Source organism: Bos taurus, chromosome 24, assembly GCF_002263795.3.
Source record: "Bos taurus isolate L1 Dominette 01449 registration number 42190680 breed Hereford chromosome 24, ARS-UCD2.0, whole genome shotgun sequence".
NCBI lineage: Eukaryota > Metazoa > Chordata > Mammalia > Artiodactyla > Bovidae > Bos > Bos taurus.
The window spans coordinates 21,732,191-21,803,567 of NC_037351.1; the positions used below are offsets into that span (position 1 = coordinate 21,732,191).

The 71,377-nt window shown below is 42.0% G+C and overlaps 3 protein-coding genes across 7 annotated transcripts; 1 reads left to right on the forward strand and 2 right to left on the reverse strand.

Annotated features, from left to right (window-relative positions):
- Positions 1-4,167: 4,167 nt before the first annotated feature.
- LOC132342105 (zinc finger protein 271) lies at positions 4,168-23,046 on the reverse strand. Its single transcript, XM_010818747.4, has 2 exons — positions 22,848-23,046; positions 4,168-6,737 (listed from the first exon to the last, which is right to left on the reverse strand). The coding sequence occupies exon 2, from the start codon at positions 6,706-6,708 to the stop codon at positions 4,738-4,740; it is 1,971 nt and encodes a 656-aa protein (XP_010817049.1). The 5' UTR covers positions 6,709-6,737; positions 22,848-23,046; the 3' UTR covers positions 4,168-4,737.
- ZSCAN30 (zinc finger and SCAN domain containing 30) lies at positions 22,807-43,148 on the forward strand. Of its 2 annotated transcripts, XM_005224007.5 has the most exons (4): positions 22,807-22,881; positions 32,378-32,905; positions 33,181-33,319; positions 39,956-43,148. In XM_005224007.5, the coding sequence occupies exons 2-4, from the start codon at positions 32,498-32,500 to the stop codon at positions 40,885-40,887; spliced, it is 1,479 nt and encodes a 492-aa protein (XP_005224064.1). In that variant the 5' UTR covers positions 22,807-22,881; positions 32,378-32,497; the 3' UTR covers positions 40,888-43,148. The 2 variants fall into 2 exon arrangements, with proteins under 2 accessions (XP_005224064.1, NP_001192561.1); NM_001205632.1 differs by lacking the exon at positions 22,807-22,881 and having other exon boundaries at positions 32,498-32,905; positions 39,956-41,415.
- Positions 43,149-44,662: 1,514 nt separating this feature from the next.
- Positions 44,663-53,165, reverse strand: ZNF397 (zinc finger protein 397). Of its 4 annotated transcripts, XM_024984197.2 has the most exons (5): positions 53,065-53,165; positions 51,210-51,782; positions 50,878-51,019; positions 49,557-49,622; positions 44,663-48,383 (listed from the first exon to the last, which is right to left on the reverse strand). In XM_024984197.2, exons 2-5 carry the CDS (start codon positions 51,699-51,701, stop codon positions 47,335-47,337), a joined length of 1,749 nt encoding a protein of 582 aa, XP_024839965.1. In that variant the 5' UTR covers positions 51,702-51,782; positions 53,065-53,165; the 3' UTR covers positions 44,663-47,334. The 4 variants fall into 4 exon arrangements, with proteins under 4 accessions (XP_024839965.1, XP_005224019.1, XP_005224020.1 ...); XM_005223962.5 differs by lacking the exon at positions 49,557-49,622; XM_005223963.5 differs by lacking the exon at positions 49,557-49,622 and having other exon boundaries at positions 51,288-51,782; positions 53,065-53,164.
- Between the last annotated feature and the right edge of the window lie 18,212 nt (positions 53,166-71,377).

The following is a 71,377-nucleotide window of genomic DNA, read 5'->3' on the forward strand; positions in this document are numbered from 1 at the left end:
CTGGTTCCTACAGTGGCTACACCATTTTACATTCCCATCAGCATTGTGCAAGAGTTCCAATTTCTCACCAACAATATTATTTCCTTACTTCCTTCTAGCCCTCCTTCCTTCCTTTCTTAATGGCTATCCTAACAGGTATAGAATGATATCTCACTGAGGTTTTGGTCTGCATTTCCCTAATGATTAGTGATACTGAGTATCTTTTTATGTGCTTTTTGACCATTTTTATAACATCTTTGGAGAAATGTCTATTCAAGCCATTTGATCAGTTAAAAAATGTGGTTAATTATTGTTGAGTTGTAGGGGTTCTTTATATAGTCTGAATATTAATCCCTTATCTGTAAATCTATGGCTGTTTCATGTTGATGTTTGATAGAAATGAATACAATACTGTAAAGCAATTATCTTTCAATTAAAAATAAGAAAAATTTAAAAAATCTATCTGTATACAATTTGCAAATATTTTCTCCAATTCTATGGATTTCCTTTTTCATTCTGATAATAGTATCCTTTGATAAATACGTTTTAAGTTTTGATGAAATCCACTTAATTCTTTTATTTCCTCTTATGTTGTCATATCCAAGAAATCACTGACAAATCCAATTTCCTCCATGTTTTCTTCTAAGAGTTTTGTAGTTTTAGCTCCTATGTTTAGGTGTTTGATCCATTTTGAGTTAATTTTTGTACACGGTGTAAGGCAAGGGTCCAAATTCATTCTTTTGTTCGTCAATATGCATTTTTCCCAATGTCGTTTATCAAGAAAACTGTCTTTTTACACATTGAATGGTCTTGACACCCTTGTTGAAAATCATTTGACTGTTTATGGGAGGGTTTATCTCTGGGCTCTCTATACTATTCCATTGGTCTATGCATTTGTCTTTATGCCAGTACCACACTGTTTCTATTACTGTAGTTAAGTTTTGAAATCAGGAAGTGTGGGACTTCCAACTTTGTTCTTCCTCGAGGTTGTTTTGGCTATTGAGGGCTCCTTGATATTCCATGTGAGCTTTAGGATGGATTTTTCTGGGTCTGAAAAAATTGTTGTTGGGGTTTTGATAGGGATTTCACTGAATCTGTAGATTTCTTTGGGTAGTATTTACTACTCTCTATTATTTAATGTATTTAACACTATGGAGTTTCTTCATTTGTTGGTGTCTAATTTCTTCCAGAATGTTTTGTAGCTTTTAGTGTATAAGTTTTTTGTTTCCTTGGTTAATTTTATTATTTAATGTACTTAATACCATGGGATGGCTCTTCATTTATTGGTGTTACTTTCTTTCATATGTTTTGTAGCTTTTAGCATGTCTTTTGTTTCCTTGTTTAAGTGTATTCTTAAGTATTTTATTCTTTTTGATGCCACTGTAAATGGGATTGCTTTTTTTCAGGTTGTTTATTGTTAGTGTATAAAAACACAACTGATTTTTGCATGTTGATTTTTGTACCCTACAACTATGCTAAATTGATTTCGGTTCTAACAAGTTGTATGTGTGAGACTTTAAGGATTTTCTGTATGTAAGATCATGTTATCTACAAAGAGATATCATTTTAATCCCTCCTTTATTTTTCTTGCTAGTTTCTGTGGCTAGGAGTTCCAATGCTATATTAACACGGCAAAAGCAGGCACTCTTATTCCTCTCAGAGGAAACGTTTTCAGGTTTTCACCACTGAGTATATGTTAACTATGAGTTTTATATGTATGGCCTTTATTATTGTCCAGGTATTATTCCGAGATTGTTGACTGTGTGGGTTAAGTCATGAAAAGGTGTTAAATTTTGTTAAAGAAAAATTTTTTTGCATCAACTGAGATGATCATGTGGTTTTTTACCCTTTACTCTGGTAATATGATGCATTACATTGATTGATTTTCGTACGTTGAACCATCCTGGCATGTCAGAAATAAATTCCACTTGGTCTTGGTGTATAATCCTGTTAATGTGCTATTGAATTCTGTTTGGTAATATTCTGTTGAGGGTTTTTGCATCAATATTTATAGGAGATATTGATCTGTAGTTTTCTTGTAGTATCTTTGTCTGGCTTGGATATCAGGTTGATTCTGGCCTCATAAAATGAGCTTGAAAACATTCCCTCCTGTTTTTTGAAGGAGTTTGAGGTGGATTGGTGTTTCTTCTTTAAATGTTTGGTAGAATTCAACAGTGGAACCATCTGGTTCTGAGCTTTTCTGTGTCGGGGATCTCCTTACTAGCTATGGTTATATTCAGATTTCCTATTTTTGATGATTCAATTGGTAAGTGTGTGATTCAGACTGCGATAGTGGACATCTGAATCTTCCAGTGTCCTTTGGTTAGATTTCTTGGCCTTTTGTCTTGCCAGCTTGAGAATCAGCAAATGCCAGGGGAATCAACTGGCATAAAATAGCGGGCCTCATTCTGTTCCCCTTCCCTTTTTATTTTATATACTTCACTATTGTTTAAATTTTTACAATAAGTAGTGTTATTTTTTTAACTCAGAAATGACCTAGTGACCAAGTAGATTTAGAACACTGGGGGAGAATGAGGGATGTAGGTTGGCTACCAGTTATTTTATCTGGATGGCAAGGTGTTTAGTAAGGAATTCAGGAGGATATCATGAGTGTGTCAAGTTTATGAAATTTAAGTTTACCTGCAGGACACTAGATAGTAATGTGTAGTAAGCAGTTGGCTCTTAGTGTTTATCCTCAGGAAAAATAGCTAACCTTCAGATATAAATTTTATCATTGTATTTTTCTTAACTTTTAAAATTCCCCCCAGACAATAATCGATAATATGATTTCCCCCTCCTACTCACGTCTCACTTCACCCCTACTCACTTCTCAACCTATCACCATGCCTATGCCATTTAGCTCCTCTACTTCTGGACCTCATGATTGTATTTCTAGACTTCCAAAATGGTTTTCCTTTCTGCTCGCTCTTTCTTTTTAGACTTTTCTGAAAGCAAGATGATGATCATGCCATTCCCTGATTCATAGATCTTAACAGCTTTCCACTGCCTTGAGAACAATATGCAGAAATATGAAATCTATTCCAACCATACCTAGCACTTTTGTTTTACAGATGACACCAAACTCCAGAAAGTTGAAGTGTCTGCTTATTTAGCATCACACTTAACCGTCTTTTCTCCTACTTCATTTTAATTTCCACTTTATTCTTACTCTTTTAAGTACATGTTTCAGTCATTATTTTCCTAAACACTTAAGCACAAGGGCATCGTTCTTTCTTCAGTAGCACTCACTGCAGTGTCTGACACTGAATATTTGTTGAATTAGTGACTAAGCACCATACTCTACATCATTTCTTGTATTTTCTCACTTCTGTGCCTTTCTTGACTATTCCCTCCCTGCCCATATGCCTCTACTCCCATCCTTCAAGACTCAAATCTTGGGAACTCCACAAAGCTTTTCCTCTCTTTCCGATCACAATGAACCCTATCTCCTTGGAGCTCTTATAAGCATCTTATCTGCCTTAATGATTCTATTGAGCCATGTTTTATGCATGTGTCAGCCTTTATCACCATACAATTCATGATTTCTGGTGACAGTGTATTCTTTGTGTATACTAGAAAACCTAAAAAAAAATGTCTTGCACATAATAATTTAACAATGTGTATTAAAATATTAATTGGATGATCATGGGGGATAGTCGAAGTAAATAACAGCAGAATTTTAACAAATGGTTAATACCAGAAAGACAGGTTTTCTTACTTTTAAAAAACTATTTTTCAGTTGAAAATATCAAGTATACATAGCCTATTATCAGTATGTATGTCAGAAATCAACAAACAAAACCAAGTCTGATGAATGTTGCCATTAAAAAAAGATCAATAGATCTTTTTACTTGTAGACAGAATATGCTGTATGAATTAGTCATGAAGGTTATTACTTTAGCTAACATTTTGTTCAATCTATAGATGACAGGATAAACATAGTAGTAATCTTCATACTTTAACATATGGAATTTAAAACAATTATTTCATATATTCAGAAGCTGCAATTAAATGGTAGTGTTGAAATAATTTCAAACCTCTAAAGTTTATGGATGGGCTGAATTATTAAGAGGAAAACAAATTCATGTTTGCTGTGAACATTACAGAAACTTGAAAACTCATGCTCACTAGGAAGAACAAAACTTGGCCACACAAAAAAAAAAACTTTCAGAAAATGGGGCACTAGAGTTTTGTAGTTAACAAGTTTAATACCAGAATAGCATAGCATGTTCACACGCAGGGACTTTAATAGCTAGCATTAGCATAATGTAGAACTCTCCAGCTGTCAGGAGATAAGTGGTATGCCAATTAGCAGAGTGAATGACAAGATAAGGGAAGGGTTTAAGTTTTCCCTACATTCTCTAAAATAACTTCTCTGCAACTGGTGATCTGGGCTCACTAAAGGTGTGAGATTATAACACTAATACATTTCTTTTTGAGCTCTGATTACACATGCCACCACACTGATTTTTACAATATCTGGTAACATTCTGCATTGTTAGACATTTCTTTTAATGATAGAAACCTTCCTCTTGTGGACTGTATTTGATTAAAAGACTAGAGCTTTTCTTACATTACAGCAGAAATTTTTTTCCATTGTTGCTGACATTCAGTAAATTTTCTTCACATTAAAGATTTTCCCTCTACCCACAGGATTCATTCTCAGAATTTTTCTTTAGTAATGTCTGAGCTCTGAGTTAAACTTTTCATTACAAAAATTGAATTACTATGTTTTCTCTCTAGTGTCTGTGTGTTTTTTTAATGTAGCGTGACAGCTGAACATTGATTAAAACCTTTTTCATAATCAATAGCATTCCTAAGATTTTTTTCTGGCAGCGCATCTCTAGTACTGAATAAAGTTGGGGTATACACTAAAGGTTTTCCCACATTCAAAGTGTCTTCCCCAGAATGAATTTTCTCATGATGATTAAGATCAGAGAGCTGGCTAAAACTTCTATTGCATTGAACGCACCTGTGGGGTTTCTCTCTCATGTGGATTCTCTGGTGTTCAGTAAGATCAGTGGATGTGCTGAAGGCTTTTCTACACACATCACATTTATATGGATTTTCATTCGTGTGGATTCTTTGATGGTTAATGAGATCAGAGCGCCGACTAAAGCCTTTGCCACATTGACCACATGGGTATGGTTTCTCCCCAGTATGGATCCTCTGATGTAGGACAAGAGCTGAACACTGACTGAAAGCCTTCCCACACTCATTACATTTATATGGTTTTTCCCCAGTGTGGATCCTCTGGTGCTTGATAAGGTCTGAGTTCTGACTGAAACTTTTGCTGCACTGTGTGCATGCATATGGTTTTTCTCCAGTGTGAATTCTCTGATGAAGAATAAGGTCAGAACTCTGACTGAAAGCTCTCTCACAACAATCACAATGATAGGGTTTTTCTCCAGAGTGTACTCTCTGATGTTTAATGAGGTCTGAGCTTTGACTAAAACTTTTATTGCACTGATTACATGTGTACGGTTTCTCTCCAGTGTGTATTCTTTGATGTTTCACAAGGTCTGAACGACGACTAAAACTTTTTGTACAATCACTGCATGGATAGGGTTTCTCTCCAGTGTGGATTCTCTGATGCAGAATAAGGTTTGAGCTTTGACTAAAGGTTTTCCCACATTCATCACACTCATAGGGTTTCTCACCTGTATGAATTCTATAATGTTTAATAAGGTCTGATCTTCGACTAAACGTTTTACTGCACTGGTTACAGGGGTAAGGCTTCTCCCCAGTGTGAATCCGTTGATGATTAATAAGATCTGAAAGTCTACTGAAGGTTTTGCTACACTGATTACATGGATAGGGTTTCTCTCCAGTGTGAATTCTCTGATGCAGAATAAGAACTGAGCTCTGATTAAAAGCTTTCCCACATTCATTACATTTATAGGGTTTCTCTCCAGTGTGGATCCTTCGATGTTTAATAAGGTCTGAGTTCTGACTGAAACTTTTGTTACACTGATTACATCGATATGGTTTCTCTCCAGTGTGGATTCGCTGATGTAGAATAAGATCTGAGCTCTGACTGAAGGCTTTTCCACACACATCGCATTTATATGGTTTCTCACCAGTGTGGATTCTTTGATGTTTTATAACATCAGAACTCTGACTAAAATGCTTGTTACACAGGCTACATGTATAAGGCTTCTCTCCAGTATGGATTCTCTGATGTTTAATCAGGTCTGAGCGCTGGCTAAAACTTTTACTACAATGACCGCATTGATAGGGTTTTTCTCCTGTATGGATTCTCTGATGTATAATAAGATCAGAGCTCTGACTGAAGGCTTTCCCACATTCATCACATTTGTAAGGTTTTTCACCAGTGTGGACTCTTTGATGTTTAATAAGGTCTGAGCTCCGACTGAAACTTTTAATGCACCAATTACAAGGATAGGGCTTCTCCCCAGTATGAATTCTCTGATGCAGAACCAGGGCTGAGCTCACATTAAAGGCCTTTCCACACTGATCACATTCATAGGGTTTCTCCCAGTGGGTTCTTCGATGCCTAATAAGGCCTGTACTACAAGCAAAGCTTTGCCCACATTCATCACAGTTGTGCTGTCTTCTTTTAAAGAGGTTCTGATCCTTTTCACTGAATTTATCCCCAAGTCCAAAGAATTCTCTGCATTCAGGATCTTGGAGAACATCATTTCTGGGGTTGCCAGACTCTTCAGTCAATGGTTCAATTTTTGCTGTAATTTCCTCCTTGGAAGCCATCTCTCCAACACTGGACTTAGTCACACCATCTAAAACAGTAAACAAAATATAGATGGAAGATGTTCTCCATACTGTAAGAAATTTTAAGGTGAAAAAGATTAGTATTTTCCTATGAAATGTCACAGTACAGGAGTGCTCCAAAACACTGAAAATTAATAAATAATGAATAACTGTTTATTAAAGTGGCTTCTCAGATATGTTCTGTATATGTTTGTCACAAGAAGAGATCTGAGAATACTGAAATCTAATTACAGTAATTAGCAAAGTTTGACTATTTAGAGCTAATACATAAGCAACTTACTGATATATGTAAAGTAGGCAGTATGAATGAAAACTTCAGTGAGGGAGTTGGAAGGAGGTAAAAGGGAAAAAGAGAAGGAGGAGGCAGTGGCAGCTGTCACTGTGAGTGTATACCAACAAGACTGGTCATGTGCTGTCCAGGGGAAAGAAAGAAGCATCAAGCCCAGGAATGGTTAGGAAAGAAGCCTGAATTTCCAAAAATAGGTCTATGTAGTCCTCTACCTCTTTTGTCTTGATTATTAGAAGAAAGTGACGAGGAAAACATGATCCTTTTGAGAATAGCTATATTCAATGACCAAACTTCCTTACTAAGGTGTGTAAACCAGAAGAAGATTAGGGAGGTAGGATCAGAAATCTCTTTTGAGTTGATTTTTTAGGAAGTTATTCCTATGCTCAACAATACCAGATGTCTGTAATGGTAGAGAACATGAGAGCTCCACCGAAATTCTTGAGACTATCAGCCCATTCTTAAGAGGTGTTTACTATAAAAGGTACATCACTGTCAGACTGCAAATGGTCTGTAGAGCTAAAAACATGACAGAGGTTAATTTCAAGGGCTAAAATCCAAAATCCCAAGCCTCCAAGTGGAGGTTTATCCTCCTTGCCACAGGCAAAGAGTACTGGAAAAAGTGAAGTATTGGGGTAAATCTAAATGGGCATGAGTGTCTCATGGAGTTTACAGTATATACATAGAATTAAAATATATGGAAAAAATAGCATAAGAGGAGGAAGGTAAATGGAACCAAAATATTACAAGGTCTTTGGATTATCCTAGAAATAGTAACGGAGAAGGCAATGGCAACCCACTCCAGCATTCTTGCCTGAAAAATCCCATGGACGGAGGAGCCTGGTAGGCTGCAGTCCATGGGGTCGCTAAGAGTCAGGCACGACTAAGCGACTTCACTTTCACTTTTCACTTTCATACATTGGAGAAGGAAATGGCAACCCACTCCAGTATTCTTGCCTGGAGAATCCCAGGGACAGAGGAGCCTAGTGGGCTGCCGTCTATGGGGTCGCACAGAGTCGGACACGACTGAAGCGACTTAGCAGCAGCAGCAGCAACAGAAATAGTAAACTAAGATAAACTATAATAAATTAAATATGTATGTTGTGATTTCTAAGGCAGCCTTTTTCAAACAGGGTTCCACAAGAAAATATTATGAATGACTATTTTCTTAATTCTTCCAAAGAGAGCTAGTACATCAATAGATGTATAGGAGAAACATTAATATGTTACTTACAGTGAATGCTTTAGAGCATTTGGCTTAATTCTGTCACAGAATCACATTTGAGAAAGCCTATGAGGTGAAAGCTATAAGGTGACAGGTAAGTAACAATACAAGGATGTATAAACAATAAACTGATAGAGAAAAAAACGGAAAAACAAAAAACTTGATAACATAAATAAATCAGGCACATGAAGAGAAAAAAGAAAAACAAAAAAGAAACAAAAGATGGGGTAAAATAAAAACAAAAAAATAAGATGGTACATTTAAATCCTAACATCAGGTATGTTACATGTAAATTAACTACTTTAATAAGAAAAGCTAATAGCTAACGTCATACTTAATGGTTAAACATTACATGGTTTTCTCCTGGGAAGAAGGGAGGAAAACAAGAACATGTTATCACTTTTATTCAACACTGTATAACTTCTACTCACTATTCATAGACAATGCAATATACCATGAAAAATAAATGAGATATACAAGAAAGAAGTCAAACTGTATTACAGATTATGCAATCATGTATACAGAAAATCCTAAAGTGTCTTTAAAAAGTTACTAGAACTTGTAAAAGGTTTTATTGCAATACACAAAACCTGATTGCATTTCTGTATACTAGCAATGAAGAACTAGAACCTATAGTTAAAAAGATTTTATCAGGTGCACTAAAAAATGAAATACTAAGAAGCAAATTCAACAAGGTATGTGCAATATCTGCATAATGAAAACTACAAAACATTGCTAAGAGAAATTAAAGACTTAGAAATATATACCATCATCTACAGACAGGAAGATTTTATATTGTTAAGATGATAAATTCTTCCCAAAGTGATCTGTGGATTCAATGCAACCTCAATGAAATTCTTAGCAGGCCTTTTTGTAGAAACTGACAAACTAATTCTAAACTCTGTGTAGAAAGTCAGAGAAAGGTCTAAACAATTTTGAAAAAGAGCAAAACTGGACAGCTTACACTACTTGATTACAAGCTTTACTACAAAGCCATAGTAATCAAGGCTGTGAGATAGACATATCATTAAGTGAATAGAACAGAATCTATAAACAGATCTAAATATGTACATACAAATGACATTTAACAAAGTTGCCAAGATAATTCAATGGTGAAAAAGTAGCTTCTTTACTACTTGATTACAAGCTTTACTACAAAGCCATAGTAATCAAGGCTGTGAAATAGACATATTCATTAACTGAATAGAACAGAATCTATAAACAGATCTAAATATGTAGGTACAAATGACATTTAACAAAGTTGCCAAGATAATTCAATGGTGAAAAAGTAGCTCTTTTCAAAAACAAGTGTTACAAGTGGATATCATAATAACCAAAATTAACTCTGACTCTATTCTTTACCTATTAAGCCACCAGGGAAGCCCTTCCTTATATTATACACAAAAATTAACTAGAGGGGCTTCCCTGGTGGCTCAGTGGTAAAGAATCTGCCTGCCAATGCAGGAGACACAGGTTCAATCCCTGATCCAGGAAGATCCCACATGCCACAGAGCAACTAAGCCTGTGCACCACAACTACTGAAACCTGTATGCCTACACCCCATACTCCACAGCAAGAGAAGCCATGGGAATGAGAAGCCCACGCAACGTAACTACAGAGTAGCTCCCGCTCACCGTAACTAGAGAAAAGGCTGTGCAGCAACGAAAACCCAGCATAGCCAAAAATAAATAAATAAAATTATTTTAAAAATTAACTAGAAATGTAATATAAACCATCGCAAGGAGATCCAACCAGTCCATTCTGAAGGAGATCAGCCCTGGGATTTCTTTGGAAGGAATGATGCTAAAGCTAAAACTCCAGTACTTTGGCCACCTCATGCAGAGTTGACTCATTGGAAAAGACTCTGATGCTGGGAGGGATTGGGGCCAGGAGGAGAAGGGGACGACAGAGGATGAGATGGCTGGATGGCATCACTGACTCAATGGATGTGAGTCTGAGTGAACTCCAGGAGTTAGTGATGGACAGGGAGGCCTGGCTTGCTGCGATTCATGGGGTCGCAAAGAGTCGGACACAACTGAGCAACTGAACTGAACTGAACTGAAATATAAAACCTAAAGCTGTAAGACTTGTAGAAGCAAAGTAAAGCATAGATGACCAAAATACATACATATAACTAAGAAAATACATTTGTGTTGTTTATGCCACCCACTCTATGGTTTTGGTATGGCATCCCTAGCAGCAAATACAGCATGTGTTTGAACTTTATACATTTATGGAATCATACCACATATATTTTATGACTGTTTTTTTTGCTCAACATTATGTTTGGAAGATTCACCCACAGTGCATTCATGTTCACTGCTATAATGTGATATATACCACAAGTGATCTGTCCATTCTTCTTCAATGGGTAAGAATATTTTGCTATTTCAAACAATGCTGATATGAATATGCTAGTACGTCTATCTCAGTATACATATACAAGTGTTTCTCTTGGTTGTATAAATTTAGGATCAGAATTGTTGGGTCTTCAACTAGATTTTTCCAAAGTGGTTAAGCCACTTCACACTTTGCTCAGGTGTGCGTAGTTCACATAGTGCTATATTCTAAGCAACATCAAGTCTAGTCCTTTTTTAACTCATTGCAAGCAGGCTTTTATCTCTGTAAGTCCACCAAAACCATACTTATTGAAGCCCCTTATATGCTCTATCTTAACAAATCCAATGGTCAATTTTCAGTCTTATTCTTGATTTATTTGACATAGTTGCTTACTCTCTTAAATCATTTGCTTTCTTTATGCTAACTTACTTTTCTCCTATTCTCCATATAATGGTTAGAGTGATCTTTACATGTTATCTTGTGTAAAGAGCTCCACTGGTTTCCCATTTCACTGGGAATAACTTATGATCTCGTCCCTTTTTTTCTCTCTGCCCTCATTTCATTCTACACCACCCCTATCACCTGTCTAGCCCAGGCTTGCTCTGTTCCTGCTGTATTTGTGGGGCTCTGACTTTTGCTATTCCCTCTTCCTGGAAGACTCTTCTCTGTCACATGGCTTATTCTCTCACTTTGGTTATACCTCTAACCAATTCTTACCACCTCAGAGAGGCATAATGCTTGGTGGGCCTGCATTTTCTAGGGAACAGATACCATAGTAAATGAGCTGAAATAACCAATCTAAGTAATTTGTAAGGTTGCTACTTTTGAGAGAGACTCAGTACTCTTGCCTGGAGAATTCCATGGAGAGAGAAGCCTGGTGGGTTACAGTGCATGGGGTCACAGAGTCGGACATGACTGAGTGACTAACAGGAGAATAAAAAAAGGTTCTACAGTAGGACCATGTTGCGATGCAAGCTGTCCTGTCACATGACTTCATTAACCAGGATAACCAATGGTACTGGAAGTGTCAGGAGCAGTCATGGGTGCTGTATGGAGACTCTTTGAAAGCCTCTGTAAGAGAACCACAGTGAAGGGACTTCCCTGGTGGTCTAGTGACTAAGACTCCATGCTCCCAATTCAGGGAGTCTGGGTTCGATCCCTGGTCAGGGAACTAGATCCCACATGCTGCAACTAAGAGCTGGCATGCCACAACTAAAGATCCCCCATGTCGCAACTAAGACCTGGCACAGCCAAATAAATAAAAATAAATATTAAAAAAAGAGAGAACATAGTGAAGTAAGGCCATACTTCCTTCTACCAACAATTTTCTAAGTGAAAAGCGGATCTTGGCTTGCTCTTGAGCACTATTAGAGACTTAATGCTTGACCATAGGGTACCAAATAACTATTACAAAGTGACCACTGTGTACCAGTTGTTATTTGACCCATCAATTCATAGAACTGAACATATAAACCAGTATTCCATCATAAAAGCAAATCTGAAAGACAAGTAAATTCCATGCACTAGTGGCTCAGATTCCCATTCCTTTTCCTATTGCTCCACTACCACGCCTCCTCAACCTATATTCATGGTCCCATGGGAGTTCCCTATTACCAGTTAACACAGGAGGAAAATGCAGAGATGGGTCTGCCCAGTGTATGGGCACCAGCTTATACCTCTACTCAGAGGTTGCCTCAAACACGCTGGTAAAGGCAAATCCTTCCAGTGGGCAGAATTTCAGGTATATACCTGGTTGTCTACTTTCCATGTCTACTTAGGTAACATAGCCTAAGATACATGTATTGACAATTCACGGGTAGTAACTAATGGGTTATCTGATTACTCATTGTTGTTGTTTAGTCGCCAAGTTGTGTCCAACTCTTTGCGACCCCATGGACTGTAGCCTGCCAGGTTCCTCTGTCCATGGAGTTTCCCAGGCAAGAATATTGGAGTGGGTTGCCATTTCCTTCTCTAGGGGATCTTCCTGACACAGGGATCAAACCCGCATGTCCTGCATTGGCAGGCAGATTCTTTACTGGTGAGCCACCAGGGAAGCCCATCTGATTACTTAGGTACCTGGGAAGAATAAGACTGAGCAAGATGAGAAATAAAGATTCTGGAGGAAAAGTATGAGGATGAACCAAAGCAGGAACCACTACTAAGTTAGTGGCCCATGTGAATCCTACCAAAGGGCATTTTCTGTGGAGAAGCCTCTCAATCAGATGGACACGGCGATCCATATTATGATATCAATCAGCCTTTTTACCAATGCAGTGTTTGCCCAACGGATTCATGCACAAAGTGGTCACGGCAGCACAGACGGAGGCTATATAAGGGCTCAACAATACGGACCTCCACTTATGAAGGTTGATATGCCTAGAATAATTTCTATGTGCCCAAGAGGCCAACTGCTAAGGCCCTAATAAGGTACCATTCTCTAGAGAGAAAGTAGGTAGCCACTTGGGGACAGATTCACTATACCTAACCCCTTTTATTATGGAGAGGGCAACCATTTGTTTTCAAAGGACTATATACACAGTCCAGATAAAAATGTACATTGACTTAAGAGAATGCTGTATTTCTTATCACAGTATTCTATATAGTATTATCGCCAAAGGAGTTATTTTACAGGGAAGGAAGTTCAGCAGTGAGTTCATACACATATAACTCACGGGCCTTATCATATGTCCCATCATCTACATTTAAGTGGATGATGATAATGGTGGAATGATTAAAAGAAGGTTCAGTTATGGTACCAGCTGGGCAACAACACCTTGATAACTTTGCGGTTCTGTCATATGGGATGCAATATATGCAATAAACTACAGGATGATAAACAGCGCTATATATTCCCCATGGCCATAATACATGGATATAGGAGCCAAGGGCAGAAGAGAAAGTAATAATGTCTCTAACTCTATACCTCATAATTCACTTACATTATTTTTGCTTCGTATTCCTACAATCTTGGGCTTGGTGGGTTTAGGATTCTGATTCTCAAAGGAAAAATACTTCTACCATGGGACAAAGTCATAATTTTATTAAATTTGAAGTTGAGACTGTTTCCTGCTTCTGTATTTTGGGCTCCTCAAACTGCCAAACCAGCAGGCAGAGATGGGGTCACTCTGCTGGCCAGAATGACTGATACCAATTACCAGTGGGGAAATGGTTGCTGCTACTGGAACTCAGAGGACTTCACGGGGGTGCCCATTAGTTCTCTCATGTCTATAGGCCCTGTCAATGGTACACCAAAGGAACCTGAAAGAGACAGGGTCACCAAGGACTTATATCATCTAGGAAAGAAGGTTTATGTTATTTGACTAGATAAAGAACTCTGTGCCACTGAGATGCTGGCAGAAGGTAAGGGCAATGTGGAATGGGTGACAGAAGATAGTTCTATCAGCTTAGACTTTGTGTAGGCTCTTCTCCATCCCTTGTTGATTTCTATAATCCTTCCCGGCCTCTTCATGAAATCTGAATTATCCAGTTTGAATGAGCCATCTGTTTCCTGCCAGAATTCTGATACATTCTCCATAACCATTATCAGTATCTGATACTATACTGTGAAAGTTAAGTGAAAGTGAAAGTCGCTCAGTCCTGTCCAGCTGTTTGCGACCCCATGGACTATACGGTCCATGGAATTCTCCAGGCCAGAATACTGGAGTGGGTAGCCTTTCCCTTCTCTAGGGGATCTCCCCAACCCAGGGATCGAACCCAGGTCTCCAGCACTGCAGGTGAATTCTTTACCAGCTGAGCCACAACGGATAGTATACTGTATATTTATATATTTCCTTTCCCTGCAACTAGAATGTAAACTCCCTGAGGGCAAAGGCTTCTTTGATTAGTTCACAGGTAGTATCCCCCGGGGAAATACAGAATACTGACAGCTTGGTGGTAAGGTGATTATAATGGGAAAAATGGAGGAGAGGAAGGAATGCCAGGAGAATTTACAATATGTAAATTTACATATGCAAGAATGTACAATAAAGCCAGGAGCTCAGAACACAAAACAATGTTTTTTCTTTTGTGAAAAAAGAGATAGTACTGCCTAATACAGGGAAGGGCATTGGCAATGAGAAATACCAACAGCACCGGAAGATACTAACATAGTAAGGTAGCCCCAAACCGCCCCCTCCCCCAACCATTAAAAAAGATACACACTGCTTCTCACCTGACAGGTGTTTTTAAGACTCATAACTGAACTGAGTCTCCATAGACAGCAACTGGACATGACATCTCAGGGAGCAACTGAAGAATTACCATTTCCTCAGTGAGCTTTTCTTGTTCACATAGAAGTCTGGGGCCTGGAGGCAACTGGGCACCATTGGACTTGGAAGGGAATCATTGCAGAGACTGAAGATATAATTTCTGAGACTAGACCAGCAAAAACATCCTCTGGATATAAAAGACGTTAAGGAGAAAGTAAAATCTCATTTAACTTTCAAGTGCTTTTCTTTCAAATTTACTATGCTTCCTCCCTCATCATCCAGCAGACAGGGTTAGTTAGGGACCTTTTGGACTTCTTTCCATATAGGTTACCACAGAACATTAAGGAGAGTTTGCTGAGCTATACAGTACGTTCTCATCACACCTACTTTTTTTTATTAGTTATCTATTTTACACAGTGTATCAACAGTGTATACCACCCGTCTTGGACATGTAGTCTCCATTCCAAGTCTAGAGATTTTAAAAAAATAATCCGGGGGTTAATGCTACCAAACTAAGGATATAATGGGAAACATAAGGCAGGGAAGGGAATTTCAGAATTCTGCCCTAGCGGTTAGCTCTATGTTATTCGCTGCCCTTCCTACACCCAAATGACACTACTGAGACATCTATCATCATCTCTTCCTCCCTCCTGTTCTCACACTCACACCTTCGTCGGCTGATTCGTGCGGCTGCATCCAAGCTTCTGGATTCCACTTGCTTCCAAAGTTTCTAATGTTCATTCAGTAGAACCCAAGCCGGTCAACGACTGGCCGGGTACCCAAAGCACACCAGGCCAAACACCGACCAGCTTGCTCCCAGTGCCCAGGAGCCGAGCCTGGGGGCCACGGCGGCAGCCTCGACTCCCTATAGACTCAAGGAACCGTACACGGTTCCCTGGCGGCGCTGCGAGGCCGCTGGGCAGCCCAGATCGCCCGAGTTCCTCTGCCATCCGTGAGCCGACATCACCCATACCTTGATGTGTTCTCCAGGTCGTCGTCAAGCCTCCCACCCGGTAAACCCGCCATCGCGCTGTCCGCTCTAGGAATCTGGGAGGCTTGCTTAGCTCTATGGCCCGAGGCCTCGCACGGGCGCACGCGCGAGGCGGGAGCGGCGAGGTGGGGTGGGGTGGGGTGGGGGCGGGGAGTTGCCGAGATTTAACCCCTGAACATCCGCGGAACTGGCCTCAGCTAGGGCCCTGTCTGCCAGTTCCTGGCGTAAATGTCGGAAATCATCTTTCGAGAGAGCTCTCTGGGGCAGGGTAGATTTTCTGACTACATAATGAGCTCTTCCTTAACTATCTTTCTCCTTTGTTAATGTCTCCCCACCCACTCCACACCCAGTCTCGAGTCCCCAAATCTGTCAATCAGATACACACGGTAAGCTTCCAGTCTTTCTTCCTGTCTCTCAGGTTTCCCTCCACCCCAGAACACCGACATGCCTCTATTAAAATTGATTGCTGGGCCCCATCCCAGCTTCCGACTCAGTAGGTCTGCCGTGGGGGCGCAGGTTCTCAGGTGATCCTGGGGCCACACTTTGAGAACTGCTGCCTTAAAAACAGTGCTCAGGAATTCATCTCTGACTTGCTAGAAAGCTGGATTTGCATCTACTTTGCTGTTAAGAAAGGCCATGGCTGTCTCTTTCTAAACTGTTTGCTTGCCAATACACTCCTCGTTGTGGCTGAAGGATCAGGGTGAGAAGGACCTGAAAGGGGGCGGGAGAGGGCATCAGGGTAGGAAAGGATATTGCTGTGTCCTTGGAAATATCTTGGGAAGTAAGGGTGAGGGCGGGAGGAGGAGGGGATATAGAAATAGGAAATAATAGAATTATTGAGACCGGTAAGACATGTGAGTTAAGATGTCAGAAGAAAAGGTATAGGTCTGGGAAAATGGTGGTTGGCTGAAGTGATGATTGAGGTAGAGGAAGAGGACTTTGTCTTTCACCCCTAGAACCTGTTCCAATTAATGAAATCTTAGGGATGTGAATGAGACCCTGATGAAATGTAAGAAACATTATGTAAGAGCAAATGTAAGGACTCCTTTTTTGGGTCCAGCACTTCCAAGTAGGGAGTGCAAATGCCTTTTTTTTTTTTTTTTTAAAACACACAATGAGGTATAACAGGCATACGATAATCAGCAAATATTTAAAGTATACAATTTGGTGAGTTTTGTCCTATGTATACAACCATCACCATAATGAAAATTATGAACATATTCCCAAAAGTTTCCTCCTTCCCTTGGTAATCCCTCCCTTTGCTGCCACAGCCCCCAACCACTATTCTGCTTTCTGTTATTATAGTTAACATTTTCTAGAGTTATTTACATGGACTCAAACAGAATGCACTCTTTTTTGCACTCAAACTTCTTTCACTAAGCATTATTATTTTGAGATTTAGCTATATTGCTGTATCAGCAGCCCACTCCTCCTTTTTGTTGCTGAATGATATACCATTGGATGTACACACCACAGTTTGTTTATCCATTCACCAGTTGATAGGCATTTGGGTTATCTATAGTTTTTTTTCACTATTAGGAATAAAGGGGCCATGAACATTTGCATACAGGTCTTTGTAAGGACACAATCTCTTCCAGGCATCCTAGACTTGGTATCATCAATCTCAGAACTCCAGCTTCTAGTCATTTCCCAGTTTGAAAGCCACAACTACATTTTTAGGTGTTTGTTCAGCACCCCATTTCTAGTACCACAAACTGAGTGGCTTAACCCAATAAAAATTTATTCTGTCACAGTCTGGAGCTTAAAACCCCAAATCAAAGGTGTTAGCAAGGGCCATGATCCTCTGAAGGCTCTAGGGAAGGACTGGTTCCACCCCAGTCTCCTAACTTAAGGTGGTTGTTGGCATTCCTTGGCCGTGCCATGCAGCATTCAGGATTTTAGTCCCCTGACCAGGAATGGAAGCCATGCCCCCTGCAGTGGAAGGGCAGAGTCAACCAGCAGACGGCCAGGGAAGTCCCAGTCCTTGGCCTTCTCTCCCTATAGAGATTGTTGTTAGAAATATGGACATTAACGGTGACTCTGGCAAGGGCTCAGAGGAAATGAAAAGCTCAGAAGCAGAATCCTCTGTCATCCTAGAGAATACATATATTGTCATGAACAGAATTTTGCTAGAGATAACGAGCATTAAAAATACTTCTGGTGGGGGCAAATTCTCTGGTGGTCCATCCGTTAGGACTTGTCACTTTCACAGCTGAGGCCTGGGGTTCAATCCCTGGTCTGGGAACTAAGATCTCACAAGCCATGTGGCGTGGCCAAAAAAAAAAAAAAAAAAAAAACCCAAACAAACAAACATAAAAACTTCTGGTGACATCTCAGAAATGAAGAAAACATTATTGGAAGCTGGAGAAAAAGGTGATACTTTTTATAAAGTAGCAGGAACTTGACTGAATCATATTCTGCTGTTGGACAGAAAATAGAACTTGTAAGTGATGAGCTTGGATAGTTAACTGAGGATATTATCAAGCAAAAGGTGTAAAGTATAGATAGATGATTTTCTCTTGCTGATTACAGTAAAAATCTGAGAGGAAAGAGATAAATTGAAAAGGAGTCAGTACTCAAAGATCTGGAAGATTCTCAGCTTACACAGATCGAATGCTCCAGAGACAAGGCCTTCGGTGTAGCTGGACAACCTTTCGGTGAAGAGGTTAGATGGGTGATTCATGGACCCAATCAACCATCTCAACAGAAACCAGGAATAGAAAGGGGGTTATCCATAGGAAGGATCCATGGAAGAGCCTTGTATCCAGTTGTGTGTATCCCTCTGATATCCACAGAAGACCAATATGGTTCTCACCAGAAATACTGCTAGCTTGGATTGAATTTGATAGAGACGGGACAAAATAAAGAAAGACTGTCAGACTTTTGGGATTCTACTGGGATTCTACACACAGACAATGGAGTGCCCAGGGGGTGGGTCCACTACTGAGGGTTGAGACACCAAGGCCACCTCAACTGAGAGCAGCTCCAAGGCCAATGGGACCTGTGCAGCCCAGAGACTGCAGTTGATAGGGATTCCACTGGCCCAGTAGCTCAGCTGGTAACTCAGCTGGTAAAGACTCCCTGATAGCTCAGCTGCTAAAGAATCTGCCTGCAATGCAGGAGACCCCTGTTCGATTCCCAGGTTGGGAAGATCTGCTGGAGAAGGGATAGGCTCCCCACTCCAGTATTCTTGGGCTTCCCTGTTGGCTCAGTTGGTAAAGAATACACCTACAGTGTGAGAGACCTGGGTTCAGTCCCTGGGTTGGAAGATCCCCTGGAGTAGGGAAAGGCTATCCACTCCAGTATTCTGGCTTGGAGAATTCCATGGACTGTATAGTCCATGGACTCGTAAAGAGTTGGACACAACTGAGCAACTTACTTCTCTTCACTTCCACTGGCCCAGAGAGCATTCCAAGCTACAGAGTAATTTGGAAACTCTAAGATATTTGGAAATTAAACAACCCATATCTAAATAGCCTATAATTCAAAGAAATCACAAGAGAAATTATGTTTCATACTGAATGAAAATGAAATGCAACATTTAAAATTTTGTAGGGTATAGCTACAGCAGTGCTTAAGAGGAAATTTTTTTAGCTTTGAAATGTCTATCTTAGAAAGGAAAACCTCGTATCAGTAATCTAAGCTTCCATCTTGAGAAACTTGAATGTCAAGAGCAAACTTAGCCAAAAGAAGCAGACGGAAGGAAGTAATGAGTCGCGTAGTAATTAATAAAACCGAAAGCAGAAAAAAAAAAAAAAATCAAACCAAGGGACTTTTCAAGTGGTTCAGTGGTTAAGACTGCACTCCCAAAGCAGAGGGCCCAAGTCCCATCCCTGGTCAGGCAACTAGATCCCTCGCCCGGTAACTGAAGATCCTGCTCCATAAAGAGCGTGTGTGCCACAACTAAGACCTGGCGCAGGTGCTACCTGCTCCCCCCAAAATTGGTATTTTTGTTAGTATATAGCTGGCCTTTACTAGGTCAACTAAAGAAAAAAGAGAGATTAACAAAAGCCAAGAAGAAGGGACATCACTACTAACCCTATAAAAATTTCCCTCATTCCTCAGTTGGTAAAGAATCTGCCTGCAATGCAGCAGACCTGAGTTCGATTCCTGGGTTGGGAAGATCCCCCGGAGAAGGAAATGGCAATCTACTCCAGTATTCTTGCCTGGAAAATCCCATGGACAGAGAAGCCTGGTGGGTTACAGTCCATGGGGTTCCAAGAGTCGGACACGACTTAGCAACTAAACCCAACCAGGGATTATTATAAACAACTTTATGCAAACACATTATACAACATAAGTGAAATGGACAAACTACTTAGAATTATATAAATTACTAAAACTGAAAAAGAAAAACAATAAATGTATGAAAAGTAAAGAAATTGAGATCATAATAAAAATTTTTCTAACAAGGAAAAGCACAGGCCTAGATGGTTTCACAAGTGAAATCTATCAAACAGTTTAAGAATATTGAAAGTCACATCCGAGTCTTTGGGACCCCATGGACTATACAGTCCATGGAATTCTCCGGACCAGAATACTAGAGTGGGTAGTCTTTCCCTTCTCCAGGGGATCTTCCCAACCCAAGGATCGAACAAGGGTTTCCTGCATTGTAGGTAGATTCTTTACCAGCTGAGCCATAAAGGAAACCCAAGAATACTGGAGTGAGTAGCCTATCCTTTGTCCAGTGGATCTTCCTGACCCAGGAATCGAACTGGGGTCTCCTGTGTTGCAGGTGGATTCTTTACCAACTGAGCTATCAGGGAAGTGAATATTAATCCTTCACAATCTCTCCCAGAAAATAAAAGGGGCCATTAATTACTTTGATACCAAAGTGAGACAAAGATATCACAGGAAAAGAAACTACAGATGAATATCTCTAACAATATGGACACAAATATTCTCAATCAAATATAAGTAAATTAAATCCATTAATACAGTAAAAATTATACATCATGATCAAGTGGAATTTATCTTAGCAATACAAGGTTTGCTTAACATCCAAAAATAATGTATTTAGAGAGTTAAATACTTCACTCTCAATAATGTTCACTAATAATAGAATGTCTGAGTATTGGCATAATCACACAATATATTCTTACTAGAAATTAGAATGTACAGTATACATCTACAGAAAGCAATATGAATTTCACACACAGTGTTGAATGAAGGCTGAATTAAGAGAGCACATATTGAGTTCCATTTACATAAAGTACAAAAATAGGCAAGACTAACCTATCATGTTAAGGGTTTAGTGTATGTATGCTATGCTGTCGCTCAGTCGTGTCCAACTCTTTGCAACCCCATGGACTGTAGCCTGCCAGGCTCCTCTGTCCATGGGAATTCTCCAGGCAAGAATACTAGAGTGGGTTGCCATGCCCTCCTCTAGGGGAGTTTCTATCTTTTAGGGCCAGAGGAGGGTAGTGGCTTGATGAGACTGCAGTAGGCACTTCTGAGGATGGATAATATTGTTTCTTCATCTGAGTGCTAGTAACACAAGTGTGTTCAGTTTGTGACAATTCAGTAAACAGTGCACTTATTTACTTATAAAATGAGCATCACCTACTGATACTACTTGGTTGGTCTACATTCAGAGCATGACAACATAGACTAAATGTACCATTTTTTATTATAGTGTTTCATCTTACTTCCTGAGACCTATCCAGTCTTATTCTCTCCCCATCAACTAGTCCTCTATTCTTCTATTTTCAATTTTTCTCCCCACTCACTCTTTATCTTTATTCTACAAATATAATTAGGTCTCTAATCTCCTTAGAAAACAAACTCCTTAAAATTCTGTTGCCTCGACCAACGAGTTTCCTCTTTTTCCTTCCTGCATTATCACATTTCTTGAAAGGAATCATTATCTATTCTCAGGGCCTTACCATACACTTCTTAACCCCAGGCAAGGACATTCCATAGGTAACATCTCTCTGGCCCTTCTTCTGCCCTTCGCCTTAATTCTAGCATCACCTTAGTTAGCATCTTCTCCAGCTCTCTGTAGCATCTCCTAGTCACTTCTTCCCTCTCCTGAGAGCTCTCCTGGCTTTTATGATGTTTGAACTAGCTGGGCCCAGCTTCCCTGAGAAGCTCCTTTTCTCTACCAGCTCTACCCTTTCATTCCCTCAGATACTAGTATTTTATAATTCCTTGTTTCTTTTTCCACAAGATCTCCCTTGGTAAAGTTTCTTCCCTATCTTTAGTCATATTTTCAGATACTCGCAAATCTTGCTGAGTTTACATTTTTAACCGCCTGTCCTCTTTCATCTCTTTTGTCCTTTAATCCTGTCTACAAAGCACTGTCAGATACTGCCCCAGAATTACAATTCTGGCCATGTCACATGTAAATGGCCTGCACCGCTAACTAAATGCTTTCCTGATTCCTTAGCAGGGCATTTGAAACTCTCCAAACCTGATCCCAATCCATCCCTTAACCTAGGATCCACCCAACCAAGATGCTGGGCTAATTCCCCAGCGGGCCCTGAGCTTCCCACCGCTGTGCTCTCGCTCCTGCCGCTACCTACGAAACACTGCACTCCTAAATCTCCATTTTACTCCGTCTGCGGCAAGGCTCAGCTTGAGTACCGCAGTCTTTGAGAAAATTAGTGACCTTCTACTGCTGGATCCCGGATCCCAAGCCCTTGCAGTCGACGGTGGGGTGTTTCTGCACTTTACACTCTCGCCACGCTGGGGTAAGACCCCTTCTCCCACTCTCCGCCCTGTAGCTTCGAGAACTGTCCTTGCAGACAGCGTGTTCGCGGTGTGCGAATGTAATCTGGTCCTCTGCCCCAGATTTACAGATGGTCGGTTCTATTTTTATCTCCTTGATGCTACACTAAGCTCTATCGCTATTTCTATTTTCCTCTTACAGTCTCCCGTCAACTGTTTTCGACCTGGGGCGGTCCCCACCAGGTCCCACCCAGAGACCCCTCCTTCTCCCGGTCCCCTCAATGGTCCTCTGAACCCCGCCGCGGCCCCGCCACAGAGCTGCAGTCCTCCGGGCGGCCTAGAGGGGAGTGCCGCCCCCCACTTCCGGCGCGCGCCGCCCGAGGTCATTCTGCCCCTCACCTGGGGTCAGTCCCCGCCGCCCGCGCAGCGAAGGGTGAGTGAGGCGGTGCGGCCCCGCGGCTCCGGGGCCCCGGGTGCTTCCCAAAATGCCGCTGTCCGGCCTCGGCCTGCCTAGGCCCCAGGCAGAGCATGCGGTTCTACTAAGTGGCCGCCCCTCAACGGTACCGTCTGGCCGCTCGCCCTTCCGTCGGTCGGCGCATCAGTCCGTCGGTCATTCTTTCCTGCTTTCATGTTTATCCGCTTGCGGTTCATCCACCTGCCTTTGCATCCCCGGACTCCGGGAGCACTAACCGGGTGCTTCCTGTGTGCCTGGCCGCTGACGGAGGAGTCACAGGGGCACAGATGGAATCCTTCCTCCCATTTCACTCGCCCAGAGTTCATTCTTGTGTCCTATCTCAGCCATCCTTCTTGACTTCCCCAGTCTAGGTTAGATTTATAGGTTAGATTTTTTTTTTAAACGAGCCACTCTCAGAGCACTTTGTACTCTCCCCCTTGTAGTTCTTTCACAATTAAATCAGGTAATTCCGTGCTTTTTTTTTTCCCCTCTTTTTTTAAACATCTGCCTCTCCCCACTGTTTTTCAGTCCCTGGTGGCTCAGTGGTAAGGGCTTCCCAGGTGGGGCAGTGGTAAGGACTCCATCTGCCAATGCATGAGGTGCAAGAGACGCTGGTTTCATCCCTGGGTTGGGAAGATCCCCTGGAGAAGGAAATCCCATGGATAGAGGAGGCTGGGGGGCCACAGTCCATGGGAGGGGTGGGGGCGGGGGCTGGTCACAGGAGTTGGCAAAAGTCAGACACGACTTAGCAACTCAACAACCACAACTGTCTTGTTTGTAACTCTTTCAGTGACAGTTGTCTTGTTTGTAACTCTTTCAGTGCCTGCCCAGTGCCTGCACAAAGTAGGAACTCAATAAATGTTAGAGAAATGTATGAAAACACAGGCTTTCCTCAAAAGTGCAGTTGGTTTAGTGGAGAAGGCAGATGTGAAAGGGCAGTTCATCAAGGTACCCATCTAAGAGTATGGACTCTGGTGTCAGACCATTTGGTTTCAAAACAATCCAGACTACTTACTAGCCTTGTGACCTGAGACAAAGTACATAACATCTCTGTTTTTCTTCTGTAAAACTGTAGAATATAGGGTGCTATAAAGATGAATGAAGACACTTAGAACAGGTAGCTGATGCTTGACACTACAATGAAAGCTCAGTTAGTGTTTTCTGTTACAGTTTAAGCAGACAAGGTAGATACTTGATACTGCAGTAGACAGGAATGTCCAAAAGTGCCCTGGACTTCCTTGGGTGTCTTGGACTAAGAGCTACCTGGGACCAGGATCTCATCTCCCAGAGGTGCTTCCGGCCTGCACCTGGGTCCCTTAGACAACTCCATAAACAGCTGACACTTAAATTCACACTCCTGGTCCAAAGCAGTCGACTTATGCCCCTTGGTGACAAAGCTGCTTTCTCATATTTACACAGTAAGAATGTAGAAGGAGCAGTCCCTTGAATTACCTTCCGTAAATTCCCTGGTGGTTCAGTACAGGGGGTATGGATTGGATCCCTGGTCAGGGAACTAAAGCCCTGCATGCTGCACACAACCGGAAAAAAACACAAAAAACAAAAGCCCAAAATGAAAGGAGAGAGAAGGAAAAAAAAACACACACACCAGAATTCCTTTCTATGGGATAATGGGAGAATCAGGGTACATGTGCTCTTTTTACTCACCACTCAGTAAGTTTCCCCAATAAAGCCTATTCTGTAACCCATGCCTTCTGACGTGAAATTTGCGTTTCCCTTATCCACTATGTTGAGTGCTGTATGCACGATGTGTTGAGAATCTCCTCTGGGCCAAGTGTTTTAAAATGCAACTTTTATTGTTATTTAGTTATGGGGAGGTCAACAGATCAGGAGATGATTGGTGAGAAAAGGTAGTTTGTTACAGGTCCCAAAGGAGCAGGGGCATGCCTGGCCCACAGAGCCACTTGGGGAAGCCCCAGGGTCAGTTAGGAGGTGATAGGAGCAGAAAGTGGGCAGGAGCCTTTATTGTGTCTTGTGTGGCAAGAAACAGGGCAAGGTCATGAGGTTTAGGATTGGCTACTTTGAATAATTTCAAAGTAGGGACAGGGCTCTGAGGCATAGAGGTTATCCCTGATTGCTGATACTTGGTCCTGGGGTGATAAGGGCAGGGGAATGGTGGTCCTGGATGAGAAAGCCCCCTGGAGGAGGTGGTGGGTTTCTGGGGCTCTGGATTGGTTGCTTGGTATGTAAAAGGCATACCTGCAAGCAAGTTTGCTATCTCTTGAAATCTGCTAGCCCTGGAAAGGGCAGTCCCTCCAGTGTTGACAAGGCCCTAGATGTCAAAGCATCAGAATTTAAAAAATGCTTAATATACCAAGCAAAACTAAATGTTTATGTTATTGTAATTCCTGTAATAACTCTGATGAAAGCATTGTTGACTCCATTTTTAATGGAGAAGAAATGGAATCTCAGAAAGGTTTAGTTGGCGACTACTGTCATAGCTTTTAAGAGTCTGCATTATGATTCCACATTGTGGGGTCACCTGATTCCAAAGCTGGTGCCTTTCCTGTGAACTAAGTCATCTCCTTGCAGTATGAGAAATGGGGACTTTTTCAGACCTAATTAGGCATTCAACAATGTTGACCACTGCCTGTTTTAAACTCTCCTTTCTTAACTGTAGTGACACTCTTTCTTTTATATATGTAACGCCTACTGTGTACCGCACATTAGATTGGGTGATGGAGAGACAGTGGGGAGCAAAAATCTTGATGTGGCTTATAATCTCATTGTGGAGGATAATACGTATTGCTTGAGCTTCCCTGGTGGCTCAGCAGTAAAGAATCCACCTGCAGTGAAGGAAAGGCAGGAGATGCCACTTCAGTCCCTGGGTCTGGAAGATCCCCTAAAGGAGGGCATAGCAAAGGAGCCTGGCAGGATACAGTCCATGGGGTCGCAAAGAGTTGGACACGGCTGAAGCAACTGAGCACACACGCATGGGTATTACTCAAATAATCCACTGAAGTATCAGTTCAGTTCAGTCCCTCAGTCATGTCCGACTCTTTGCAACCCCATGGGCTGCAACACACCAAGCTTCCTGTCCATCACCAACTCCCAGAGCTTGCTCAAACTCATGTCCATTGAATCGGTGATGCCATGCAACCATCTCATCCTCTGTTATTCTCTTCTCCTGCCTTCAATCTTTCCCAGCATCAGAATCTTTTCAAATGAATCAGTTCTTTGAACCAAGTGGCCAGAGAATTGGAGTTTCAGCTTTAGCATCAGTCCTTCCAAAGAACACCTAGGACTGATTTCCTTTAGGATGGACTTGTTGGATCTCTTTGCAGTCCAAGGGACTCTCAAGAGTCTTCTCCAACACCACTGTTCAAAAGCATCAATTCTTCGGCACTCAGCTTTTTTCACAGTCCAACTCTCACATCCATGCATGACCACTGGAAAAACCATAGCCTTGACTAGACGGACCTTTGTTGGCAAAGTAATGTCTCTGCTTTTCAATATGCTATCTAGGTTGGTCATAACTTTCCTTCCAAGGAGTAAGTGTCGTTTAATTTCATGGCTGCAGTCACCATCTGCAGTGATTTTGGAGCCCAAAAAGATAAAGTCTGACACTGTTTCCACTGTTTCCCCATCTATTTCCCATGAAGTGATGGGACCAGATGCCATGATCTTCGTTTTCTGAATGTTGAGCTTTAAGCCAACTTTTTCACTCTCCTCTTTCACTTTCATCAAGAGGCTTTTTAGTTCCTCTTCATTTTCTGCCATAAGGGTGGTGTCATCTGCATATCTGAGGTTATTGATATTTCTCCTGGCAATCTTGATTCCAGCTTGTGCTTCTTCCAGCCCAGCGTTCCTCATGATGTACTCTGCATATAAGTTAAATAAGCAGGGTGACAATATACAGCCTTGATGTACTCCTTTTCCTATTTGGAACCAGTCTGTTGTTCCATGTCCAGTTCTAACTGTTGCTTCCTGACCTGTGTATAGGTTTCTCAAGAGGCAGGTCAGGTGGTCTGGTATTCCCATCTCTTTCAGAATTTTCCACAATTTATTGTGATCCACACAGTCAAAGGCTTTGGCATAGTCAATAAAGCAGAAATAGATGTTTTTCTGGAACTCTCTTGCTTTTTCCATGATCCAGCGGATGTTGGCAATTTGATCTCTGGTTCCTCTGCCTTTTCTAAAACCAGCTTGAACATCTGGAAGTTCACGGTTCACGTATTGCTGAAGCCTGGCTTGGAGAATTTTGAGCATTACTTTACTAGCATGTGAGATGAGTGCATTGTGTGGTAGTTTGAGCAGTCTTTGGCATTGCCTTTCTTTGGGATTGGAATGAAAACTGACCTTTTCCAGTCCTGTGGCCACTGCTGAGTTTTCCGAATTTGCTGGCATATTGAGTGCAGCACTTTCACAGCATTGTCTTTCAGGATTTGAAACAGCTCAACTGGAATTCCATCACCTCCACTAGCTTTGTTCGTAGTGATGCTTTCTAAGGCCCACTTGACTTCACATTCCAGGATGTCTGGCTCTAGGTGAGTGATCACACCATCGTGATTATCTGAGTCATGAAGATCTTTTTTGTACAGTTCTGTGTATTCTTGCCACCTCTTCTTAATATCTTCTGCTTCAGTTAGGTCCATACCATTTCTGTTCTTTATTGAGCCCATCTTTGCATGAAATGTTCCCTTGGTATCTCTAATTTTCTTGAAGAGATCTCTAGTCTTTCCCATTCTGTTGTTTTCCTCTATTTCTTTGCATTGATTGCTGAGGAAGGCTTTCTTATCTCTCCTTGCTGTTCTTTGGAACTCTGCATTCAGATGCTTATATCTTTCCTTTTCTTTGCTTTTCACTTCTCTTCTTTTCACAGCTATTTGTAAGGCCTCCCCAGACAGCCATTTTGCTTTTTTGCATTTCTTTTCTATGGGGATGGTCTTGATCCCTGTCTCCTGTACAATGTCATGAACCTCAGTCCATAGTTCATCAGGCATTCTATCTATCAGATCTAGTCCCTTAAATCTATTTCTCACTTCCACTGTATAATCATAAGGGATTTGATTTAGGTCATACCTGAATGGTCTAGTGGTTTTCCCTACTTTCTTCAATTTAAGTCTGAATTTGGCAACCTGACTTGGCTCTTGAGAAACCTATATGCAGGTCAGGAAGCAACAGTTAGAACTGGACCAGTTAGACTGGTTCCAAATAGAAAAAGGAGTACATCAAGGCTGTATATTGTCACCCTGCTTATTTAATTTATATGCAGAGTACATCATGAGAAACACTGGGCTGGAAGAAGCACAAGCTGGAATCAAGATTGCCAGGAGAAATATCAATAACCTCAAGATATGCAGATGACACCACCCTTATGGCAGAAAGTGAAGAGGAACCAAAAAGCTTCTTGATGAAAGTGAAAGAGGAGAGTGAAAAAGTTGGCTTAAAGCTCAACATTCAGAAAACGAAGATCATGGCATCTGGTCCCATCACTTCATGGGAAATAGATGGGGAAACAGTGGAAACAGTGTCAGACTTTATCTTTTTGGGCTCCAAAATCACTGCAGATGGTGACTGCAGCCATGAAATTAAACGACACTTACTCCTTGGAAGGAAAGTTATGACCAACCTAGATAGCATATTGAAAAGCAGAGACATTCATTACTTTGCCAACAAAGGTCCGTCTAGTCAAGGCTATGGTTTTTCCAGTGGTCATGCATGGATGTGAGAGTTGGACTGTGAAGAAAGCTGAGTGCCGAAGAATTGATGCTTTTGAACAGTGGTGTTGGAGAAGACTCTTGAGAGTCCTTTGGACTGCAAAGAGATCCAACCAGTCCATCCTAAAGGAGATCAGTCCTGGATGTTTATTGGAAGGACTGATACTGAAGCTGAAACTCCAATACTTTGGCCACCTCATGTGAAGAGTTGACTCATTGGAAAAGACCCTGATGCTGGGAGGGATTGGGGGCAGGAGGAGAAGGGGATGACAGAGGATGAGATGGTGATGGTATCACTGACTCGATGGACATGAGTTTGAGTAAACTCTGGGATTTGGTGATGGACAGGGAGGCCTGGAGTGCCGTGATTCATGGAGTTGCAAAGAGTCTGCCACGACTGAGCGACTGAACTGAATTGAACTGTACTGGGGCTGTATATATACTGACAAAATGAGAGAAGTGCTCTGAGGGAAAGGAACATGATTCTCTTTCATGACTTCCTGAATGGTCCAGGGTTCTCAAGCCTGCCTACACATCAGAATTGCTTGCAGACTGTTTTACAGATCTAAAACCCCATCCATGAGGTTCTGGCTCAGGCTGGGGTGTGACCCGGGAATCTGTAAAGTGACATGAGTGCAAAGACAGACTCACCTGGGCTAAAGTGAGTTTGGAGTTTTAACTCCAAAGCTGAAGGGCTTTGGAGTTTTTTTGTCTTTAATTTTTATTTTATATTGGAGTATAGTTGACATAGGACTTCCCTCATAACTCAGTCGGTAAAGAATCTGCCTGCAATTCAGGAGGCCGTGGGTTTAATTCCTGGGTCAGGAAGATCCTCTGGAAAAGGAAATGGCGACCCACTCTAGTATTCTCGCCTGGAGAATCCCATGGATAGAGGAGCCTGGCAAGCTACAGTCCATGGGATCGCAAGAGTCGAACTCGACTTAGCAACTAAACCACCACCTCCATAGTTGATTAGTGGGCTTCCCTGGTGGCTCAGATAATAGAGAATCTGCCTGCAATGCAGAGACTTGTGTTCGATCCCTGGGTCAGGAAGATTCCCCTGTAGAAGGGAATGGCTACCCACTCCAGTATTCTTGCCTGGAAAATCTCATAGACTGAGGAGCCTGGTGGGCTATAGTCCATGGGGTCACAAAGGCTCAGACAGGACTGAGTGACTAAGCACGTATATGTAGTAAATTAACAATCTTGTGTTAGTTTCAGGTGTACAGCTAGGTGATTGTTACACGTGTTTGTATTGTATTTCAAATTCTTTTCCCATTTAAGTTGTTATAGAATGTTGAGCAGAGTTCCTTGTGCTTTACAGTAGGTCCTTGTTGATTACCCATTGTTTTTGTTTTTGCTTTTTTGAAACTAGTCCGGGGAACAAGATCGGATCTGCAACTTGAAGAAGTCACTGTGGTTACATTAGAAGCAGACTGCGTTCTCATACAGTGTGACAAGGATAGTTGCTGAAATGAAGATGGTGCTGGTAGTGATGGGGAAAGGTAGATTCTGGAGATAGGAAATAAAATCAATAGGACTCAATTTGAATTAAATATAGGAAGAATGTGTTAGGCATGCTTTCATGTTTCTGGCAATACAGCCAGATGGTTATTCCTGCTTTCTGAGGGGGATCTTCCTGGGAGAAGAGCAGGTTGCAGTGGGATGAATCATCAGTTGATCATGGATGTGCTGAGTTTGAGGTCCTTTTGAGAAATTCAAGAGGATTTATGATGGATGTGAGTCACAACCGGCACAGAGAACTGGAGCTCAGATGGGAGCTCTAGACTAGAAGTGGATGGTAACTGAAGGTCAGGATGAGATTCCCGGGAGAGACTAAGAGCAGTGGTGGTGGGCTTAGGGCTGACCTGTGGAACTCTGATGCAGAGGAGGGTGGGCCTGTGAAGGAGATGGAGAAGGAGCAGTGAGAGTGCTTCAGCCACCCAGTGGAGGACAAGTTGGTGAGGGATAATATTTGTGCATTGTCATGGAATTTCTTAAATGTCAATTGTAAGAAGAACTAAAGAAATGTATTTAATATTTTCCAAGTACCACAAAATTAAGAAGAAAAATGCCCCTAAATTTCTCTTTGTTGAGGTCTCTCCTCTCTCACTATTCCTTACCTCTGCCCAGGCAGAGGTACTCTGTCCAGTACTTTGTACCCTGGCTGCATATCAGAAGCATCTATGGAGCTTATTGGAGTCCCACCCATGGAGATTCTGATTCAACAAGTCTGTCCTGATGTCTGTGTTCCATGGTTGATTCTGAGCCATAGCACGCTGAGCCTGGCCTTTCTGAATTACCTGCATTTTGCTCAATGGGCCACATCCTCTTACTTGCCATCCCACTGCTTGCCTGAATGACCTTCCTCTACGGCTTTACCCAGCTCACACATATCAGGCTATGCTGAGATGATTCGCCCAGGCAGACAGTTCTTCCTGGTCTTGGTTATCTTTCCAGGCTACCTTGTCTGCTTCTCTCGATCCTTGGGTATATTGCACTGTGTTTGTCACTTTCCTGTACTAAACTAGGAGTCCTTGAAAACAGACCTTCGTACCCTGAGAATCCTGATCAGTATACTGCTTAGCACAGAGCTCAAGTATTGTTGAGATAATGGATGAAGGAATCCATTCCTCTTTTCTTTGTGTCTCAGAACCTTGTGACTTAAAGTCAAGAATAAACCTTCCTTTTATGTACATCACCGTGGCCATTCTCCATGACTTTTCCTTAACAGTTTCACCCTCATTCTTAATTTAATTTAGTGTCAACCTAGATTGTCCTGGGCATTAACCCATTCTGTAATTTTAAAAAGCCAGTGCATCAGAGTTGGGCTACTCCTAGGTTCATGTCTTGACTTTGCTGTATACCAGTTTGGGACCTTGGGCAAATTACTTAGCTTTTGAGAACCTCAGTTTCCTCATCTGTAAAGTGGGGATGATAATGCATACCTGCTAGTGTTATTTACACTTTCTGATAAAATTGTATTTGTAAAGTGCCTTGCCCAAGGTAGGTTTATTAAGTGCAGATTCCCTTCTTTGGAGAGTTGTTGTTGTTTAGTCGCTAAGTCGTATCCAACTCTTTGTGACCCCATGGATTGTAGCCTGCCAGGCTCCTCTGTCTGTGGGATTTCCCAGGCAAGAATAAATGGAGTGGGTTGCTATTTTCTTCTCCAGAGGATTTTCCCGACCCAAGGATTGAACCCAAGTCTTCTGCATTGGCAGGCAGATTCTTTACCACTGAGTCACTCAGGAAGCCCCTCTTTGGGGAGAACCCATGACTTAATAGAAAGAGCTAATAAATACTCTGGTTGCTGAGCACAGTTGTGCTGCTTACTGGCTGTGTGTCTTGGGTCCCTTTATGATTCTCAGCAGCCTCATTTGGAAAATGGGCACAGTTACGATTGTCCTTACAGAATTCATAGGGAAGTTATATTAAATTTATGTTAAGTATCTCGCAGGTGCTTGGCATCTAGTAGGTGGTCAGTAAAGTGGTGCTTGTTATTCTGAGGAGTAATAATACACTAGAGTGTTTTTCCTGCTTTGCATGATTTTTGAGCACTACTTACTGTCTCCCATGTTGTCTCTAACATGGTCACCAAAAGTTGAATTTATTTCAGTGATACTTAAACATTTTCCATTTCACATCCTGAGAAAAATCCTGAATCATCTATGAATGTATCATTTATACGAAAGCTCCCTTCTCGTCAGTTTTCTTTACAGCACTATGCTCTGTGTCACCTGGTCTTCAAACAGCTGAATTTATATTCTAAACACATTTTCCCCCCTGTGTGACATTAGCATTGTCCACCTCAGGAGCTCCCTGAAGCATCAGAACTCAGAAGAAATCTCGTAGACACAGACCCATCTGCTCACCACTTCAGCTAGGCAGCCTCTGAATTCAGATTGTCTCTGCCCAGAATGGCAGGGAAGTCTGCAGCCTTGGCCTACTGTGCTCCAAAAGGGCAAGAAAGACTCGTCGTGGTGAAGGTCGAAGAAGAAAACTGTGTTTGGGGGCACGACTTCGGCCGTCAGGGAAACGCCTGTAGCCGGGAGGCCTTCCGCCAGCGGTTCAGGCAGTTTGGCTACTCTGACTCCGCGGGGCCCCGGGAGGCGCTGGGCCGGCTCCGCGAGCTTTGCTGTCAGTGGCTGAGGCCCGAGGTGCTCAGCAAGGAGCAGATCCTGGAGCTGCTGGTGCTGGAGCAGTTCCTGGCCATCCTGCCCGAGGAGCTGCAGGCCTTGTTCCGAGAGAACCGACCAGAGAGCGGAGAGGACGCCGTGGAGATGTTGGAGGAGCTGGAGAAGGAGCTCGACGAGCCAAGGCAACAGGTAGGGAGGTGTTTTGTTGGCTTGTTTAACCATTTGTAGGTTAATGAGAAAGCCATTCTGAGTGACTTGACTGGGCTACCAGAGAACGGTAAAAATTTTTGTCTTTTGGCTTATTATTTGTCCACTAGGATCAAGTCACTAGAGCTATTAGCCTTATTGTTCTCTATCTAATCATTTGCTTGAGTTTCTGACTCTGGTTGGCCTGCCCTGTTATTCTAGGGGTTTTCCTCTTGTGTGTCCTCAGAATCATAGTGTTGGTACTTGATTACTCCTAGGACACAGCTCATGGCCAGGGAATGACCTGGAAGGAAATGACATCTGTGGGAGCACTGAAGTCACCGAGTATCCAGCTCCAGCCCTTGGAAAAGCGGGGCAAGAATGAGACTCAGGAGTGCCAGGCTTTCTGTGAGACAGGTGAGGAGCCACAGTCCATGTGGGGTTGAGGATGGAGGTGAAGGTGTAAATGTGTGGCATGGGGCATTTTCTTAATGACTGCTGCTTGTGACTGTCATTAAATGTTGTGGAAAAGCCCCCTTACCTAGAAATATTCTTCCTTTGGCTCTGCCTAGAATCTGAAATTCCAACATAATTTCTAATTCTGGGTTAAGAGTTAAGGTCTCAGCACTTCCCAGATGGTCCAGTGGTTAAGAATTCGTCTGCCAATGCTGAGGACACGGGTTCCATCCCTGGTCAGGGAAGATCCCACCTGCCTCAACTAAACCAGTCCACCACAACTACTGAAGCCCACGCTCCACCACACGAGGAGCACCCCAGTAAGAAGCCTGTGCTCTGCAGCTAGAGAGTAGCTGCCTCTCACCGCAAGTAGAGAAAGCCCACATACAACAGCGAAGACCCAGCATAAGAAAAAAAAACTAAAATTAATTAAAAAAATAAAAAAAGAAACTTAGAAAAAATTAAGGTCTCTAATAGAATTTTCTAATAATACCCATAATATTCAAAGACCAGTATTCTGTTTTTTTAATATTATGGTCCTACTGTCAAGGCAATTCCTAAGATGAAGACGAATAATGTATCAGTAAGAGAAATTACATGGTAGCTTGAACAGGGGAAGTTTAGCATTAAGAATTATTAACTATGACAGGGGATTAATTACTAACTAGTTTTTAAAATCCCCATTAAGTATACAGAAATAACACATGTAGGAGTCTCTGGGATTGAGGTAGATCACCCCAGAAAGGAACCAGTCTGCAAGAGGGTGCCACATCCTCTCCCTCCCCTGGCAGAGCTGAGGTCCAGACCTTGTTGAAAAGGGCACAGCTGTGGCCCGCTGAAATGTTCCCAGAAGTGCTTGCTGGCAGACTTGCTGGGAAACTGCTCTTTGGGGTTTGAGGACAGCCATTCATGGGTGGGGGGAGAGTGTTGTGTTCTAGGGGGCAGAATTCCCTGAGAAGCCACCTTTTTGAGTGCCAGGAGCCCCCCATGGGGAGGTGCCATGACACGGAACTTGCTGGAAAGCCATGCTGAGGGATGGTGCCCTGCACCTTGCAGGGAAACAAAGAGAGCACACCAGAACCAGGAAGGGAAGACCCTTCCTCCTCCAGTGTCTGTTTGGCCCCCCTACTGTTAAAGTTCACATCGTGTCAGTCGGCCAGGGAGAAGTGTGTCACAGGCAGGGCATCGAAGGGTGGGTTTGAAGCTGACCAGGGGGCTTTATGTTATTGGCAAAGTCATCCCTATGGGCAGCACATACATCAGGCTTATTAACTTGTTTTCATGAACAAGTTTGTTACACTCACCTACCCTTCCGATTTCATTTTTACCAAACAATCTTATTAAGTTCCCATGAAACTTAGCTATAATAAAAAAGTACATTAGTCTAGTCTGGTCTGTGTGACAGTTACATTATTCATTCATTCTTATTGTGGTTTTCCTGCTCAGTTTCATGAGCTTGGCTAATGAGAGTTGACCCCAAGAGGTAAATCTATTCATTGTATGATGATAAAGTTAGGTTTATGAGGCCACAAGGTCAAGGGCTAGCTCTCAGATTTTGGCAGTTCACCAAAGGAACTCATGCATCTGTACATTGAGACCTCCTGAGAAACTCCCTTCCAGCTCTCCTGACACATCATTTGCCAAGTGAACCATCTTCTGCATCCAGTAGGAGCTACATTCAAGTGGACTTTAACAATCATTTCCTCGAGTCCTCTGCCTTAAAGTAGGTAAATATCTAAATCAGTTAGAGTAGATTATTCCTATTTTAAGGTCTTAAGGAATGAGAGTGTCCTGTAATTTTTTAAGTCATTCTTGTTTTTTTCATTCTGATATTTGTTGTGGGCTGAATTATGTCCCCCTGCCCCCAATTTCTGTGTTGAAGCCTTAGCCTCCAGTACCTCAGAATATGACTGTGTTTAAGATAGAGCCTTTAAAGAAGTAAATAAGTTAACATGGGATTGTTAGGGTGATCTCTAGTCCAATATGACGGTGTCCTTGTAAGAAGAGGAGATTGGGACATAACACAAATTGAGGGACAACAATATAAGGACACAGTGGAAAGAAAGCCACTGCAAGCCACAGAGAGGTAGACCTGGAGGGGGAAAAAAAACCTGTCAACACATTGATTTTGGACTTCCAACCTCCAGAACTGTGAGAAAGTAAATTTCTGTTGTTTAAGCCATCCAGTGTATGGTATTGTGTTACGGCAAGCAGACCAGCCAGCTACAACAATCTTAAACTTCTTTTCTGGGTCGATATGAACTACTTCCAACTTTAATTCCATTTTATTTTATTTGTTCAGCAGAGTCCTCATAAAACACAACCTATTCTTGAAGGCAGTGAGTACACCGCCCTTTAACTTTGTTTTAACTAAGCATCTCACTGCCTCTGACTCTCTGTTCCATCTCTGGTCATTCCCCTGGACATGCTTCAGGTTCTCCACATTCATTTGAACTACAGGGATAAAAAAATAAAATACTCTAATAAAGATCTGACTAGTTTATAAGGTAGATTCACACCCCTCTTACATGTTGCACTTTGCATCTTTTTATTGTTCACTCTTTCACAGTGGTATTACATTTTTGACTCAATCCAGCCTTCCTCATCCTCCGTTTATGCCTGGTCCCTAAGTATATGGCCTTGAATGGCCTTTACTGGATTCCTGATGAATCTCGTTATGCTGATCTCTTTCTTAGTCATGAGGGTTTCACCTCCACTTCTGAAGGATTAATGTGGATCATTTCACATCTTTTACCTGGGTCCTGAGGTTTAAATCATTGGAGGAATCCACTCTGACTGGATTGTAAGAGCCATCACGTAATTTTTACAGCCTTACACCCTCGTTACATAATATATAATATAATTTTCCTGTAGCTTCTTCACTAGCCTAATAGTATGTCTTGCAAGAAGAGAAGTCTGTGTTGGAGATTTGAGTGCAGGTGGTTTGCTGAGAACATGCTCTTCGGGAGAACTCTGGATGGAGTGAGAGAGGGAGGGTTAGGAAGGGGCAAGATCAAGAAACCTAGCCTTGACTTAATCCATGTGGTGGGGCTTTGCAGGGATCCCCCTGGAGCATAATTGTACTGCTGTGTTGTCGCTTCTTGAGTTGGGGTGGAGGGTGGTGAGGGTGGAGTAATTTCCTAGGCCGGGTGGCTTTCATCTGCCAGGGAAAGTCTCCAGAGAAGGGGACAGCTGTAGGTCATTAGGAGCCAACAGTTGCAGCAGCTGAGGGAAGGAGGCACCATACTGGTGAAGGTGATTTGGGTGGGCAGTGGAGCATCATCTTTATAGTGTTACCCTGTGTAATTAAGGCTGAGTCCCTAGGTAAGAGGATTTTAGACCATACAGGGTATTGAAAAGGTAGGAAAGTAGTGGGGTGGGGTGAAAGTGAAAGTGAAGTCACTCAGTCGTGTCCAACTCTTTGCGACCCCCTGGACTGTAGCCAACCAGGCTCCTCCCTCCATGGGATTCTCCAGGCAAGAGTACTGGAGTGGGTTGCCATTTCCTTCTCCAAGGGATCTTCCCGACCCAGGGATTGAACCTGGGTCTCCTGCATTCCAGGCAGACGTTTTAACCTCTGAGCCACCAGGGGATGTTATATAGAAGAGCTTTTCTATAGGGAAACCTATGGCTTATTTCTCTTCCAGAGTGTCTCCTATAATCTGTACTCTGCCCTCCAGCCTCTGGACTTTGGGCTTGGTTGTGAATTATCATTCATTCTTGGGAGATAGTAATTAGATTATTTGGCTTATTTTTGTACAAATATTTCTAAATACTCAAGTAGTCATTTGTTATTCTACTTTCAATCTTAAATTTCCATAAATTATTCTAGTTAACTGTTTATCCTAATATTTTTATATAATAAACATATATAGTTGAAAGAATAAAAGTCTTGATATTTTCCTGATCTATACATCTAAGGTCAGGATTTTGTACTGGTCTCATGATTTGACTTCATGTAATTACAGAATTTGAAGAGGTATTTTCAGTTCAGTTCAGTTCACTCAGTCATGTCTGACTCTTTGCAACCCCATGAACTTCAGCAAGCGAGGCCTCCCTGTCCATCACCAACTTCCAGAGTTTACTCAAGCTCATGTCCATTGAGTCAGTGATGCCATCCAACCATCTCATCCTCTGTCACCTTCTCCTTCCGCCTTCAGTCTTTCCCAGGACCAGGGTCTTTTCAAATGAGTCAACTCTTCACATCAGGTGGCCAAAGTATTGGAGTTTCAGCTTCAACATCAGTCCTTCCAATGAATATTCAGGACTGATTTCCTTTAGGATGGACTGGTTGGATCGCCTTGCAGTCCAAGGGACTCTCAAGAGTCCTCTCCAAAACCACAGTTCAAAAGCATCAATTCTTTGGTGCTCAGCTTTCTTTATAGTCCAACTCTCACATCCATACATGACTGCTGGAAAATCCATAGCCTTGACTAGACAGACCTTTGTTGGCAAAGTAATATTTCTGCTTTTTAATATGCTGTCTAGGTTGGTTATAACTTTCCTTCCAAGGAGTAAGAGATATTTTAAATCCTGTAAATTATGTAACTGTTCTAATGTTCACAACCCTAATTTTGTCCCTACAAAATTTTATTGCCACTTTATACTCTAATAATTTGATCTATTTACTACTTTCAGAAAATTTCTCATTGGGTTGTTACTTCTCTGACTTTAACCAAGTTGGTGCTTATTATTCTTCAGCCCTTTTTATATATTATGCTTTTATCTATAATTTTTCCCTTTTCAAACAAGCACAGGCTTGATTAAGTTTCTGTCTAAGATCCAAGAACAGTGTGAATTTGAGTGTTCCATCCTAATCTAAGAGGCAGTGTCATCCATCTGTGATTTCTGGTAAGGAGTGAGGGAAAGAGAAGCTGGATAGCCCTCTGCTTTGGTCAGGTAATCATTGTGAGACTTTATTGTTGTGTTTGAAGTATCATGAACTACAAGAATATCAGAAAAGGTATTTATTTTCATATAAAAACATGCTTTTTTACAAAAATAAAACAAAAATGTTAAAAAAAATTTTTTTTCCCCTCAGTGCCATGCCATTATAGCCATGCTTCCTTCCAATAAGAAAGGCAGATGACATGGAGGGAAAACTGTAAACCTTGATGTGAAGCATCTTTGGTTGAATCCTAACTCTACCAATTGTTTATTCTGTGACCTTACATCGGTGAACTTCGGTGGTGGGTCAGTGATAAAGAACCTGCCTGCCAAGAAGGAGACCTGGGTTCCATCCTTGGGTCAGGAAGATCCCATGGAGAAGGAAATGGCAACCCACTCCAATAATCCCATGGACAGAGGAGCCTTAGCAGGCTACAGTCCATGGGGTCGCAAAGAGTCAGACAAGACTTAATAACTAAACAACAGCAACAAGAGATATCAATGATATAGCCTCTCTGAGTCTTCATTTCCTAATCTGTAGAATGTGTATAAGTTTAGAGGACTTTGAGGAGGTAGAAAGTAGCTTAACAGTTTTTCAGATTTTCTCCATGCAAAATAATTCAAGTTACCTTAGCCATCATTTAGTAGCCTCCTATTTTGAGTTACGAGAAATCTAGAAATGAGAGGGGCATGTTGTGTGAGAGCTGAAGGTTTGGCACCAGGCAGTCATATCTGCCTCTCCTTTCCAACCTTCGTTGACCGTTTATCAATAAAAAAGTGAACATGGAAGACTCCCACCAGACCCTGAATGAGTCAGGAATTCACAAGATTCCTTTTATTATGCTCTGCATATCGTATTCTATTTGCTTGTAATTATTTGATCAACTAAGAACTTACCAGAATCTGCCATTTACCTTTGCACCCCCTGTGTGTGTGCGTGCTAAGTTGATTCAGTCGTGTCTGACTCTTTGGGACTCTAGGGACTGTGGCCCTCAGTCCATGGGATTCTTCAGGCATGAATACTGGAGTGGGTTGCCGTGTCTTCCTCCAGGAGATCTTCCCAACCCAGAGATTGAACACACGTCTCCTGCATTGGCTGGTGGGTTCTTTACCACTAGCACCACCTGGGAAGCCCTTGTACCGCCTACCTCTGTTCAGTTCTAAACCTTGAAGTGTTTTCCAATTGTATCTTCTGCTCTCCTGTTTTTCTAGAAGGACTAGATTCAAGACTCAGACATCTTTCTTTAGCCTACTTGTTCCTAGTTGTTCCTCTTTTCCTTTCCCTCATTACCTAAAAACACACCTTCTCCTCTAACCCAGGACTGTCTCCCAGCTTCCTGCTCTCTCACTGCTACCCCTGTTTACCACCATCTCCTTTAGCTAATGTCTTTCACTGTTCACTATCTCTCCTTTCCCAGGCTGACTCTCATTCTAGTCTATATTACTGTCTGGGGACGGGCACCTCTCACTACCCCAAGTCACTTCTCTCTCTCTCTCTCTTTTTTAACCATTTTTATTTTTTATTTAATAAATAAAACTGAAACCAAGTCACTTCTCTTAATTGTAGATTTGGAAGCTAATTGTTAATAGTTTTCCTTCTAACAGGTAAATACCTATTTTACTTGATTTCTTTTCTATTCTCACTATAGTAAGTTTTTTCTTCCAGCATGGGGAGCAAATGACACTTGCATATTCTATTCACATTTTTAGATGGCAAGCTGGTGGCTGACAGAGTATTGACAGCAAAGCAAGAAATTATTGAATGTGTTGCATCAGCAACCACAATACCTCCAAGACGACTCCCTGGGGAAACTCCTTCAGGACAGATACTTGAAGAAGCTTTAGGAGGTCTGGACAATTTTGAGAAGCTGAAAGGCAGTGCGTCTGGGAACAAACTGAGTCAGTTCCCTTCCCAGGAAACACATTTTAGACTGGCCAGCTTCACCAAGGAAATCGCCACAGAAAAGAATTTCCTGGAATGTAATGAAAGTATAGGAAGCCTCAGCCTGAACTCAAACTCTATAACACAACCGAGAATTCTTTCTGGGGGTAAGCTCTATGAGTGCTTGGACTGCGGGAAAGCCTTTTGCCAGAGCTCCAAGCTGATTAGACATCAGAGAATTCATACTGGAGAGAGACCTTATGCATGTCAAGATTGTAGCAAAGCCTTTAGTCTGAGATCAGACCTTGTTCGACATTGGAGAATTCATAGTGGTGAAAAACCCTATGGATGTTGTGAATGTGGAAAAGCCTTCAGGGGCAGCTCAGAGCTCATCCGGCATCAGAGAATTCACACTGGAGAGAAGCCTTATGGATGTGGTGAATGTGGGAGAGCTTTCAGCCGGAGCTCAGCCCTTACCCAGCATAAGAAAATTCATACTGGAGACAAAGGCTATGAATGTACTGAATGTGGTAAGGCTTTCAGTAGAAGCTCTATCCTTATTGAACATCAGCGAATTCACACTGGAGAGAAACCTTATGAATGTAATGCATGTGGAAAATCCTTCAATCAAAACTCAGCCCTCACCCAGCATCAGAGGATCCACACTGGGGAAAAGCCTTATGAATGCAGTGAATGTAGGAAGACCTTTAGGCATAGATCAGGCCTCATGCAGCATCAGAGAACTCACACCAGAGTGTAACTCTTTGGGTAAGAGTTGTACAATTGTGAAATGCTAGGAATTCACTTTGGGGGTGAGACTCCACAGAAGATAAAGGTTTTCTGAGAGCAGAATTCTTGTCCTTCCAGTGCCATGAACTGTTGTAAGAGTAGATCCACAGAAGGATATTTGTTGAAGTGTTGAATGGGTACCTTCACAGTAAATCTGGGGTTAGGGAAGAGATCCTGAGAGAGCTCCTTATAAGATGCCTAGGAGGTGATGCCTCTAATGGCAAGGATCCCTGCCCAGGCAAGAGCATTTGTATTTGGCAGGTGAAGGCACATGCCAAATTATCCAGTTCTCTGAAATGTTGTGTTGTGAGGTTGTGAAACGTTGAATTATGCCCTGGATCAGTTTAGTAGTATCTGGGGAATGGTGACTCATTCTCCTCCCACGTCAGTTCTCTCCTCAGCCCTGGCCTTCCTGCTGAGGTCTGCTTGTTTAGTGAGCGCCTGGTATGTGCCATTCATCAGGGGCAGACATGGCCACTGCATCTTGAGTTAAGGGCTAGTAAGTTTTATATATATATGCATGCGTGCATGGTCAGTTGCTTCAGTTATATCTGACTCTTTGCAACCCCAAATTCCTCTGTCCATGGGATTCTCCAGGCAAGAATACTGGAGTGGGTTGCTATTTCCTCCTCCAGAGGATCTTCCCGACCCAAAGATCTAACCTGCATCTCTTGGAGCTTCTGCATTGCAGGCGGATTCTTTACCACTGAGCCACCACGGAAGCCCTTACATATATATGCATATTCAGAAATATATATACACATATTCATATATGTGAGTATATGTATATGTGTGGTGTGCATGTATGATTCTGTTGAAATGCATGGATGGCAAGGGATACCTAACCTGGTCCATGAGTCACCAAAGGCTTCCTGGATGTGATGAAATCTCAGCTGAGACATAAAAGGTGGGTAGAGGTTAGCCAGAACAAAGCAAGAAGGAAGAGAATGTTACATGCAGAGGTTATCGCATGCTGCATGGCATGAAGAGAGGATCTGGAACCATCCCTTCTTCTGACACTTCTCTCTGGCAACAATTTGTTCTTGTGGCCCCTGGTTCAGAAGCCAGGAGAGGTGTTGGTCCCTCGCTTCCTATTTAGTCACTGAGTTGGGTAGCCAATCCCAATCTCTTGAAGTACTCAGAGAATTAGTGTGATGGGAGACTTGGCTGTGATGCATGAAAAAGACATGTTTGTACATCTAGGAAGGAGTACATATTGGATGCTAGAGGGACAGTGTGGACTAGAGTGCTTGTGTCTCATGACCCTGGGGCCCAGAAATGAGAAGCTGACAGGAACATGGGAGTAGGAGGTCCTCCCAGGCTCCACTATGTCTCATTCCCTGCTTGCCCTCCTCTTCATCAGACTCACAGATGCTAAGCTACTTGAGGGCAATGAGTATTTGTTGAATTACCCTCTCAGATGCCTCAAAACTCAACTTTTCTAATTTTTGTCAGTTTTAATTAACTCACCAGTAATTGTTGAGGGCAGTTAATACCTAAGAGAAAGTCTGAGTCCTCTTCTAGGGTACCCCAGTTTCCCTTCCTGATGCTGTCACTTCTGAAGAAGACATGGTGATCAAAGCTGTTGTGGCTAACAGGGGAGGTGGGATTGGGGGAACAGCCTTTGTGTCCAGAGGCCGTAGGATCACTAGTGAGGTCAATCAGATATCTAAAAAGATTTTTCAGATGGATAGAGTTGCCTTTTCCTGTAGGTGACAATCAAATGATTTCATGTTTTTAATACCATTGAATATCTTTTCCTGATTGTGAACTATAAATGTTGATAGTATAGAAAATGAGAAAGTATAAATCACCCAGGATCCCATCATCCATAGAAACACTGTTAACATTTTAGAGTACTTTCTATTCATTTTTTTAACCCATCAACCCTAATATATATAATATACACACATATATTTTTTCTTGGTAATAATCTTGTCTGGTGAATCATTCTTAGTAACTGATTTTTAACATTTATACTTTTGAATATATACTTCAACTGTTCATTAAAAAATTTTTGGTAGTTGATTTACAATATTGTAAATTTCTGCTGTACAGCAGTGATTCAGTTATATATCTATATATTCTTTAACATACTCGTTTCCATTATGATTTATCTCAGGACATTGAATATAGTTCCTTGTACTATACAGTAGGACCTTGTTGTTATACTTCAGCTATTTAGTATGAGAATGTAATGCAAGATGTCTTGTAATAAAATTTGAGTTTTGAGTTTTGCTTTGAAATTGATCACTCAGTAATAAGCACAGTAAGACAAGTGGAGACATGTTGGGGAAACAGGGGAAGGAGCTGTGGAAGGCTGGGAGCTGGTGATCTCAGCTTTGATTCCATGGCCAAAATGTGTCTGAGATGCTAGCTAGTCCCTGGGGATGCAGTTCATCAGGTGAAGCCACAAAATTGAGGGGCCATCTGGGGCTGAACTGTGGTTGAAAGAACATGGGAATCAGAGCAAGTCCCCTCTGAACACACATGCCCTGCATCCACCAGAATCCGGACACTTCCCCACCTGTCTTGAGAGCAAGAGTCTGGGAGAATGCTCCAGCTTTCCCCTCTCCTCTCAGCAGGTCCTTAATACAATCACACATGAAGGAAAACCCCATGACCCTCTAGATCTGCCATCGTTCGTGCCTGCCAAGGAGACAGCTGTGAATGATAGTTACTGAGCAGCGGTGTCTGGTTCTGGCCCATCAGAAAGCAGGGGGTGGGTCTGTCTACTCACCCTCCCTCTTGACTTGCAGAAATGCTCCCCAGATGCGTTCCTTCTGCACGGAAATGACTGGCAAGTCTCCCTGCTCTGAAGATTCACTTCAAGGGGCAAAAGAAGCAATGCTGTTCACAGGGGAGTTAAGACCAAGGTCAGACGTGTTTAAATTTCTAATTCTCTCATCTAGACAGTGTTAACTAGCCTGTGGACGTGAGGGAGAGGTAGAAAACTGGTATTAAGCACTGTGCCTACATTCCACATCTTTTAAAATCCAAGAATTTGTGCAGGATCCGTTTAGGGTAAACAGTGGACTGCCTCTCCACCCCAAGAAATGAGGGATCTGAGCAGAAAAGAAACAGATGGGTTACTTTTCCTCCAGCAATTCTGGTGAAGGAAAAAACAATTACCTTTGGCATCTACCTTATTTGGTGCCCATTTCTCCCCCCCCCCCACCCCCACCCCCACCCCCATCTCATAAACATAAGACTGTTGAAGCTTTAACTCTTAAAGAGATCACCTACTTCAGCTCCTTTGGACTGAGGGTCCAGAGTTATGTGACTTGCTTGTGGTGCAGAATTCATGGAAAAGCACCACTGAGAACAGAAGTCTTCTTGTCAAGGCTATTGTTCTTCACAAAAATTTATAATTTGCAGACTTTTTTGTACACTAGTGAGGTGAATACATCTGCACTGTCATTTACCAGTGAGGAAGTCACAGATAGTTAATGAGTTAACTGACCTCCTGGGACTCAGAAGGGACAAAGATGCTATAGAAAGCACGTGCTTTCCTTGGTGTTTTTCAACTATCCTAGGCTTCCATTCCCTTTTAAACCTTTTGTTCCTCTAACTTTAGAAGTTTGAGATATTTATTGTAGGAAACGTTGGAAGACACAAGCACAAGAAAAAAAATTAAATCACCTATAATCTTATTACTCAGATGTAACCAGTAGGCAAATCAGTTTTTATATATTTCCAGTATTTTTAATGCATATATTTTTAAATGAATCATATTGTATGCAGTCTTGTGTTTTTACTTAAGATATGCTTTGTCATTTATTATTAATCAGCATCACTTTTTAAAACAACTTTGTATACATTCATGATGGTTTCTGAAGCATACATTTCCAGGTAGAATTTTAACAAAAGGCAACGTTTAAGGCTTTCGGTGTTGATTGCCAGACAGCGTCTATTCACACCTCACCAGCAGCATCAGAGTCCCAATTTCCCTGAATCTTTGTCATGTTTTATGAGGGGGGAAGAATTGCCACCTCAACTCTTGCTTTAATATACGTCTTTAATTCTAGCAAGGCTAACATTTATTGTCTGTTGGCATTTATACTTTTTTGACTTGCCTATTTAAGTACTATTTCTTCTACTGGGACCTTTTCATGGGGAGATGGTACAGAGAAGTGGCTCCATGGACATGTTCTGGATTCCTACTGCCTGGGTTTCCAGTCTGACCTCACCACTCTATAGCCACATGATCTTGAGTAAGCCATGACCCTAAGCCTTCATTCATCTCATCTCTAAAATATGGGCTGTCTGAGAAATAACACATCCATACAAAGCCTTTGCACGTACCTATTATGTTTCTTACCAATACACATTAAGAACTCTATGAAGAGTATCTGCCTTTTGTAATGTATGTTGTAGCAATTCCTACTTAGCAATTGTTCTACCAGTTTCAGTTTGATTGAGTCTGCCTCTGTGGAAGAGGAACAGGAGTTGAATGGCTTTACCATGCTATTCTGTTAAATGTAACTGATCATTTTTTACATTCTCTTTCCAAGCCTGAGCTGTAGCCCTCCCACTGTTCTTGTTGGTTAGTACAAGCTCATGCCCCAGTAGGAGCATTACGTCTCTATCCTCACGAAAACCCTTCTCTTTCCTATGTACAGGACACGAGATTCCCAAAGGTTTGTATCTTTGGTTAAGGTGTGTGATGTGCTAAGTCACATCAGTTGTGTCCGACTCTGTGACCCTATGGACTGTAGCCCACCAGGCTCTACTGTCCATGGGCTGCTCCAGGCAGTTCTGGAGTGGGTTGTCATGCCCTCCTTCAGGGTCTTCCCTGACCGGGGGACTGAATCTGCAGCTGTCTCCTGCACTAGCAGGCACGTTCTCTACCACTAGTGCCACGTGGGAGGTGTGTTATACCTCCAACCTATCAGAAGCTTTAAGCGACATGTCTTCCTGTTGCTGACTAAACTCTGTACCCTTCTGCATTGCACTGAGGAGCACCTGTCTGAGGAGACATTTCCTGCTGGATCCCTCAAAAGAGGGCAGTCTCTGGATGGACCATGACTGGTACTGTTACTTCCCTTTAGTGTGGTCTTTGACAAACTTCCCAACACTGATACTTCTGATAAAAAGATAGAACTGAACACGTGAGGTGCTTGGAGAAGAAAAAGCGACCCAGCAATGGACAAATATTTTTTAGCACCTGAGGCGGGTGTGCGCACTGTTGTGGAGGCACAGCCCCAGAGACAACAGGGCAGCATGGCAGCTTCTGACCCAGAGCCTTGGGAACTAGAAGCTGAGGTCTGACCAAAGAACCAAAGGAGTCCTTACACCTGCAAGGGAGAGAGCTGAAACTCTAGGACTCTGCTAGACTGGGCTCTTTCTGGCCCCCCTGCCCTCCCCCACATGGAAGGTCTAGCCTCCAGGATGGACAAGGAAACGACCTATTAACCCTTACCCTGGGATCACACAAACCAAGACAAAGCTCCTTACCGCCCTGTGTTCCAAAGACTCCAGGTTTTGTTTATTGACAGACTTTTCCACTGGTTCAGGTTTTAACTACAGGCACTGTAGTAAACAAGACTGGCTACACCCATGTTTCTTTTATAGTCAGGAGGACTATATACTTCTTTTATACTTCAGAAGGAACTCAACAGCCATGCTCTACGTAACACAGCCTTTTCCTTTTCTCAGATGTGCCAGACTTCCTTCCTGGTGGCCTACCTCCCTGGCTAACTCCCACTCATCCTTCAGGTAATTTTTCTCAGAGGCCTTCCCTGATCCAAGGTTGGGTCAGGTACTCCTTAACGTCACACAAGCACTGATGGAACCAGTATCACTGCCTGTTTGCCTTGTTCATGAAACTGCAGAGACGGGCTTACTGTCCACCGTACCCCTTGTGCCTGATAGCAGCCACTCAAAAAATAACTGCTGGGATAACTTAATTTATATTTTCTCTTCAATGTCTCACTTTTGGCCTGCCCTGGGCTCAATAAGTCACTGATGAAACTGTTCCCCATGTGTTGCTGCCCTGCCACTGGTCTTAATTGGTCAGTAAAACCTTTTGCATTCCTGAGAAAATATCCCTCATACTCTCCATGCCATGCCCCAAGTCTGACCCATGGATCATTAGATGCATTGACAAGAGTCTGGATTGCTGTGCCCTCTTTGTGACAGTCTCATGGAAAATGAGATTTAAATGTTATAATCCCATCTTCTGCATCTCCTGAGGATTCCTAATGTTAAGAGAAAAGCTGCCTGCTGTTCTGATTAGTCACAGGAAAAGCTTTCAGGGGACAATGTGCATGAGCACTGGGAAGTGCTGTAGTCAGATGACTTGAGACCTGGTACTTTATAACCACCTCTGTGGAGTTTTACTCCAAAGTAAATGAAACCCTTCTGACAAAGAGAGAAGCCTGACTCAAATATTTACAGTATTCAATGTATTCACAAGTCACTTTACAGTGTGGACTCTCTGATGGCGCGTGAGGACTGATCTGTGCCTGAAGGCCTTGCCGCACTCACTACATATGTAAGCCTCTTCCCCGGAATGGATTCTCTGATGCTGCACAAGGGCTGAGCTCCTTTTGAAGGTTTTGCCGCATTCGTTACACTGATAAGGTTCCTCTCCACTGTGAATTCTTTGATGTCTGATGAGGTTTGAGCTCAGGCTGAAGGCTTTTCCACACTCATTACACTCATAGGGTTTCTCTCCACTATGTATTCTCTGATGGGTTATCAGCTCTGAGCTCTGCCTGAAAGCTTTTCCACACTCGTTACATTCGTAAGGCCTTTCTCCTGTATGAATTCGCTGGTGTCTGATAAGCTTTGAGCTTTGGCTAAAGGTTTTCCCACACTCATTACACTCATAGGGTTTCTCACCAGTGTGAATTCTTTGATGGATAATGAGATAGGAACTCTGACTGAATGCTTTGCCACACTCGTTACATTTACAAGCTTTCTCACCAGTGTGGATTTTCCGATGTCTAATGAGGGCTGAGCTCTGGTTGAAGGCCTTCCCGCATTCGCTACATTCATAGGCTTTCTCACCGCTATGGATTCTCTGATGAATAATAAGATAGGACCTCAAACTAAAGGCCTTCCCACACTGGTTACATTTGTAGGGCTTTTCTCCAGTATGGATTCTCTGGTGTTGTGTTAGAGAAGAATGCTGTTTGAAGCTGTGCCCGCAGATGTCACACCTGTAAGGTCTCTCTTCTGTAGGAACTTTCTGATAGGTTACAGAGTTTGTGCTTAGAATCAAGTTTCTCTGGGGCTCAGGGTGGTCTCTGTTTGCTAGCAATTTGTGTGTGAAGATTACTGGACTAAAACTGGCCCTCTGGGAAGGGGATCTTCTCAATGTCTCCCCTGGAGCACTCCCTTGCTGCCACTCTAAACTGCTTTTGTGTTCACTGAATCCTCCAAATGAAGGCTCCTGGGAAAGTCTCTGTGATTTCTCTCCTGAAATGTCCTTCTTTATTGCTGATTCATTATTCTCACAACCTGAAATGGTAATAACAAAAAATAATGTTTTATTTCTCTAGTCACTTTCAATACTCCCTTTCTAGGTTAGAGAAAATAGATGCTCCTGCCTACAAAGATATAGCTGTCTGCATGCACCTTTTCTTTAACTGGTCAAGATAGGGTCCCTCCTCCATTCTAATACTAAGGCCTACCTCCACAGTTTGAAATTTATCCTTTCCTGCCTCCTCTGAGACTTCAGTAAATCAATTATCCACTATTTCATGCCTACTGTTTTGATCTTTCTCCGCTGACTCCTGTTCATCAGCACTTAAATAAATTCAAGTCTCTTCATCTTTTTAAATCAAGCTCCTTGCCTATACATCTCCCTCATGCAACCTCACTCCCACTCAGAGTAAAGCTTCTTCAAACAGCAGTCTGTACTGGTCCCCATTCTCTAATCTGCTGTCTGCCTTACCTATGCACCCTCCACCCTGCCCTCGTCAAAATCACCAACTTCATAGCTGCTAAATCCAATGGCCACTTTCTGGATCTTCCTCAGCTGGCCTCTCTGTAGCACTAATACTGCAGACTACACCTTTCTTCCAGAGACACTCTCTTCTAAACACATTAGCCTGATTTCTATGGCTGTTCCTTCTCAGATTCAAGGTCAGTCACTTGAACACGAGTTCCCTAGAGTTCTGTTCTGAGCTCTCCCATGTCCTCAGTCCACCAACTACCTCCTCATTAGTCACTAGTTAGGCTACCTATTAATATCTCCCCAGATCACCAATTCTAACCCAGTTCTCTTAAGCTCCAGACTCTCATATCCAACATGAGTTGGCCATGTTACTATAAATAACTGACAAACACCAAAATGTCCCGAACTAAATTAAATCATCAGATGTGTTTTTTCAGCTGTGATCTTCCCCATCTCTCACCCCATCCTGATTTATTCCCTGTGGCCACGTGGATCCAACTGTCTCTAACCAGACTCTGCACTGCCTTTCTCAAATCCATTCTCGTCTCTGCAACTGAGTCTTAAAACACAGATCTGATCATGTCACTCCCTTGTCTAAAACCCTTCAGCTGAACCCCACTGCACTGTACAAACCAGTTAGGATGACAGACACATTTTCACAACCTGTGTGCCAATTTCCCCTCTAGTTTCTCTCTCTTACCCAGGAATTCTCTCTTCAATTTAAATGGAATTACCTGAAATTTCCAGAACGGGTTGTCTTCTCTCATCTTTGGGACTTTGTGGCCCTTGCTTATTTGACACTGTAATGTGGGAAACATGGATTTGACCTCACCCCCAGTTCCTGGCACAGAGCTTTGAAAACCCCTGCAGTTTCGTCTGTGGTGGAGAGGAGAGGATACTGGAGCTTATGCTAATGAGTTGACTCTTAGAGGGCAGGGAGGGCTGGTTCCCAAAGATTTTCCAGTTTGACCGGAGAGTCAGAACTTTCAGTCCCACCCTGAATGCCAGAGAGAGGGGCTGGAGATTGAGTTAATTACACCAATGGCCAATGATGTAATTAATCATGCCTAACAAAACCTCCATAACACATTAAATAAAAGGGTTCAGAGAGCTTCAGGGACAGTGGTGCATCCTGAACTCCAGAAAGAGAAGCTCCTGTGCTCAGGCCCCTTCTGGACCTTGCCCTGTGGGCCTCTTCATCTGGGTGGTCATCAGTATCCTTACAATGAACAGGAAACGGTGAAGAAGGTGTTTCCTGAGTTCTGGGAGCCATTACAGCAAATTATGAAACCTCAGGATGCAGTTGTGGAACCTCCAATCTGCAGCCAAACTGGACAGAAGTGTGGGTAATCTGGGGACTCACTACATGTGAGACTAGTATCTGACGGAGGGCAGGGGAAGGGGCAGTTTCCTGGGACTGAAACCTTAACCTGTGGGGTCTGTACTGGTTCTGGGTAGTTAGTGTCAGAAGAGCTTAACAGGAGGGAAGACTCACATATCCACTGTCAGAAGTGTTGTGAACAGAGAAACAGTTTTTCCCTTTAGTGCGGAAGCTCCTGCTCCCACTTATTTACCCAGCTTACCTCTACTCACGGCTCCCGTCTTAGCTGAGATGTCTCTCCTTCCAGGAAGTACTTAGTGAACCTCTAAAATTGACGTGGGTGTCTTTATATGTAGTAGGACCCAGTAGCTACATTTATTCTATAATTTACTACCTGGGACTGTATTATAATTGCCTTTGTGCTTGCCAACCACCCCATCTAGACCCAAACATTCCTGAAAACAGAGAACCACTGCCCACCACAATACAACATGTATTAGCACCCTATTAAGTCATGTAATGAAGCAATAAATGAATAAAGGACAGGCAAACTGACACAAGGAGGGCTAACTGCAATTCACCAGGACCACTGAAAACAAAGCTGCAGAAGTGAGCACCTCCTTTCTAGAATAATAAAGATGAGGTTCACCTGGAGTGTGCTGTAAAACGTAGCTAATTCCCTATCCTTGAGACCAGAGGCCTGATAAGTTTCCAGATGAGTTTCTATTTCTTACCACTCTTGGGGGGAAGGCAAGGTTCCCAGGGTTTCAGCTGTTTCTTTAAAGGCTGGCGTTGAATATGTGTAAACTCCTGGGCTGCTCCAAGACAGGTCAAATCCTTCCAAGGCATTGGTGGTCCCTGTGGAGTAGCTGGGACCTGAAATCAGTAAAATATGGTTAGCTCTGTGAGAAAATCCCTAGGGAAAATGCTTAGTAAAAATCTCTCAGGGGTTAACAAAGACATCTCCCAGGATGAGGGATAGGGACAAAAGAACTATGAAAGACAGAGATGGGTATGGCCCTAGTAGTCACTTCAGGGTTATGGTTCAGTGGAGATAAATTCTCACCCCATTCTTATGATGATGCCACATGCTCGAGTCTGTACATTCCTTTTCCCATAACATATCACATCTCCCTGTTCCCACCTGCTGCCCGGGATCATCAAATTCCCTCTCCAGATCCTCCAACAGAGTCACAGCTTCCTCGCCATTCTTTGGACTATGCTGCTGAACCCAGATCTGCAGCTCCTCTGGCAGGATACTCAGGAACTGCTCCAGCACCAGCAGCTCCAGGATCTGCTCCTTCGTGTGCAACTCAGGCCTGAGCCACTGATAGCAAAGCTCCTGGAGTCGGCCCAGCGCTTCCCGGGGCCCCGGTGTCTCCTGGTAGCAGAACTTTCTGAACTGCTGGCGAAACAATTCTTGGCAGGATCGGGCACTCCCACTCTGCTTAAGTTTCTGACCCCAAGAACGGCTTTCTTCTACTTTCACCAGTATCAGCTCTTGTTCCTGAGAATTCTGAGGTACTGGGGTTGAAACTGCTCTGGATTCCACAGCCATTCTGGGCTGAAACAGCTTAGCGTGAAGCTCACTAAAACTGGGTCCTGTACTTCAGAGTTTCTTTGGGTAATCTCTTCTTTCCTGAAGGATATAAAATCACTGTTAACTTACAGCGATGAAAAAAAACCTCTAAGAACTTGTAATAATAAAGATCAGTCACTGGAATAACATATGGAGTGGGGTCAGGGTGGAGACCGTAACTAATAAACAAGCGACAAAACTAAAAATCACTCACCTCATTCAATGTCTCTCATTCTGTAGAATTCCTACCACATTTATACTATGAGGAATTATTTTAGAGACAAAAGAAAGCAGCATTAACTTGAATCATATATTGGGAAATGTACTCTTCAATTCTCTTTCAATCCTGTTTGCATCAGGGAGAACAGCCTGTCTTTAACATCATCTGTAAAACTTGCAAAATTCTCTTTAAAATATAGGCTTCAGATTTCCATGGGTAACCGTATCTAGCTAGGATTTGATACGCTTTTTAAAAATTTATTTTAGTTACCTTTTACTTATGGCAAATTATGGTGCTTTTCATCTAAGGTAGTAATAAAACATTTCAAAAAATTCATATTAAACATGAGTTGAGTTTAATGAAAACATAGTTGGACATTTGCCATTTGATCAAATTTAGTATCTGATGCACTTCCTCAACAAACACTGAGGCACTTATTATGGGCTCTGTGCTGAGCCAGGTTTTGGGATACAAAGGTTTTTACTCCTGAATAAGAGTCTACCCAGGAATTAACCAAGAAGTATTTGTTAAATGCTTACCACGTGCTCAAAAACACGTCAGATACTATGAGACACAAAAGCAAAACCGTTAATCTAAACTCTCAAAATGTTTAGAACTCATAGGGGAGTAAACATTTTAAAAAGTGAAATATGGCAACTAATAATTTGTGTTTTAAATTTCATAATGTACATCGATCATGATCTGATTTTTGGATGGGAGAATTTCGATGGAACAGTATGCCCTTGAATAGTTCGGACAGATCAGTACAATTTAACCCTTACCTAACCTACAGTTAACTTTAGAGAACAGACTACTTAGCCTACAAATCTGTAGTTTATTTACCAGCCCCGTCGCACTAGCCTTTCTATTCTTATACCTCGCTTAAATCGCAGTATCTTAAAAGTCACAGTGGAGGAGGAATAATTGCCCTTTCTGCCGGAGAGCAGAGGCTAGATTGCTGGCCTCCCCTGCGTCCCCAGGACACTCGGAGATGCCGCCACGACAAGGTGCCGAGACCCAGGGATGGACAGGCGAAGCAGCGGGAATCCTCCACCCCGCGCCTGCCGCCCGGGCCAAGCGCCCTCCCCATCCTCCCTCCGCCTAGAGTCCCACGTCCCTCACCGCGAAGCCCAGGAGCGGCCAGGGCGCGAGCCGCGGACCTGCAGCAGAGAGCCACAAAGACCGGAAGTACCCGCCCGCGGCCTTCCGCTCGCGCGTCCTCCAGAGCCTCCGTCCGCCCCGCCCCGTGCTCACAAACAGCCAATCAACGCGTGGATCCGGTCCTCCCACCGCCTTCCCGTGGTGGCCTCGGGATCCGAGGAACGTCGACGCCTGGTCAAGGATGCTCAAGCGGCTGGGGTCCCGGTGGGAAGTCGCCACTGCCCGAGGCACCGCTCACCAACTTGGTCACCTCCGTACTTGATGTCTTGTCACTCCCGAGTCATCTCACCTCCAGTTTTTCAGAAAATAGTTAGAATTTTCCTGTAATTCCTGTGCATTTCCAGTACTGCCAACAGAAGTGAACGTGTGGATGAACTGAGCTGAACAAAAAGTAACAACCATTTTTGTGCTCTTCCCTGTGCGTATCGTGTGAGCCTTACAACTGCTTTTTGCGGTAGCTGTTTATGCCCACACTCTGCCCTGAGTCAGGGAACTGATGGCCAGAGACGCCGAAGTCGCCGTATTTCCAGGACAGGGGTCCCCGACTTGGCGCCTCTAATAAGGAATTTTTTCCATTTTTCACTGGTTTTAAGTCTTAGTGTTTAAGTTGTTCTTTGGCCATGCAGTAGATTAAAAAACGATGCCTCCTTGTTGATGTTTGGTAGAAACCAGCACAGCACTGTAAAGCAGTTATCCTTCAATTAAAAATAAATTTTTAAAAAGATACCTAATGTTGATTTCATTTGCATTTCTTTTAAATTAGTGAGCTTGAGTTAATGTATTTTCCTCATGTGTACTGACCATTTATGTTTCTTCGAATAAATGGCTTTTCCCATTTTTAAAACTGAGGTGTTGCTATTTTTCTTTTCTGTTTGTGAGAGAAGGGTATCAACTCATTTGTCACAAATATTTCCCCTTTTATTTGTATTTGTTTTGTAAATGTTAGTACAAGGTGGTACATGGAGAGAAACAACTCTTTTGTGAGCTAAGATGAAACACATATTTGAAGAAAAAATACTCATTAGCTTTCAGAGTAGGCAATGGCACCCCACTCCAGTACTGTTGCCGGAAAATTCCATGGACGGAGGAGCCTGGTAGGCTGCAGTCCATGGGGTTGCTAGGAGTCGGACACGACTGAGCGACTTCACTTTCACTTTTCACTTCATGCATTGGAGAAGGAAATGGCAACCCACTCCAATGTTCTTGCCTGGAGAATCCCAGGGACGGGGAGCCTGGTGGGCTGCTGTCTATGGGGTCGCACAGAGTTGGACACGACTGAAGCGACTTAGCAGCAGCAGCAGCAGCAGCTTTCAGAGTGGCTCGCTAAATAATTCCTAATCATAGTGCACAGACTAGAACAATTTTACAAAGCAAGAGAACAAATAATACAACTTTATACTTCAGCTGTTGCTGCCTAACAAACCACTCCCAATACTTCGTGACTGAAATAGCAGGTGTTTTATTGCTCACAATTCTGTGGTTGGGACTGCAGACGGGGCTTAGCAGAGATGCTTTATGAGGTGTCAGCCCACATAGCTTAATTGGGACTGGAAGGCCCAGGATGATGTCGCTCGCCTTATTGTGGTCTTGGTGCTGCTGCCTTTTGGCTGGAGTCAATTAAGTCTCCTCCATAAAGTTTCCTCCTAGTGGCCCGTCATTTGGGAGTTAGCCTAGACTTTCTTACCTGGTTGTAGGGAAGGAGCAAATTAGCCAAGATGGCAGTGATCAGGCTCTCTCGCCCCACGTTTTGTAAATAATAACTTTGCATGTTTCTGTAACAGCTGAAATTGTTTGTAGCACTGCATGTGTGCATCATGCCTATATAAGTACCACCTGAAAAGCCCTTGGCATGCGTTACGGCTGTGTCTGCTGGGTTAACCGTGAGCGATTGCAACATGTCTGCTGCTGCTGTGCCAGTCAGGAGAGAATAAACCTATCTGCAGTTCCTACGACTCCTCGAATCTTCTTCCAGGTTCCCCGCTCTTGCCTTGCATACTGTGTGTTCAACGAACAGTGAGACAGGGGTCCTGGTTTCCAACAGTGTGAAGGAAGAAGGTAAGATGGTTGCTCTCTTAAGACCGAGGTCTGGAACTGATATTATATTACTTATGTATTCTGTTGGCAGGACTAGACTCATGGGAAGGCTCTTGAAATAGACTCTGCATTTTAAGAGGAAGAGTAGCTTGAACCTAGGAGAAAATATAGGCAGTTATCATTGCATTGTTACGCATACCTGAGAAGCCTACTATTTAGGAGGACAACTATTGAGAGAGAAGAAATACTCTTAGTTGCAGTGACAGAAAACCTTACTAAATGTCCTTAATGTTTAAGCCTTTTTATTACCTAACATAGCTAGGTATGTGGAGGTCAGGTCATCCACAGGGTTGGTTAATTCAATGGCTTGACAACATTGTCAAGGACAAGGTCCCTTTCTTCTTTTTGCTCCTCCATGTTTAAGCATGTTGGCATGCTCTCCAGTCTGGCTTCCCTTATGGCCCTAAAGTGGTCTCTGTTCCAGATTATAGAAGACATCCAGGGGCAGGAAAAGGGGTCGCCCTTATATTTTCTCTTTTTAAGACTAAGAAAAACCTTCCCCCCCCACCAGCAGATTTTTGCTCATGTCACACTAGTTAAAATTGCTTCACCTGTCTATGCCTATCACTAACAAGGGAGTGAGGCCTCCAAGGTGAGTGTATACATGCTAAGTTGCTGAGTTGTGTCTGACTCTTTGTGACCCTATGGACTGTAGCCCACCAGGCTCCTCTGTCCATGGGATTTTCCAGGCAAGAATACTGGGGTGGGTTGCTATGCCCTCCTCCAGGGGATCCTCCTAACCCAGGGATAAAACCCATGTCCTTTATGTCTCCTGCATTGGCAGGCGGGTTCTTAACCACCAGCAACATCTGCAGCTTGAGCCCTCCAAAATAGGCTTAGCCAATTGAGATTCATGTCCTAGAGCTGAGGAAAGGCCAGCCTCTCCTGAGAGATACAGTCTGGGGAAGGTGAGCGAGACTAGGTTTATGTTACAAAACAGAAAAAGGGGACAGATAGATGAGTGATGAGTGCAACAAGAACATCTACTTCAGTAGATAATCTTGTGATAAGTAATGGGCCTTTATTGGTAAGAAAATGAGACCCTAGGAAAAAAAATTCAAATCCCTATCATTCCTTATTAGATGGCACAAACATTTAAAATAAAAATCAATGACTTAGTTGCAAGAGATGTAGGCTAAGGATTTATAAGAAATTCCCAGGACTTGTTTTAAATGCCCAGCGGGATGGCAACTGATCATTTTAAGAGCTTTGGTTGACAATCTCCACTTACATGGTATCTTAGTCAATTTTGCTGTAACAAAAATACCATAGACTCAGTGGCTTATAAACAACAAAAATGTACTTCTTACAGTTCTGGAGGTTGGAAAGTTATGGACGCAGCATCATCAGATTCAGTGTCCTGTGAAGACCCACTTGTTCGTAAACTGGTGATTGGTGAGTAAAGCTATTCATTCAATAAAATCCAACTGCTTGAATTATGTGTCATTTAACAGTGCTATACTTCATGGTTTTCATCAAGTGAGATAAACAACTGTAAACCACTCTTCAGTCATAAAGATGGGGAAAATGGCTTCTGATGCTTAAAGGAAAACAGATCATTCTTTCATTTAGCAAATAATTATTGAATATTATTATATATGAAACACTGGTAAGACAAGTGAGAGATTCAAATGAAGTAAAAGATAAGCTTCCTCACTTCACTTATAACTGTAACTCTTAGAGTATAAACTCAGTGAGGGCAGGGGTTTTGTTTTTCCATTGTTGTCTCATCAGTAATGACTAGTATAGAAATATGCAAGCAAAAATATTGGTGCTGGTTAAAGTAATTAAACAGGGATTTTTAAATTTGTTTAGGTGGTGTTCGGTTGAGGTGGCTCTAATGCCTTGGTAGCCTATATAGGCAAACTAAAACCTAAGCCAGAGTTTATTTTTGTAAATGCCTCAAGATTAAGAAACAAACTTAACTAATCACAGCCAGCCAACTAGGCTTTCTCAAATGAGGCCATCACTTAAGCTTAAGCATCAATTTCCATGAGTTGCTTCCACATCTGCTCTAAAGCTCCCAGCCATTTTCAGTCTGATGCTGCTTGATATGCTTCGATGTTTGCACAAAGAAGGGCTTCCCTGAGAGCTCAGTTGGTAAAGAATCTGCCTGCAATGCAGGAGACCTTGAATCGATTCCTGGGTCAGTAAGATCCCCTTGAGAAAGGATAGGCTACCCACTCCAGTATTCTTGGGCTTCCCTCGTGGCTCAACTGGTAAAGAATCTGCCTGAAATGCAGGAGAACTGGGTTCAATCGCTGGCTTGGGAAGATCCCTTGGAAAAGGGAAAGGCTACCACTCCAGTATTCGGGCCTGGAGAATTCTATGGACTGTATAGTCCATGGGGTCGCAAAGAGTCAGACATGACTGAGCGACTTTCACTTCACTTGTTCAGCGAAACTCTTCAAAATTTTCATGAACCTCACTCAGTTTACCTTTTAACAATACCACAACTAGTGATAGTGATGGAAGGATTCAAGGACACATTCAGAGAGGAACATTTTGAATAATGTACTTGGACTATTGAATCCAAGATTTATTTTAATCAAGTTTTGACAGGCACACAGAGAGCAACCGTTGAAAGAAGAGTTTACTGCTCAGATACCCAGAGGATGGGAGGCGTCGCATCCCACAGGGGGCCACATGGGGTCACTTACAGGGAGAAGTAGAGCTGGGACTAAACCTTGTTATAGTGCTGAGAAGCAGCCAGCTAGGTGGGGATGTCTCCTATTGAAAGTGGGAGTGGGAAACAGAACACAGAGTTGAAGCTTGTGATTGCAGAATTGGTGATAGATTTCCGAGTGCCTGATGGTGGAGGTGTTTGTTAAAACTTTGGGTTATTAGTGTGGCTCCATGACTCCAAGATGCCAAATCATTAATACAGAATATCCAGAATGATTGTTACACTACTAAATTCTATTACTGTTACTATTATATCACCAACTTAGCATTGCATTGAGTGTTTTTTAGAGACAGATATGGATTAACAGAACAAGACAGTGCTTATTTGTAGCACCCAAGACAGTAAACAAAAGCCTTATATACTGAGTTGTTTCTCTTTACCTCGATGTTAGAGCCCTTGAGGTTGCACATTCTTGCATTTACCATGCCCAGAACAGAGTTAAAGCCATAGACAGGCTCTTCCTGTTGTTTTATGTTTATTTCCCTTTATGAATTATCCACAAAGACAAATCTCATCCTAGCTCTTAATCCTGCCAGCCACTTCAGAAGGATCTTCCACCAGGATTCTGTTCTGCCTTAGGGGTGATTCAACAAAGAAAGATACATTCTAAGATTAGGAAAGAAAAAGTGCAATGACTTTATAAATGAATGGATTCAGTTCAGTTCAGTCGCTCAGTTGTGTCTGACTCTTTGTGACTGACATGGACTACAGCACACCAGGCCTCCCTGTCCATCACCCACTCCTGGAGTTTGCTCAAACTCATGTCCATTGACTCAGTGATGTCATCCAACCATCTTATCCTCCGTCGTCCCCTTCTCTTCCCACCTTCAATCTTTCCCAGTGTCATGGTCTTTTCAAATGAGTCAGTTCTTCGCATCAGGGGGCCAAAGTATTGGAGTTTCAGCTTCAGCATCAGTCCTTCCAGTGAATATTCAGGACTGAATTCCTTTACGATGGACTGGTTTCATCTCCTTGAAGTCCAAGGGACCCTCAAGAGTCTTCTCCAACACCACAGTTCAAAAGCATCAATTCTTTGGTGCTCAGCTTTCTTTGTAGTCCAACTGTCACATCCATACATGACTACTGGAAAAACCACAGCTTTGACTAGATGGATCTTTGTTGGTAAAGTAAAGTCTCTGCTTTTTAATATGCTGTCTAGGTTGGTCATAACTTTTCTTCCAAGGAGCAAGAGTCTTTTAATTTCATGGCTACAGCCACCATCTGCAGTGATTTTGGAGCCCCCCAAAATTAAGTCTGTCACTGTTTCCCCATCTATTTGCCATGAAGTGATGGGACTGGATGTGATGATCTTAATTTTCTGAATGTTGAGTTTTAAGCCAACTTTTTCACTCTCCTTTTTCACTTTCATCAAGAAGCTCTTTAGTTCTTTTTCACTTTCTGCCATAAGGGCGGTGTCATCTGCATATCTGAGGTTATTGATATTTCTCCTGGCAATCTTGATTCCAGCTTGTGCTTCATCCAGTCCAGCATTTCTCATGATGTGACTTACCTGGTGGCTCAGATGGTAAAGCATCTGTCTACAATGCGAGAGACCTGGGTTTGATCCCTGGGTCAGGAAGATCCCCTGGAGAAGGAAATGGCAATCCACTCCAGTACTATTGCCTGGAAAATCCCATGGACAGAGGAGCCTGGTAGGCTACAGTCCATGGGGTTGTAAAGAGTTGGACATGACTGAGTGACTTCACTTTCCTTTTCTTTTCACTCTGCATATAAGTTAAATAAGCAGGGTGACAATATACAGCCTCGACATACTTCTTTCTTGACTTGGAACCAGTCTGTTGTTCCATGTCTAGTTCTAAGTGTTGCTTCTTGACCTGTGTACAGATTTCTCAGGAGGCAGGTCAGGTGGTCTGGTATTCCCATCTATTGAGGAATTTTCCACAGTTTGTTGTGACTTTGGAGTCAAAGGCTTTGGCATAGTCAATAAAGCAGAAGTAGATGTTTTTCTGGACTTCTCTTGCTTTTTTGAGGATCCAATGGATGTTGGCAATTTGATCTCTGCCTTTTCTAAATCCAGCTTGAACATCTGGAAGTTCAGGGAGTAACTAAAAGGACAACTCTGCTGAAGAAGCTGAATGAAATATTTTCTAATGGTTTTGTGGGTAGGAAACTTTAGACTGAAGGGGAAGCTTTTCTTTTTTAAAGCTGTAGGTCTTGGGTGTTAAAAGACATTCGTGTCATTTCATTATAACCATTATCTGTGTTAAACTGGATATGTTTAAAAATCTAATTTGGTTGTCTTGAACTTGTATTATTTGGCTAAATTCTTTTGTTGTTGTAGTAATCATTATTAGAAAGAAATTGAGGGTTTAATTGAATTTTTTTATGAAACAGTGAACTTATTGAATATTCATTTTTTTTGTGGCAACATCTAATCATAAGTTCATTTCTTTTAATCTTGTTAGTCAGCATGACGGGAAATGATTGATTTATATACTACCTTTGGGGAGGCTTCCCAGGTGGCTCAGTGGTAAAGGATACACTGCTAATGCAGGAGACGCAGAGATGAGGGTTCAATCCCTGGGTCAGGAAGATCTCCTGGAGCAGAAAATGGCAACCCACTCCAGTATTGTTGCCTGGAATATCCCATGGACGGAGGAGCCTGACGGCTCCAGTTCATGGGGTTGCAAAGAATCAGACACAGCTGAGCACAGGGGTGCACGCACACACACACTACCCCCAGGCTTTCTGAACGCCAAAATACACTTTTATGTTTAAAACATCTTCAGGAGGCCTGATTCAATTTGCTTACTTCCGGATTTGTCTTGCTTTTACAATTTCATTATTTTATATTGTGTTTTTGTGGCTGGGATTATACCACTGCAGATAATAACCCTTTCCTTATAAATGGCTATTTCTTTTGGTTATACTAAAAAAGCCAATTGAGTGCCCTTTGGTGGAACTATTTTTATTTTTACAATCTATCAGTTTGCGATTTGTGGCGCAATGATAAAGAACCTGCCTGCCAAAGCAGGGGACGCAGGAGACCTGGGTTTGCTCCCTGGGTTGGGAAGGTCCCCTGGAGGAGAGCTTGGCAACTCACTCCAGTATTTTTGCCTGGAGAATCCCATGGATGCAGGAGCCTGGCAGGTTGCAGTCCATGGGACTGCAAAGAGTAGGACACGACTGGAGCGATTTAGCCCATGCACATACAGAGGCTATAAGTTGACTTCATTACCAGATGTGGAAGTGTTACCCAAAGGAAACCAGCACTTTGAGGAGGTTGGGACAAGTGGGTATATGCAGAATAATGTAATGGTTATGAATTCAGCTTCTGGAGTAAGACTGGGTTCAAATCCCTGCTCTCTCAGTGATTAACTGTGACCTTCTACAAGCTTCTTAAATTTCCTATGCCTCCATTTCCTTTTCTGAAAAATGGGTGTACTTAAATTACCTACCTCATAAGGCTGTTGGAATACATGTAGAACAGTGCTCAGTGAATGTGTATTGTTGGTATTTGGGGAAGGAGAGATTGACTTGATAAAAGCAGTGTGGAAGTTGGCAGAAGAAACATTTCTGTGGGTCTCGATTTGCCTGTTTTATGTTTTGGTTTTTTTGACCATGAGGCATGAGGGATCTTAGCTCCCTGACCAGGATCAAGCCTGAACCCTCTGCTTTGAAGGCAAAGTCTTAACCATTGGATTGCCAGGGCAGTCCCTAGATATGCCTGCTGGTAATAATTATTTAGGGTCTTTGTTAAAAATACATATTAATAGGCCTTCAATTAGAATACCTCGGGATGATTCAGGGTGCTAAACCTTGTTTGGACTCCCAGGTGGCTCAGTGGTAAAGAATATGCCTGCTAATGCAGCAGATGCAGGAGACGTAGGTTCAATTCCAAGGGGAAGATCTCCTGGAGGAGGAAATGGCAACCCACTCCAGTGGGTTGGAAAATCCCACAGACAGGGGAACCTAGCAAGCTGCAGTCCATGGGGTCACAAAAGAGTTGAACATGACTTAGCGACTGAGCACACATGCATAGGGATGATTCAATTAATTTATATTTTTGACAAATGCGACAAATGATTCTCATTATCAAATTAGGTTGGGAAGCTGTGATGTGGCAGATAAGAGTGTAGACTTCAGAGTCAGACAGATGTGGATTCTGATCCGTTAATTAAACTGTGTCTAGATTTCCACCAGGAACTATTTTAGTTTCTGGGTGTATAGCAGAGGCTAAAACCAATGAAAATCTCTCTGATTTTTGTTCTCTTAGATCCTAGAGTCTATTGGGACTTCTACTGTAAAATGTCAACCGGAGGCCTGACTGAGTAACTTGAATGAACAATTTAAACAATAAAAGCTTTTCTATTCCTTGTCACAAAAGCATTATAAGTTCATTAAAGGAAAAAATAAATCAGAAATTATAAACCACAGTCCAGTGAACTCATGTTGGAGAGGGAAATCTTTAGCTGTGCAGGGGCCTGATGTTCATATTACGTAAAAGAATTTAGAATAGAAAAAAGCAAAAATGGCGGCATTGGTGGTCGGTGGTGGTGAAGATGACCAAGTGGTCTTACCTTTAAATGGGAAATTGAGCCCCTTAAACACAGAAAAGCAATTATGACCAGATTGAGTTTCCTTTAGTTTTGGGCTTCTGTGTGTATTGTCTGGTTGGTTAGTTGCCAAGCCTAATAGGTTGACAAATCCCTTCAAAATTGCCCTTTGAAAGGGAAATAATGGCAGCTGAATCTGAGTTTTCTCTTTCTCTAGGACAGTATGATCAAACCCAGGAATATTTTCTTTTTGTTGATGGCTTATTGTAAGAGGACATATTTATCCTTGAAAATAGTTCTGCTGTTCTCATGTCAGGGGATACCAAAAAGTACTTGTCAGTGGTTTGAACTGGAGCTCGATTTAACACAGCTGGTGGCCTGCTTCCCTTTAGGGTCAGGGCGGAAGCAGGGACTCTATTTTGTTTAGTCTGTTCTTCAGTAAAATTAAAACTAGGGTTATGACTCATGTAAAAATGCTATTTACTTCTGTTTAAAAAACACACACATATTAAAGGTGAAGTATTGCTTTCTTTGAATCTCTTGAGTGTCTCTGCTTTTATCCCTTCATTTTCACATTTGGCATTTATCCTGCACTGGACGAAATGGCTTACTATTCTTTCTACATTTTGTATTTATGCTTTATGTACAGTACAAAAAACAAACACTGAAAGCAAAAATACGTTTTGGACATTACTGTTGGGGCAATGGGGGCATTCTTTCCAGTGACATTTAAGACAGCTAATGCTTACCTCTTCAAGAGCTGAAGTTATCACATTTCTACACATCCCAAAATGAGTTGCACATTACCATAACCACAGAAAGAGGGCATACTGAAGAATTTTAAAGTTTTAATTTACTTTTATATTTAAAATATTAATATTTAAGTACAATTTGGAGGAATTATGGAAGCATGGAGATAAGGATACATTCTTATTTATTAATCCAGTTTTCTCTTACCATTCCCATGAAGTTGAATCTTAGATAGCCATCTTATAATCACCGAATTCAGTGACTTCTCAATCCTTATCCTTCATGAACTCTAGTATTTTTGTCACTGACAGCCTATCCTTTTTTATTTTTATTTTTTTTAGTTTCCAGGACACTATTTTTTCTCTTCGGCTCCAGCCACACTGTGCCTGGCTGGCTCCTCTTCACTGCCTGCTTCCTGCCTCGGGCTTCTGTTGAGCTCCTCTTCATCACTTTCCATGTATATCCCATCTGTTGGGAGGCTGATTTCATTCTTCTTGTACATAAATGATCCCCCAATTTGTATCTTCATTCCTATCTTGTTTACTAAAGGAAAACGGTTTCTCCATTCATGACATCTTCAACACCAAATGTGTGGGTTTCCCACACCAAGCAATTCTCCAGTTCTCTGTGAACATTAGTTATTAGCAACTTAATACAATCTAATTCAGTTCTGACCCTAACTACCCAGTTGGCACAGACCTCACAGGTTAAAGGTTGAGTCCCACAAGACTGCCCCCAACTTGAGACAACAATTTTAAATAGTGGGTTCCCAGCTTATCCACATTTCTGTCTGACTTGGCTATAAATTGGAGGTTTGCACAGCTTCCCCTCAGGTTTAATAATTTGCTCTAAAGGCTCACAGAACTCAGGGAAATACTGGTTTATTATAAAGAATACAAGTGACTAGCCAGATGAAGAGGTATTTAAAAGGAAGTCAGGAAGGGTCTTGAGTGTGGGAGCTTCTGTCCCCGTAGAGGTTGGGTTGTGTCACCTGCCAGTAGCTCTCTGAACCCGTCGTTTAGGGTGTTTATGGAGCTGCTGTTACATCAGTCAGTTCAGTCGCTCAGTCTTGTCTGGCTCTCTGTGACCCCATGGACTGCAGCACGCCGGGCTTCCCTGTCCATCACCAATTCCTGGAGCTTGCTCAAACTCATGTCCATCGAGTCAGTGATACCATCCAACCATTGCATCCTCTGTCATCCCCTTCTCCTCACACCTTAAATCTTTTCCAGCATCAGGGTCTTTCCAATGAGTCAGTTCTTCACATCAGGTCGCCAAAGTATTGGAGCTTCTGTTAATGGGCACAACTGATTAAGTTATTGACCACTGACAGTTATTAGTAACTTAATCCCTAGTTCCTCTCCTCTCCCTGGAGGTCACTGGGTGAGGCTGAAAATTCCAATCCTCTGATCATGTGGTTGGAATTAGCACAAACTCAGGTAGAGTTGAAAGGGCTTATTATGTAACAAAAGGCACTCTTCTCACCCACCACTTGGGAAATTCCAGGGGATTTAGTTGTTCTCTGCCAGAAACTGGGGATGAAGACCAAACATGTATTTCTTATTATATCACAAAATTGTATATGTGCTGTGCTTAGTCACTCAGTCGTATCTCACTCTTTGCAACCCCAAGGACTGTAGCCGGCTAGGCTCCTCTGTCCATGGGATTCTCCAGACCAGAATACTGGAGTGGGTTGCCATGCTCTCCTCCAGGGGATCTTCCCAACCCAGGGATCAAACCCAGGTCTCGTACATTGCAGGCAGATTCTTTATGATCTGAGCCATCAGGGTAGCCCCAATATTGTATCTACCAAGCCCCCCAATTTTTTTTAATATTTATTTATTTGGCTACATTGGGTCTTACTTGTGGCAAATGGGATCTCTCTTACTTGAATAGTGTGAACTCTTAGTTGTTTCATGTGGGATCTAGTTCCATGACCAGGAATTGAAGCTGCGCTCCCCTGCATGGGGATCACAGAGTCTCAGCCACTGGACCACCAGGAAAGTCCCAGGCCCCAAATCTTAATTTCCAACCTGTGAGGTGTGAGGACATCTGTCATGGACAGTTCACCAATGCTTCTACACTCATACAGCCAAAGCAAATTGGACTACCTTCCTCCATTTTTACTCTTATTAAAATTATTACATTGTGGAATTTTTGTAGTAGAATAATTACTTCTTGCATTTTTTACCCTCACATATCATGAGTAAGTAGAAATTTTAGGGTCAGTGGAAGGGACTGAGAAAAGTCGGTCCACATTAGGTGGTTAGTGCCACAGCAAGCAATTATTATTGCACAGTGGTCTAATTGTTATTCCTTCTTGGACCAGCTGACTCAAACCCTAGAAATTCATGTGTGATGGAAAATATACTGCTAACCCAGTGGTTTTCTCTAAAGGTAGCCCACTTGAGGACTAATTTCCACTGTATACTTTTGAATAAAGCCTCTTCATTCTTTGAGAGATTCCTTTATCCCACAGATGTGCATAAGTTAAAGCCTAACATTACCCGGCTGAAATGTTACATGCACATATACAAGCAAAAAAATAAAAACTTTGGTCATATTGACTCATCATTTGAAATAGCTCAGATTTGTCATCTTTTCCTTTTTACTGTTTTAATTCAAGCCTTTATTATCTTTCTAGTAATAGCTTCTTAATGGATCTTCTTGACTCACATCTGCCCTGTATTCCCATGCATCTTGCAGGTTGCTGCCAGACTCAGCATGAATCTGATGATGTAATCATCCTCTTAATTTCTTTTTAAAATTAAAAGTCCAGAGGAGGGGGGTGCTGGGGCGGGGTCGGGGCGCATGTGCGGTGCGCTCCAGACGCAGCGCGTCTTTCTCGAGTCGCCGTGCCGCTGTCGCGGGGTCCCCCAACTGCGGGCGCCCGGGCTCCCTCCGAAAAAATAAAATAAAATAAAATTAAATTAAAAGTCCTTATTTTTAGAAACTATCCTTAAAAGGAAATTTTTATTACCCTTTATTTTTATTTTAAAAGGTAAATTTCCTTTTTTTTTTTTTTTAGCAAGCTAAACTAACATCATCACTATTGTCATCATCACTTTGACAAACATGTAACATGTCTAGGCTACTTGCACACAATTAGGGTGCAGGAAGATTTAACAGTTGGTCCTGCACTCACTGACTCAGGCAGCTGTGTAGTAGCCCTGGAGTGATGTTGTGTGATTGTACTTCTTCCAGTTCTGGGCTACCATACAGTCCATGGTGAGTCCGAACTGAAACTGCACACGGGAAGATAAGGTGCCACAGAAATCTCCAAGTTTCAGATGAGATTCAGGTTCTAGCCTACCTCACACTTGACACATTTCTAAGCTTAGTGGCTACCCTCTTATATAATTTTAAACAGGTCTCAAGTCAATTTTGCAGTTAAACAAGTATAGTCAGTTTAGCTTTGTGTTTAAATAGCAACAGATTTCTTAGTCTCCTAGGAAACTGGGTGGTAACTAGGAACTCAAATAATAACCCTTTAAATAGAGAGCATGTCAGAATCTCTTAAATCTTTAAAAGCAAGGACACTTAATTAACACCTTATGTAGGTAAGCATGATGACATGGCAGAATGAAATAGTCTACTGATGACTGACTCTAACCACACCAAACCAAACAAACCCAAACAAGTAATTGTTTATCCTTATTATCTAACTTGCCCAATATTTTATCATAATTTTATTATTCTATAAAAGTATCGTACGCCAGTAACATCCTACAGGTATAATAAAATATATGAAAATGTTGAATGTCAAACAGTGCTTATGCTATGGGACAAATTCTTCTGTTTTTACCAAATCATATACTTGTACAAAAAATGAGTCGTACATTAATCAACCTTAAAACCCTCACTAGTTGTTTGCAGTTGTTTGATCATATTATTATTGTTAGTCTCTATGTTAACAATATGGTTATATAAAAAGGGTTAGTATCATAAACTGTAAAAATTTATCACATATTAATCATGTCTATTATTACAGACTGAAAAGTCATCATAAGTGTTTATAAGAGGTGTTCCAGAATACTCAAGCATTTTTCAATTTCATTTCAATTTCTTTCCCAAGCTCCCTTGTTCCTTTACCTCTTTCCTCCTCGCTTGGCAAGAACCTTGCTAGTTTATGTTGTGTTACACCTATTGTGAATTAACAAGCAGGTGATAGTCAGCAACAGTGGTGGCGCTGGATCTAGCTGTAAGATGGTTGAAACCATCCAATGACCTCTACTGTTTTGGGCATCCAGTTGGCTGGAACTAATAAAGTAGCTAAATCTTTGTTTACTCTGTCTCCCGTAAAGTTCTTCAGTTAGTTAGTCAGTTCGGTCCCTCAGTTGTGTCTGACTCTTTGTGATCCCATGGACAGCAGCACACCAGGCTTCCCTGTCCATCACCAACTCTTGGAGCTTGCTCAAATTCATGTCTGTCCAGTCAGTGATGCCATCCAATCATCTCCTCCTCTGTCATCCTCTTCTCTTCCCATCTTCAATCTTTCCCAGCATCAGGGTCTTTTCAAATGAGTCAGTTCTTCATATCAGGTGGCCAAAGTATTGGAGTTTCAGCTTCAGCATCAGTCCTTCCAGTGAGTATTCAGGACTGATTTCCTTTACAATGGAATCTCCTTGCAGTCCAAGGGCCTCTCAAGAGTCTTCTCCAACACCACAGTCCAAAGCATCAATTCTTCGGCGCTCAGCTTTCTTTATAGTCCAACTCTCATATCCATACATGACCACAGGAAAAACCATAGCTTTGACTAGATGGACCTTTGTTGTCAAAGTAATGTCTCTGCTTTTTACTATGCTGTCTAGGTTGGTCATAGCTTTTCTTCCAAGGAGTAAGTGTCGTTTAATTTCATGGCTGCAGCCACCGTCTACAGTGATTTTTGGAGCCCCCCAAAATAAAGTCTATCATTGTTTCTCCATTTTTTTGCCATAAAGTGATGGGACCGGATGCCATGATCTTAATTTTCTGAATATTGAGTTTTAAGCCGACTTTTTCACTCTCCTCTTTCACTTTCATCAAGAGGCTCTTTAGTTCTTCTTTGCTTTCTGCCGTAAGTGTGGTGTCATCTGCATGTCTGAGGTTATTGATATTTCTCCCAGCAATTTTGATTCCAGCTTGTGCTTCACCCAGTCCAGTGTTTCTCATGATGTAATCTGCACATAAGTTAAATAAGCAGGGTGACAATATACAGCCTTGATATATTCCTTTCCTGATTTGGAACCAGTCTGTTGCTCCATGTCCAGTTCTAACTGTTGCTTCCTGACCTGCATACAGGTTTCTCAGGAGGCAGGCCAAGTGGTCTAGTATTCCCATCTCTTTAAGAATTTTTCGGTTTGTTGTGATCCACACAGTCAAAGGCTTTGGCATAGTCAACAAAGCAGAAATATATATTTTCTGGAACTCTCTTGCTTTTTCAAGGATCCAGTGGATGTTTGAAGTTTAATCTCTGGTTCCTCTGCCTTTTCTAAAACCAGCTTGAACATCTGGAAGTTCACAGTTCATGTATTGCTGAAGCCTGGCTTGGAGAATTTTAAGCATTACTTTGCTAGTGTGTGAGGTGAGTGCAATTGTGTGGTAGTTTAAATATTCTTTGGCATTGCCTTTCTTTGGGATTGGAATGAAAACTGACCTTTTCCAGTCCTTTGGCCACTGCTGAGTTTTCCAGATTTGCTGGCATATTGAGTGCAGCACTTTCACAGCATCATCTTTCAGGACTTGAAAGAGCTCAACTAGAATTCTATCACCTCCACTAGCTTTGTTTGTAGTGATGCTTCCTAAGGCCCACTTGACTTCACATTCCAGGATGTCTGGCTCTAGGTCAGTGATCACACCATCGTGATTATCTGGATCGTGAAGATCTTTTTTGTATAGTTCTTCTGTGTATTCTTGCCATCTCTTCTTAGTATCTTCTGCTTCTTTTAGGTCCATACCATTTCTGTCCTTTATTGAGCCCATCTTTGCGTGAAATGTTTCCTTGGTATCTCTAATTTTCATGAAAAGATCTCTAGTTTTTCCCATTCTATTATTTTCCTGTATTTCTTTGCATTGATCACTGAGGAAGGCTTTCTTATCTCTCCTTGCTATTCTTTGGAACTCTGCATTCAAATGGATATATCTTTCCTTTTCTCCTTTGCCTTTCGCATCTCTTCTTTTCATAGCTATTTGTAAAGGTCTTGCGTGGTTCTAAATACTCAGGAGAAATAGGCACAGGATTTTTGAGACACTGTCCTGTTGCATGCTGCCACCTCTCGGCCAGATAAAGTAGGGCAGCTTTTGTAGGATCACAGAGGAGTCTGCTGTGAAATTCCTCATTCCCACTAACTTTTAACATTTTCAGAACGTAGTAATTTGGATTTTCAACATCTAGAGGATTCATCAAATACTTAAATTATAAAGAAAAATCTTATAACATCCAAAGGAACCAAATAATCTGAAATGCTTTCCATGGAGTTATACAAGGATGCTGTAAAAGAGTAAACTCTATGAGTTATATGAAAAGATAGAGAATTAGCCTTGGAGAATTTTACAGCGAAACTCTTAAGCTTCAATTTGTGTTATGCTTGTTCAGTCTTATAAATTTGTAATCTCTTTTTAAAAGTCATGGATACATAAACCCAAATAACTTTGACCTAAATGAAACGGTGGGCTTTGTAACAACATCATTAATGAATATGTGCTACAACACCTGATTTTTTTATATTTAATGAACAATGTCTATTAATCATCAGCAAACTAAACACTTTACTAGATTCTGTGTAACTACTATAATGAATAGAAGACACAGGGTCCTGCTTCTGGAAATCTGTCTAGAGACTGATGTGGAAACATCAACAGAATTCTAGAACACAGTAAGATGCAGTAAGCATAGAGTATTTTGGGAGCAAGGAGGAGGAACTCTAAACTCCAACTTGGATTATGGGATATAACAGACAAGCAGATTAATGTAAATATTCTTTTATCAGTGTGCTAGTTTGCAGCTGACAAATACAGGCTTAAATTTATGTCTCCATAACAAAAATGGTTTAACCCCCAGTTTTAATATATTATCAGATTTCTATCCAAATTGTATGTTATTCACTGTAAATTTTCCTTCATTTTCTTCTCTCAAGGAAAATATTTAAATTTGGAAAAGTTGTGTACTCTTTCCATAGTTAAGAGTAAGTCATTTAATAACTAACACTTAGCCAGAAATGACTAGAAGCTATGAGAGTGCTGTATACTTATAATCTCTCTGTTGTTGTTTTAGTCACTCAGTCGTGCCCGACTCTTCGCAACCCCGTGGACTGTAGCCTGCCAGGCTCCTCTGTCTGTGGGATTTCCCAGGCAAGAATACTGGTGTAGTTTGCCATTTCCTTCTCCAGGGGATATTCCTGACCTAGAGATCAAACCCGCATCTCCTTTTAAGTCTTCTGCATTGTAGGCAGATTCTTTACTGCTGAGCTACCAAGAAAGCTCTATAATCTCACTTGCTTTAATATTTAGTGTTTTAGGAATGATCACTTTTTTGTGATCACTTACCAATACTGTAATCATGCTGCCTTTCCATTTTATAATTTAGGTTACTGTTCTGTAAAAAACCCCTTCTTTAAATTGATTTTTAGCTCTATAGATCTGTAAGCTTTGAGAATGTCATGCCCTTCAGCCTTTTTATTTATGTGGCTGCCCCATGCAGCTTGCAGGATCTTGGTTCTCCAACCAGGGATTGAACCTGGGCCCTCAGCAGTGAGAGCAAGGAGTCCTAACCACAGGACTGCCAGGGAATTCCCTCCCTTCAGCTTTAAAATTTGTTTTGTTTAGCATGAAAGGACAAGTTTGCTAGTCCCGAATGAATGGACAAGTGAATGACTGAATGAGTGACTGAATGAATGACTAAATAAGTAAATGAATAAATAGATAAATAACCCCACACAGTACATATGTATATAGAGAAAAAATTGTTGGAATATTTCTCTCAAATTAGAGTTTGCTGCTGTAATGAACTGCAACTCTTTGGTATTTCCCACTCCTTATCTTCTATTGCAAAAGCTGCTTCCCCCCTCTGCCAATTGCCTACCTTCATTGTTGTCTTTTAAAAAAAATTTGTCTCTTTAAATAGTGTGGCGTTTCTAGACTTCAGAATTTTATAAAATGCAGTTGTTCATGTCTTTAAAATTTGGCAAACACTTTTATTATTGTTGCTATTTTTTTAATATTTATTTTTATTTGTTTATTTGCGCCAGGT

What these genes read in the sequence shown, in the direction of transcription:
- LOC132342105 (XM_010818747.4), bottom strand. Translation starts at nt 6,708, where the DNA reads ATGGCTTCCAAGGAGGAAATTACAGCAAAAATTGAACCATTGACTGAA.
- ZSCAN30 (XM_005224007.5), top strand. Translation starts at nt 32,498, where the DNA reads ATGGCAGGGAAGTCTGCAGCCTTGGCCTACTGTGCTCCAAAAGGGCAA. An exon ending in TCGACGAGCCAAGGCAACAG is followed by an intron (nt 32,906 to 33,180) that starts GTAGGGAGGTGT and finishes GATTACTCCTAG; the next exon opens with GACACAGCTCATGGCCAGGG. An exon ending in CCAGGCTTTCTGTGAGACAG is followed by an intron (nt 33,320 to 39,955) that starts GTGAGGAGCCAC and finishes TCACATTTTTAG; the next exon opens with ATGGCAAGCTGGTGGCTGAC.
- ZNF397 (XM_024984197.2), bottom strand. Translation starts at nt 51,701, where the DNA reads ATGGCTGTGGAATCCAGAGCAGTTTCAACCCCAGTACCTCAGAATTCT. An exon ending in GGCATCATCATAAGAATGGG is followed by an intron (nt 51,020 to 51,209) that starts GTGAGAATTTAT and finishes TACTGATTTCAG; the next exon opens with GTCCCAGCTACTCCACAGGG. An exon ending in ACCCGTTCTGGAAATTTCAG is followed by an intron (nt 48,384 to 49,556) that starts GTAATTCCATTT and finishes TTACCATTTCAG; the next exon opens with GTTGTGAGAATAATGAATCA.